Source organism: Solea senegalensis, linkage group LG20 (genome assembly GCF_019176455.1).
Source record: "Solea senegalensis isolate Sse05_10M linkage group LG20, IFAPA_SoseM_1, whole genome shotgun sequence".
Classification (NCBI taxonomy): domain Eukaryota; kingdom Metazoa; phylum Chordata; class Actinopteri; order Pleuronectiformes; family Soleidae; genus Solea; species Solea senegalensis.
In genome coordinates this window covers 15,464,822-15,536,910 of record NC_058039.1, presented here as the reverse complement: position 1 = coordinate 15,536,910, position 72,089 = coordinate 15,464,822, and the positions used below count along the sequence as shown (strand labels likewise).

The 72,089-nt window shown below is 40.7% G+C and overlaps 2 protein-coding genes across 3 annotated transcripts in view; both read right to left on the bottom strand.

Moving 5' to 3' along the window:
* eepd1 (endonuclease/exonuclease/phosphatase family domain containing 1) overlaps positions 1–23,312 on the bottom strand; it is a 29,295-nt gene extending 5,983 nt beyond the window's left edge. The window contains exons 1-2 of the mRNA XM_044052006.1: positions 22,359–23,312; positions 6,104–6,155 (exon numbers count right to left, since the gene is read on the bottom strand). Coding sequence (XP_043907941.1) covers positions 6,104–6,155; positions 22,359–23,209 — 903 coding nt within the window. The 5' untranslated portion in view covers positions 23,210–23,312. The remainder of the gene's footprint in view (positions 1–6,103; positions 6,156–22,358) is intronic.
* A 4,826-nt stretch (positions 23,313–28,138) lies between these two features.
* Positions 28,139–60,351, bottom strand: LOC122786471 (septin-7). Of its 2 annotated transcripts, XM_044052807.1 has the most exons (15): positions 60,198–60,351; positions 60,123–60,124; positions 51,991–52,093; positions 45,507–45,613; positions 40,233–40,333; positions 40,010–40,144; positions 36,475–36,592; positions 35,280–35,372; positions 35,025–35,121; positions 32,659–32,710; positions 31,938–32,063; positions 31,462–31,482; positions 29,913–30,048; positions 29,649–29,794; positions 28,139–29,194 (listed from the first exon to the last, which is right to left on the bottom strand). In XM_044052807.1, exons 1-15 carry the CDS (start codon positions 60,244–60,246, stop codon positions 29,158–29,160), a joined length of 1,323 nt encoding a protein of 440 aa, XP_043908742.1. In that variant the 5' UTR covers positions 60,247–60,351; the 3' UTR covers positions 28,139–29,157. The 2 variants fall into 2 exon arrangements, with proteins under 2 accessions (XP_043908742.1, XP_043908743.1); XM_044052808.1 differs by lacking the exon at positions 31,462–31,482.
* Between the last annotated feature and the right edge of the window lie 11,738 nt (positions 60,352–72,089).

Sequence of the window (72,089 nt, the reverse complement as noted above, 5' to 3'; positions counted from 1 at the left end):
TTCTGCAGGGGGGTTGCATTCATGTTCGTAGTTCTATTCCTACTTAAAAAGGGGGGTCGGTGTTGGTCAACATATTGTCCTGCCAGGCCCAAGTGCAGTCAACCCATATGGTCAGAGCAGTCACACAAACTTGGCAACCTCTTCATCCGCCAGTCTTACTTGGAAGTCCGATTTTAGTCATACTTAGACAATAGTTTGGTTTTCAGTGAGCGTCATGTAAACATGTTGGTCCGAGTAAAATCGAACCTTTCTTAGTTGGACTAGATAATTTGATTCAAAGTCCAATTACTCCTGCATGTATGCGCTTAAACTGACTGGACTTTCCACTCTGGTCTTTGACCCGGAAAAGAAAGAACTGAAAAGAACACACAGCAGGTAGGAAAAATACAGAACCACAGCACGATCCAGCTCACCGTTCGCTTCGCGTTTGTTTTTCGATGGCGTAAAGGCCAACAGGAAATTGAGTCTATGGATGTGAGTTGTCCAATGGCCAGACAGCATGTAAACGTGCTTCAAGAGCTGGCTGTGGCTCAGCAGGTAGAGTTCATCCTAATCAGAAAGTCAATTCTTGCTTCTTCTAGTTTGCATGTCAATGTGCCCTTGGTGGGGGGCAAAGCAGCCACTTCCCGTCTTGAGGCCCCCAGGTTCTGATTTGGACGGCCTCATGTTGATGTTTTGCAACCAGAAGTTCAGAAGCTTCACCTACAACCAGGCACCATTTGGACAATATTATTTGCCAACCACACTGGTGTTCACTCTCTGTACCCACCTGTTTTCTTCAAAATGGGAACTTAATTTTAACAAATGGTGTCATGTTCCATTGAAGAATTTAGACCATTGACTCCTCAGGAAAAGGTTTACTAAATCAAGTGAGAATTAGGCTCATTTCCTCATGACTTACACTGAAACAAACTTGTATTTGCAATCCGTGGAGTCGCCCCCTGATGGCTATTCAAGCTTTAGTCAATGGTGTTGTTTCCCTTCAGTGTTTAAAGCGTGTTCTACACAGCAGAACAATGGTGAGAAGGTTCTACATCCTATGTCTGGACTGATTACCATTCTTCCTGCTAATCATGTAATCAAATTGTTGGCAAAGGGAACCTTAAACTGTTGTTATAGAGGGACCGTAACGCAGGTGACTCCCACAGGTCTGGGCTCACTGCCAGGACCTTGAAAACATGATGTGTCTTCACTTTGGTCCTAACAGGCTGAGTTATGAGTCTGTTCTGTGTTTAGGTCTAATCATTTGTCATCCTTTTATGCGTTGCGAGCTTAATGGCCCTTGGGGACTTTGATTGGAAGTATATCCTCCTGGTGGTTTTTAACCTCCTGACAGTGTGAAATTGCTTCATAATGAATATTATTACTAACTCAGCAGTGTGCCAGTGTAGGCAGAAGGCAGGTCACCCTGATTGCAGTGCAGCTTATCTCACTTAAACCTGATAAAGCTGCAGAAGCACTGGGAGATGACCTGACACGTTTTCATTCTGTGACAAAGCCACGGCGTTATCTAGCTTTGTGTTATTCTAATTAAAGTGGAAATGAAGCACTTAACCATGCGACTGTGGATCATTTTATTTCTATCTTTGGCAAGACATAGCAGGGCAATCAAACTTAATATTAACTACTAGATTTACTAAGAATCAAACTGGTTTTATTTACTATTTTGCCAGTCTAATCAGGTTTGATTGTTTGTTGGCTGGTAAAAAGTTGCTGAAATAGACTTGAATAAAATTAAAGTTAAATATTAAAGTGTTTGTGAGAAGAGAAAGAAGAACCTGAAAAAAGGCAATTTTGCATTTATCCCTGAGTTTTATAGCATTAATTTTCATGTACGAGTTAGCATCTACTATAGCCATGTTTTCTGGCTAACACAAACACTGATGCTATAGCTTCTGGCTAACAGTGTCTTCTGGCTAAAGTATCTGATTACAGTATCCTCTAGCTAAAGTAGCAGCTAACAGTGTATAGCAGCTAAGGCAAGGCAAGGCAGCTTTATTTGGCACATTTCATACACAATGGCAACTTAACATGCTTTACATCAAATAAACATTTAACAGTAAGACAAGCAAACAGTGTCTTCTATCTAAAGTAGTAGCTAACAGTGTCTTCTGGCTAAAGTAGCCGCTAACAGTGTCTTCTGGCTAAACCAGCTGTTGTAGCGTGCCACAGCTTGTAGCTGGAGTAGCTGCTAAACTGGAAATTCAGAGGTGTCACCTGCAACTATAAGCTCCTATTAACAACACCATCTGACAAGCACTCATTTGAGCTGCACTTAAATGTCTGTTTTCCTCTAAATTGGACCCCAATTCATTAAATTGCCCAGTCAGAGTCCTGACACTAGCAAATGATACCATGAACTCATCATGGAAATGTTTGCTGATGTAAATCAAGGGAAAAGTGGATCCATTTCCAATAAACCTCCATTCAAGCTGACTTTGTTTTTTAACTAGCACAATCGTCCCCCAGTGGCTATTCAATCAAGGTTGGCTTCAGCAAGGAAACCTGAGGACAATGTCAAGTTTTTTTATTTTTAGTCTTTTAGTGAATCTCACAAGTGTCACTGAGGAATCTTTCGATTCCCCTGTTGAAAACCACCGTGTCTGAAACATCAGCGAAACAAATCTGAAATCCTATTTTGAAAGCATGACGGAAGAAATTCGGGTCAAAACAAATCTAAACTGTAGTAACCTTCTGAGGAGCTGGATGGGACTATCGACAGTAACCTAATAAACAATATGATTATGGTATGATTAATACACCACACATAGACACACATGGTTCCCTAGTGACAGAACACACAGAGAACAACAGTCTAAATCAGCACACACTCTGTGCTGTGTGGGTGACTAATAATGGCACATTCACCAAAGAGACAGTGAAACGCTCTCATCCAGTTGTGACTGCTGCTGCTGCACAGATACCAACTGAACACATCCTCTTTTCAGTCTGAAATCAAAGGGAAGTGAGAGCTAAACATTAAACATTAAAAAGTAAGATGTTTTCTTATATAGAGAGAAAACCCAAAGCTGAAATAGATTTTGATCACAATGTGTTTCCTAAAAGTTCATATTCTAGGGCCGAACAATAATACAATTAAATTGAATAGGTCCAGTCTCAATAAAGTCTCCAGTGTCAACTCCCCACGAAGCCCTGAAATTATTTATCTGGCCATTTTAATCCAGAAGACATCATATCTGGAGGAGAGGGTGACTTCCACTTCCACTTCCCTCCATGTGACATCCAATATCAGTTGTAAAATATATACATCCTGAAAGTATACCCTGCTTTATGGTCTATTTGACTCTATGAATTATTAAACTGGCTCTGTGCTGCACCGAAGAAGACCTGAAACTAGTGACTGAGACTGAGACTGAACACCAAAGTAAAGGGTTTACAGATGTTTTAAACTCATATTCCAATATCATCATCATCAACATCATCATCATCGTCATCATCATCATCATCATCATCATCCAGTGGCTTACTTTGAAGATGTAGGGTTACTAAACATGTGGCACAAAACTCAATAGAAATGTCTTTTCAGAACATCTAAATTAATGTTTAGAAATTTGGAGCAGAAAAATAATAAATACATCAACCTATTCTGGGAATCTGAACTGGACCACGTGAGAGAGCCAAGACAGAAATCGAGCGTTCTCTCTGCAGAAAGCCACACTGCGAGAAAGACAAGGACAAACTGCCAGTGTAGGAGGAGGCTGCCTGAGTGAAAACACGTCCATGTGGGCTACAGCTTTGTCCGGAGGTAACTCATCCTCTCGCTGCCTCCCGCTCTCCTTCCAAAATACTCTGCTGCTGACCTACTTCCCTTTCCACGGAGCTCCAGTTTCTGTGCCACGGATCCCCACGGTATCCACCACAGCGAGGAACATAACGCTCTATGGAAAGTAGAGTGTGGGTTGAGCGGCAACACATCACTGCTGGCCTGTTGAACTCTGAATTTTTATACTGCAACACGTCTCTGCTCTGTCTTTCTCTCTGTTTTTTTTACACAGCACAGCCTTCAGGAGCAACTTGGGTATTTGCTCAGGGACAAACTTTTTCCCTCAATTTTGCGGAAGATCCTGCAAAATCTTGGACCCATGTGATTGACAGCTTTTCCATTCTAAAAAGGTCTACAGGTGGAACAAGCTGGGACTTTGTTGGCATCTGCAGGAGGTCCTGCCGGCAGCTTTTACGACTGATTCAGCACGTTGAATCAGCACTGCTCTCCATCCATGACAGGGATCACTGTGATTGGCTGCTCAGCTCCAGCCAAAGACGGGAAGAGAGAGAGAGCAAATGACGAAGCAAGCAAACACCTGACAGCAAGAGGTCACGTCAGTTTACAGAGTGATTTCAAGCTCTTCTGGTGAAGCATAGAGGAAATAGATCATACACAACACCTTATATGGACATCCTGGGTGTGAGTTTATAGGTGACATCTTCAGGCTCTAAAAAATGTGTTGTTTTTGTCTTCTTATGTGTTGAGGAGACAAAGTTGTGATTCATTTTATATCTCATATTGTCCTTTTCCTCCACGACAACAACTTAAAATGAATCACAGTGGTTGGATTATGTAAACAGTTATAGGTTACAGTGAATAAAGAATAAAGAATTGATTGTAATTAATGATACTCATAAATGCTGTAAGTGCCGGTGATAGTTCATGAGGTGTGTGTGTTTTCTCCAGGATGTAACAATAAATCTAGTCATAACCATAAACAAGCCCCGGGACACAACACTGTTTTGTAATTTGTATTTCACTGCGATGACGAAAATGCCTTCATCTTTTCTATCAAAATACTTCAATGTCGTGTATTTTTAGGTATTTTCAAACGTCTTTGAAACGACGTGATGACATCATAAGAACACAAAATTATGAGTTGATTCAATGACGCATTTATCTCAAGGATGGAGCGACTTCGTTCTTGACGGTGTGTCACATATTATGGTCTAATTACGTTACATTAATTTGTTAGAAATGTCTCCAAATAAGGTTGCACATGGAAACAATATTGACAGTCATTCTCCCTTTTTGCTTAGACAGATTTTTAGTACAGTATCTTATTTTCATACATTTATTCGTTGGGTATTTGGTTTTTTATTTCAAAATACATTATAATATAGTTTTGCCCTATTCTCTCGGACTTGATTGAGGACAAACGCAACTGGAGCGCGACACTAGGGTTTCCCACACCTTGGTTGACATCAAATTCAAAAACTTTCCCAGCACTTTCCAGGACCAATTAGCTCAAATTTAAGGACTGAATGCACCGACACAGCTTAAGATGGGAGGGCAACTTGTAAGAGCCGCTTCGCCCCATGATGGCGTCCACTTTTATTGATTTACAGCAACGCTCTGCGTCAGAGATCTTGGAATTTTCATCACGTCGTCATTTGCTCTCTCTTTGCTTAATGTAACTCGCTCATTGTCCTGCACGGAATCTCACATAAACGATAGAGAGACGACAGTGGACAGTGTCCACAACACCACTATTAATTATGACACCACGTTTGTCCGTACATCAAACAGTAGGTGGCGTTGTAACAAAACCCGGGAGACAGTTACCTAAATATCAACTTAACTTCTTTTTATCCAAGCACTTTCAATGGCACATGTCTATTAAGGGCAATTTCCCAAATTCACAAACTTTCAAGGATTTCAAGGACCCGTGCAAATGTCCCCTGCTGCTGTACAAGTTGGACAGTTATAGTCTCTGTAACGTCTTAGTCTTGTGGGTCCGTCCAAAATGTGCCAAACATCATTCTGAATCAAAGATAAATCCACTGAATATTCTTATATTCTTATAATCCTCACACTGTTGCTGCTGAAAACAATGACCCTTCAACTCCAACGTGCCGCCGCTGTCATATTTATAGAAATGAAAGCACACGAGCACGACTCAGACCAAAATATGGGCCGAGAAGAAGCGATAAAAACACCCGGGAGGCGAGAGGAAAGAAAAGAGGGGACATTTGCATAACAGCAACACATTACACAGCGAGTGTTTCTCAGCGAGCCGTGACTCATCGCATTTACAGTGCTGCAAATCAAAGCAGGCATCGTGACGAACAGTGTGATCCAGCAGCTCTGCCTCACCTTATCCAGAGCCTCCCGCTCCAAAAGGTCCTGCACTGCCAGTAACTTGATGCTGCAGGCAAAAAGAAAAAGGAAACAGAGTTTAAATTAGGACTGTACGTGATATTAAACAGCAGCAAAATATAATGTGTTGTTTTTTTGGAGAAATGTGGGATAATTCTTTTGAGACGATATGAAGGTAAAATGCTTGAAATTGACAATATACTGAAGGTTCCATTTTTTATATACAATAAAAACCATCAGCACAGAATTTAAAAAAAATATATCATGACTTTTTTAAGCTGGGCTAACTAACTTGACTTAATTTGAGCTATTGGCGAGATAATTTAGGTGTGAGGATGTTTTATTTATGAGTTCATGAATTATTTACACCGTTTCTTCACATTCAAACCAGTTTATTCAGTCAATGGCATCATGAATATCGAGTCAAACATGATTAAACAGAAGGAGGAGATGTATATTCTTCAGTTTGATGTATATCAATGATGATCAATGTCCCCCATTTTTCCTTTCACCCCAACCCGTCTAGGCAGATGGCCGCACAGCTTAACATTGAATTGAATTTTACTTTGCAATTCTGTGAAATATCGTCATAAATATTGTAACTGCGTTTTTGTGACAGAATATTGTGATGTGATTTTAAGCTAATTTCCAACACAGTTAAACTTTTTTTGTTACATGACCCTCATTGGCCCACAGGGTAGATTGAGTTTGAGACCCCTGGAGGAAATAGTACAAATAAGAGGACATTTCGTTCCCATAAACTTCCTGATTCTTCGAATTAACATGCAAAACAGTTGTCACAACAACTTTACTGCCAATTGTCACCTTAGTACGAGCAACCTTAACATCAGAGACATCAGTTTTACCGACAGTAAACATGCAATATTTAAGCAAACAGACACTGTTGACACACTGTGTCTGTTTCACACCAGACTGGTTTCTCAGAGTCACAAACAACATCAGGCAAAGTCAGTGTTTTTTTTTTCTGTTGTTTTTTTTCAAACCAACAGAGCGAGCGAAGAGGAAAAACCTGACCAACTCCTGCCGAGAGAGTTTGGACCGCTGTCCTGAGCTGCACCGCGAAGGACAGCGGATTTACGACCCAATAAACATTTATCTGTTTAGTTTTCAAATGATTTTCCAGACCAACAGTCAGCACAATAAAAAAGCAATGAAGTTCTGAGAGCCAACTGGCTCTGAGGAGGAGCTGCGACACAGAAGAGGAGAGGAGAGGAGAGGAGAGGAGAGGAGAGGAGAGGAGAAGAGAGGAGAGGAGAGGAGAGGAGATTGAGACCAGGCCAAAAAAACAAAACACTTTATTTTACTTTTTTGTACTTTTCTAATCAAGTATTTGAGTTTGGTTTCCATTAAAATATACTATGTTATTATTATTATTACTCCCCTCATCTTTATGTCACATACATACATACAATCTAATTTTCCAGTTTGGGATTGATAAAGTACTACTATTCTACTCCATTCTAAAGTTAAACTTCATTTAAAGTTCCACTAGTCTTGCGGCTCACACTTATGGCCATGAATAAGAGCCTTGCTTCATTTCCACATCCTTGTTTTCTTTGACTACCGAGTTGCACATGGTTGTGCACGTTTCCATGGTTACCGTCTTCTTCGTTGTCTCTTCTGACAACAAAGAAACTGGGAGGAGAATTTCCATCACGTGGACCCTAGTGGAACACGTCCTTCCAGCCTTCATGACTTTAATATTATAGTACTTTTGGATTTGGTTAATCTGGGAAAAATGTCATTATCCTCCCTTTGAAGTGTGCACCCTGTAAATAATCTCAGTTTTTGCGAGCTAGTAAGCTCTCACACTTACGCCCAGACACACTATGTTCACATGTGACCATGCAAGACAAGAGGAGTGGGGCAAAACTGTGGGGCTGAGGGGTCGAAGTGGGATGATAGCCATAATCTCAGGGTTTACAGTTAATCCTGGGAATGATCTTCAGACGCTCAGCTGCAGCTGCTTGTCGAGTACATTTTAATTTCAAGGGTGACTTAAGAATAAAATAAATGTCATAAATGAGAGTGGGTTGTGAGTTACACACACACTGCGACACACACACACACACACACACACGTCCTCAGCTCAGGCTGCAGTAGCAGATGATGATAAACGGATCGACTGTGGTGCAACACAGCGAAATAAAGCTGCTGCCAACACTTGAACCTCATTCACCTCTAACCCACTAATCTGAAATCAGCCACACATTGTATAACAGTCTTTTCTTTTCTGCTGCTGCTGCTGCTGCTGCTGCTGCTGCTCATTACAGTATTACATGAGCACCACAGTAACTCACGTTCACTTCACTGAGTGCAGTCAGTCGCTCCACTCGGGCTTAGTGTCAGCAGCATCATGTGCAGCGTGAGTGAGTTACAACACAAAGTCCTTGACAACGTTGTACAGTTCACACTGAGAACATTAATAGGATAGAAAATCCTAAAACTGTAAAGTTAACTTTAGTTTTAGGCTGCTTTTTTTTTTTTACCATTACTATGTTAAAAACATATATACAGAGACTATAATATTGTCTTACATCCTTTTTTACAGCACAACTTATAGGCAACCTTTTTTTCATTTTCCCCAAGTATATGAACACACCTGAGGGAAAAAAAGTACTCAAAATGTTGAAAATTGGATTGAATTTGTGAAATTTGGGGATAAAGTCACAGTTCAAAGTTCGCTTTGGCTCGTTTTTATCAATAAAAATAAAAGAAAAACAGTCTATTTTGTGACTTCCGCGCAATAAATGCCACTCCTGTTGTTGTTTTTCAAATATGCGATGTTAAATTAATCATGATTTTTGATTCAACAATAAATAAGAAGATGGAAAAACCTATTTTGTAAAGCCTGAAGATAATCGATAATCGAGCTGGACGGTTTTGAATAAATATCTAATCATAAACTGCGGTTATTGTGATTGTTGTCATTCACTGGTCATTTTTTTACATTATTGTTCTAATTTTTTTTTGTTTTCAACAGTCAGGAGTGAGGATGACACCATTGACACATGGTGAAAACCATATATTTATACACACACGGTGACAGAATGTTGTGGAACAGAGACAAAAAAATCCACCTGAACCTCAAACGGTTACTAAAAGATACGCAGTTTGTGTTTCTCTGTACGTGACTTGCAACTGTCTCCATGGTTACGGCTCGCAGACACATGCACAGTGAACACAGATATGAAATATGCTGCTAAAACACATTCACAGGCCATGGACCAGATCGTGATCTGAACCGGATTATGGTCTGGAAAGGTTGATCCATAATGATGATTGTTAATAAGACTCTAGAGTCCCTGGCTGCTGTTTTGGTGTCATGATTCAGTCAGAATCAGAATGTTTTGTGTATGTTGACACCAGATTATCCAGACACAATACTGTATACACACTAACCCAGGCTGTACAGCCACCTGCCAACCGGAACAGAAACTCTTTACTAAACAATAAAACACAGGAATCAATAATCCTTGCTGTGTGTGGGTGTTTTTTATTATTTATTACTTTCTGCTCCACTCAGCTGAACACAGTGTCCTGTACTCAGCACTGAGATCACAGGCTGTGACTCCGCGAGTCCACACATTCTGCTTCCAGTGACACAGACGACAGCCGTCCGACTGTCCTGCACTGCAGGTGCGATCAGTCGCGCGGACACACACCGAGCACGTCAAGACGACGTCAAGTCCAATCCTTTGACTTCAAATCATTTGACACAAACACATCAAATGTGTCGCCGGATCTGTCTTTTTCAATCTCAGAATTATCTCCCGACTCTGGCCGTCACACACTCATTCATGCATTCATGCAGTGGAGCTCCAACATGCTCTGAACTCTGCTGCCAGCGTTCTCACTTGGACCAAACACATCCCACCCCATGCTCCCCGTTAACCCTTAGAGCACAGAGCATTTTGGCTGCTTTTTTTCTATTAAAATGTACCGAGGCTATAAGAATGTGCCCTATAGACTGTCTTATATCCTTTTTTTTTCAGCACAATCTATAGGCAAGCTGATAAAAAAATGTGTTTCATTTTCATTTTCACCAACTATATAAACACACATGAGTAAAAAGCACTCAAAATGTTTAAAATCGGACTGAATTTACAAAATTTGGAAATAAGTCACAGTTTTAAAGTTCGTTTGGCTCGGTTTTATGAACAAAAATGAAAAGGAAAACTGTGACTTCAGCAAAATTATCGCTACTTTATGTCACTACTTTTATGTGATATAAAATGAATCATAACTTTGACTCACATAAGCATTTTTTAAAAGCCTGAATATGTGACCTAAGCACGTGAGCACTAAGGGTTGCAGCTCAGCAGGGCTTTCAGTGTCACAGCTCCAACCCTTTGGAACTCATTCCCTCTGGAACTATTTACCAACTCTGGAGTTTTTTTGTTTGTGTTTACTTGTGGTTTTGTTCGGGTCTGGCTTTTTTCCCTTGCACAGTGACCTTGGGTTATGAGAAAGGCGCTATAGAAATCAAAGTTATTAGTGTTATTATTATTTTACATTCAGTGACAGCTGTCATGGGCCACACGGCGTTGTAGTGGTTAGCACTCTCGCCTTGCAGCAAGAAGACCCGGTTGGAACAAGGGCCTTTCTGCATGGAGTTTGCATGTTCTCCCCGTGTGTGCGTGGGTTCTCTCCGGGTTCTCCAGGTTCTCCGGCTTCCACCCACAGTCCAAAAACATGCAATGTGGGGATTAGGTAAATTGGACACTAAATTGAGGGCGTACCCTGCCTATCGCCCGATGTAGCAGAGATTGGCACAGCAGCCCCCGCGACCCTCTGGTGGAGGATAAAGCGGTAGATGATGACTGACTGACAGCTGTCACCGATGTCAGCCTCAACAACGGATAATGTTTACACGTGCAAAATGTCTTCCTTCCCAAAAAGATGCATCCCGGTTGTAATTTCCGATTTAGGATAGCAAGTTTACACTTTCACATATGCACAGAACAAATCCGGTTTCCGGTACACATTGGGTCACACAGTCCTCATGCTTTCACAGGGATTCACGCTGAGCTGAGCTGAGCTGAGCTGAGCTGAGCTGTTCAGCCGTGTCATGACACAGCGGAGACTGTCAGGCCTTCAGGAGGTCACAGCAGTGATAATACACACACACACACACATACTGAAGAAGAAAAATGACAATAAACCTAGTACACACACAGAGACAGAGAGTCTGTTATGACCTCAAGGCTAATCTGTTAGTGTCGCCGTGACAACATAAACTATGGTCAGTGTCTGACTGATGTCTGCGCTGCAGACGAAGACACTGTGTGTGTGTGTGTGTGTGTGTGTGCGAGAACTTAGTTTGACAGGCTGAGGCAAGAGCTGAGAGAACACACACGGTCACGTAATGACATGTGACACAGCGGCGAAAGCAGAGACGACCTTCAACGCGAACAAAGACTCCGAAGACTTTTCTGCAGCTGAAAGAGGAAAAGCCCCGAGGCTACAGATAGTTTTCACACCACCACATGGGTACACACACACACACACACACACACAGTGATAATAAATGTGTCTCCAGTTTGAACTTCAGCTGCACAAAATGTGTACCTCTCCTGGCCTCTACTTCCTAATCCTGCTGTTAAATGACCATAAATCAGTCAGTTTAAAGATTTAAATACAGATTACAGATACAGATTACAGCTGTTCCACTGCACTGTAACGAGTTGTGACGCTGTGTCAAGTGCTAATATGTCATAATAAATATTGGCAAAGGGTTTCATTTTAAAATGTAAGCAAATGCTATATTTTACCCAATGTTATACACACGTGTGTGAACAGGGAGAACAACACTGTCCAACAGCATTTGAGGTAAACACGTAAACTTGATTTGATTGGCTAGCGCCTAAATTGGGGGGACGGGAAAACATGAATTTATGGGAATTAACAGGAATAAACGGGAAATTCTCAAAACTGAAGGTTGGGAACTTACATATATTGTTGTTTAATATTATATTATATTATATTATATCATATTATATTATATTATATTATATTATGTTATATTATATTATATTATGTTATATTATATTATATTATATTATATTATATTATATTATATTATATTATATTATATTATGTTATATTATATTATATTATATTATATTATATTATAGTCAAGTGACCAAGTGTAAGCTCCTTAAAAAATGTTGCATGCTTCATGAAAAGTGTTGCTGGAAAATATCAACACAAATCTGATTCCGTAAATTCTCCTCGCACTCCGGTGCTTTTAAATAAATGTACCTTTGTTAAAGTCCTGCTGATTAAAAGGCAGTTTGTATTATTGACCGAGCAGCAGCAGCAGCAGCAGCAACATCCTGAATCCTGAACCAGCCCACTGTAACAAGCTGCACCAACAGCCTGCGTCAGCTCGGGCACGGAGCCTCGTCCTCATGACCTCAGTACCCTGCTGCCCCCGCTGCAACCCCACCTCAGCCCCACTATCATCACTCACTGTGTAAATATTCAGCAGCTGTCTGATAATGTGGTTATGTCAGCGTGTGATGGGATTAAAGGTCTGTGTGCTGCTAAACTGTGTGTGAGCCTGAAAGTGTGAGATGCATAATCCGTGTGCGTGTGTGTGTGTGTGTGTGTGTGCATCATCTCCACTGCCGGACTGAGCTCAGCAGCAAATGGACAGGAACATTTCATAGATGTGACCCACGTTTGTCCTTCGAGTGTGGCGTCAAGTCGTCAACGACTGAAAGCGCTCGACGTCCTTTCACAGCTGGCAAGGTTTCAGGTCCTGCACCGGATTTTTAACTAGTCAAAAATAAATATGAAATAAATTTGGGTTATATTTGGGTAGTTGGTTTTTTTGTTATCTGTTACATCATCAGTGGAAACACAAACTACCAGTGAAAATGGCAAAAGGAAAACTGAGAACATGCAGTGAGTTGGTGTGGATTTGGGTGTTTCTTCATGTTGTTGTTGCTGCTGCTGCTGCTGCTGCTGCTGCTGCTGCTGCTGCTGCTGCTTCTGTTGTGTTTATGAGCTTTGGCTCAACTTAACTGGTGTAAAAAACAGACTTGTTTCACTGACAAACTCCCAAGTTTCCAAATGGAACTAGAGCCCCGTACGGGAACCATGTTGGTACATCCTGGTGTGAATAGAGTGTAAACCTCAGCCAGGGCAGCTCACTTTCCCACAGTGTCAATATCTCAGATTATCTTCAGTAGTGAGCTGTGGGCGACTGGACTTGCTTGAGTTGAGTTGAAGACTCTCATCCAAGAGGCTTCTTCAGTTCTGACTAACCAGTGGGAAGAAGCAGGTGTCATACCGGTCTAGAGAGTCGTTAAGTTGAATGATGCAGCTTGTTCACCCCTCCCAGTTTCAGGTTGTTGGTTTCGCCTGAGACAAGGTGTGAACACGTTGTTAGGAGGTCACCTGAGAGGCAGAGTCTACTATTGTGTGGGCGTTGGACTTGTTGATTCTTTTTGGAAGAGAGCTCAGGACAGCTGATAGTCCACCTCCTCTGTTGAGTGATGGTTTCTCCCAGTTACCATAGATGGCTTCCTTCTCTCCTCTTTCAAACCATCTGTCTGTGAACCTTCTCATCTTCCCACTCGTTAGTCAGAGATGAAGACGCCTCTTGGATGAGAGGTGAAACGTCTTCAACCTGGACCTGGACGACTGAGAACCTTCACCTACAACATCTCATTCCTGCGTCCAAATGACCAAGCAAAATCTAACCAACTGATTATATTTGTCTTTAAGCCAATAACACATGTCCACAGAATCCTTCCATCAAAATTTGTCCTTTACGAGCAAACGTGGACAAAATCAGAACGTGCTTCTTCATTGTAGGTTTGTGAGAAGCATAAATCAAGACTTAAAGGACATGTTTGGATTTTCTGGGGACGTACAGACAGACATTGCTTTTGTGATTCACTGATCGTATTTGGTACTAAGTGTAAGAGCTCTGACTTTTTATTTAAAGTCTGTCTCGCAACATGATTTTGAGGATTTTTCAACATCAATGTGTGTTTTCACACACGTTTTCATCTTCATCAAGTGATTGAAGTGTCTCTGAATTTGGATACTGCTCTTAATCTGCCATTTAATCTTTCAGCCCTCGTAGGTTATGGCCCAAGGGAAGAATTATTAGAAGTTGGTGATGATCTTGGTTACAGATGACCAATTATGTGTATCAACACTGTGGGAAACTGACATTTATTTAATTATTACTATTATTAATATTGATTCCATTGTGTAAGTGACTCTCTGTTGTTTCTGCTCAGTGGTGTCAAATACTGACAGACAGACTCTTTTACACAGTGCTCGTTTAGAGTGGTGTGATTACTGTAAGCAAATGAGATCATGGTTAATAAGTAGCAGGCAGTGACACAAAAGACAGAAGCTTTGTCTGGACTTGTTCTCCTCAGTTAGAGTTTAACAAAAAAGAAAAAAAATTAACCAAGGCCGAGGTGAGATCAATACCAGGTAACGTCGTCGCTCTGTGTTTAAATACACAGTCAGAGTCACGTGCGGATGCGAATGCTTAACAAATGACGCGAAACTGAAATGTTAAAAATGATGGACAAACTGGACATTGGTGCTACATATTATCATTTGTGAGGCACGACCGAAAAACCGGCAGCACTGATTACGTCAGTACGTCACACAAAAAAAAAAACCTGAACTACCGCTTTAATTACCCGAGACCTTCCCAGCTGCACCTTCCTCGCCTGAGCCGACGCAAACACTATCCACGGTCCTATGATTTCACTGCGATGTTGTCTGAACAGACTTTTGCAGATATTTGCATTCTCACACTCTCGGGCCCTGCAGACAATTTCAGGAACATGTTCAGACTTCAGCTGTGGTCTGAGAAACTAACTCCAAAAAACTAACTCCACTCGTGCTTCACAGCTTTTCACGGGCTCTTCTCACCACTCACTGCTGATAGAAATAAACCTGAGCTGCACTGAAATCATCATTAATTCAAGCTTCGATGGTTTCTTTATTATCCCCCCCGAGAGGCACTTTGTTTCAGAGCCAGCGGCGAAACACACGGACATCGACAAAACAACGCAACACCATAAAAAAATACTGCAACATGTCGTAGATCCCAGTAACAATCACGACGAGTCATTTAAAAGGCTGATGACAGCAGAGATAAATGACTTTTTTAATTGTTTTTTGATCCCTGATCAGGCATGACAGTCTGGGCCTTCTTCAAGGACCTGACCTCCTGCAGGTCCACTTCCTCCTCCACATGAGGGCCGCGAGGCTGCTGGTGCCAATCCCAGCTGACGTAGGGCTAAATGTGGGGTAGGAGAGGTCGCTAGTCCATCGCAGGCCAAACATATAGAGGCAAAACAACCAGGATCGTGAACCCTGGGTCTTTTCGCTGCAATACAAGACTGCACTAACCACTGCACCACCATGTGACCCTCACATGATTTTAGTTTTTTTGCAAATTAAGTTTTCTGAGCAGCAGAATCTTTGCGTTTCAGTCATTTTCCAGCCTGCCCGTCTGCCTCCGTCCTGTGTGCAGCGAGGTCGCGTCGCCAGGTGACACAAGATCTAAACACTAAGGGTGTGAATCGCCAGAGACATCGCGATACGATATCATCACGATATTTAACTCACAATATGATATAATAGTAGTAATAATAGTTTGCGAAATCATATGTTGTGATACTCACACAACAGCTTAGGTGAGAGGGAGGTTATTATATGGTGAAAAACAGATACTTAGTGTCTCAAAAGTGATATAATATTGTGATATTTTGCTGTATCAAACGGTTTAAAACTCATTTGATGACAGTTTGAATTTAATTGTTTGTACTTAAAGGTTACGTACTACAGCTTTAAATTCCAGCATCACCACATTCAGTGATAACTAATGTCAACATCAGATTTCTTAAGATGTTTTATTTAAACATCTTTTTTATATTTTCAACTGTAACTAAAAGGACTGAAGATTGTCCATTATCTGCAGACTGGCTGCACTTTTCACCCATATGTGACATATGTCTCTGCACAGCAGATAAGGAGAGGACAAGCAGCTCATCTGGGCTTGTTTCAGAATCCTGGTCGTCTTCTGTCTGACTCTTCATCCGTGTATATGTTTATATAAGACGCCGCAGCGCTGATGTGAGTCATGTACGCAAATAAAATGTGACGTGTTTGTTTAAAGCAAAAAAAAACAACGTATGAGCCTCTAATGAAGCTCTTGTGTCATAAAATTATGAGACCAGAGGGCGACAGACAGAGAGGACAGACGACACGTCGAATGACTTATGAGTGAGAATATTATTAGAATGAAATGCTCTGTGTGAATTCAGCCATTCACAGACTCACACACGTACGGCTGAGTTTGAACTCTCGACAAAAGTAATGACGAACAGGCAGCAGGAGACCTGATTAGACAGTGCAGAGATTAACAAGACAACGTCTGTCAGATATGAGGCTTTACTGACAATAGTGAGGAAACAACAGGCCGGATTATTATCTGGTAATGTCGACATGTTCCACGTCTGCTGAGAGTTCTTGTTTAGGTCACATGTTTAGGTCTGTGGTTAGTCGAAGAGGAGAAAAACTAAAAACTACTCCACCTCCGTAGGTGGCGCCATATCTCTCTATAATCTAGTGCGTATTGACCTTTATGTCACAGAAAAACAAACAAACAAACTCGCAAACGGCGAGATAGAACGGTGAGATGGATCGCACTGTGGTTCTGTATGTTTCATACCTGCTCTACAAAGACGCCGCCGCCATATATGATTTCCAGCAACAGTTTAGAAATCTCCTCCTCCCACTTCCGGGTCAAAGACCGCGGAGGAAGTTTTGGTGCATGCGCAGAAAGCCAAGTCTGACTCCAGTCCGACTAATCGCATGCACACAGGAGTAATCGGACTATGAATCATCAGCATTATCCAGGTACTGTATGTAGTGACGAGCAAAGCAGTTGTATTCGATGTAACTGAATCATTAGAATCAGTTCATTAAAAAGATTATTACAGTACTTCCTGTATGACCGGATTTTGGCTAAATACACCAGACTTCTCTGATAAATATAGACATTTTGGACATTTCCTTTGCTAAATGTTGGAGATTATTACGTACTGTTTTCAGGATTTATTTTTTTTTGTCTTTTCTGTCTTTTTCTGTCTCTTTCTATTATTACAGCCAGTAGTTTTTCTTCTTTAAGAGGTGGAGAGCAACTGTACACAGTAAATTAGCTCTGCAACTCACTGAACATTCAGCCAGACATTTTCCTCATGAATCATGAGACGGGCCTCTAATAAGGACTGAAGTGTGCACTAGAGACTCGAGACCCTATCACAGTGCAGGAGTCTTTTTTTGAGCTACAGTTTGGCATTGTTCGGTTTGATTCTTGTGTCGGATGTCGCGCTCACAACTCTTCCAGTGTCCGGCAGTCTGTTGACGTTACATTTTAGTATCAGCTCAGCTCGCTTGGAATCTCGCCAGAGCAGGTACTAAAAAAAACCACCAGGTACTACCGCTAATGGAAAAGCAAAAAAGAACGAGTAGAGTCAGTGTAAGAAAACCAAATTATTGTCTTAGTCTGACTAAAATCAGACTGTGAGTAGAGAAGCTACAGAGGCCAGTAATCTGCCAGAATGCTAATGTGATCTGTCAGAAACATAACTGATTTCTTGAAGTGACGAAATAAAACTTGGACACGCTCCTTCCTGACCAGTTCTGAGAAAAACTACAGCTTCACTTTCAGCAGGAACTCTCTTCACTGCGTGTTACTACCATGTCAGCGAGGTCAGAGGTCGACTACAGACACAACGCTGTTTCACCACCACATCGTGACTCAACGTCACATGGTGGTGGTGGAAACGTGAAAATAAAAGCAACCTCGAGTAACCCTCTCTTTTAAAGGTTAATTCAGCATGTTCAGGTCATGGAGGCTTCCTGCTGCCATCAGTGACATTTACACCAGTTTCCTGCAACATGATGGACCTCACCCACCTTCACCTTCAAGAAGAAGACCAACAAGAGCCGACTGCACAGGCGTTAGCTGCATAAACCTAAGTCTGTCACGAACAGCAACTCTATTTTTGTTCTGTCCAAACTGATGTAAGCAGCACTGAGTTTGTGTTACACTGTCTCGGACTTGGTTACTGCTTCCCTGTTTAAGGACACATGCGGTGTACATTAGGGGGTTCCCAATCCCCGGGTCAGGGACCAGTACAGGGCCATATTTGCCTAGATCAAGGGTCTGCAACCTTTTTGTCCCTTCTCCACCCAAATAAAATTAATCTGAAGCTGCAAAAAAAACCTATTTGACCCTTAAAATGAAGATAATATCATGTGTATATGTTTTTTTTATACATATATATAGTTAAAGAAATACAGTTTGTCGTATTTATGAAATTTAAGAGCAACAAAAATAAAATAAAATGCCGCTGTTTCATTGCTTATACCCAATCTCTAATAAAGTGTATCCAAAGATGGAGAGGACTCCAGATGTGTACTTCTTCATGTACACAATACTTCATTTTTGTGTCAGGAATGGCTTTTCTGCAAGCTTTTTGTAATATCACATTTGATGTAGACATTACAAATATCAAAAAGGGTGAAAAGCATGTAAATAAAATAAAAATAAACAAATTTTTTCCTTCAAAGAAATATCCACAGCAGTATGGACATTAAAAACATGTCTCTCCTGTGTCTCATATAACTATTAATGCGTCATGACCGCATTGTTTCTATAAGACTGGGATAGTTATGCTTTAAATTATGCTTTAACTATGCTTTATATAACTTAAAACGACATTAGTCATAGATAACTACCATCTCTGTAGCACCACTGGTGATTTTGTCATATGATAACGTTTGTCCGTTCCTTGTAAACAAACACTACACTACAAACTATCATGTGATTCCCGGGGGCAGACTTTTCATCAGTGCAGCCAACGCTTCCTCTCAGACAAGTGAGGTGCTGTCAGCTCACGTCCACACACACACACATCCATATTAATCCTGCTGGTGGAGGATGACGGTGGTGGTGGTAGTGGTGGCTCTTTCACTTCCCCAGTGTCCAGCGTGTGAGGCTGACACAATGGCTTTGTTATTACAAACATCAGCAGGTTTGGGAGGCTGCGGACAGGCTCAGCACACTGTGCTGTTTAACCTTTGCTTAACTGGAGTTCATTGAACTCTAAAAACCCTTTGTTTGTGTCTGGAGGAAAGCCAGGAAGTGTGTCAACTCAGCCTGGATCTTGTGATTGCGCACACAAGCCGAGCCCAATCTGTGCAAACACGCCAAATCTCCTCCACGGCCGCATCCTCCTCCACAACAACGATGCCTGCGCTCTTGGCATTGGTGGCGCTGCTGAACGCAGGAAGTGGACGGCATGAGTGAAGGAAATGGTGGAGATTATTTATTTGAGCATGAGTGGGGTTTGGTAGGAGAGGCAGAAATGGGAGAAAATCTGTGGTGATGCCAAATGTAATCTGACATTCATGTGGATACGTCATCTTCTACGCCAGGTTCGAGGTGGAGCTTTAAGGCACGTTTCCACTATAGGGTTTAATAACAGGAACGAGGAACTTTTCCAGGAACTATGTTTTTCTACAGCAGGAACTAGGAACTACGTGAAAATGTCTGGCCATCTTTTTCGCCTCACAAGGTCGTACTTTCAGATAGTTCAGGAACCATAGAGCTGGATCTTACAGTTTTCAAAGCAATGGTTGCGTTGTCATTTAAAGCTGAAAACCAAACCATTTCATTTCAGCACCTTTTAGTTCGCTTAATGTAAAGTACACGGCCTACATACACCTGTAATAGTGCTTCTAACAGTGCTTCAGCTCATGATGACTTTCTGACAACTGAACAGCAGGATTATCTTGGAGAGATTGACCAGCCGCACAGAGGTTTCTTCACGTAAGAGTTGTCCAAACACTACTCATTTGATTGCGCCACCAGTCACGATCTTTGAAAAGCTCTTTGTGACACGACGCAGACGGGGAAAGAACACAAAAAAGCACCACAAAAACATGTGACGAACCCAAACTGGAGAAGAACACCAACCCGGCCGAGACATAACGGTATGTAGCTTTGTAGCTTTTTGTTATGGAGAGATTTTCCAGGAGCACAGAGGTTTCTTCATACGAGACCAATAGTGCAAACACTATTTATCTCACTGAGCCACCAAACACGACGTTGGACAGCTCTTTGTGACACAACGCAGATGCCGAAAGAACATGAAAGCAGTGTTTAGAAACCCAAAATGGAGAGGAACTCCAACCGGGCCAAGAGAAAATGGGCAATTTGGGTATGACAATTCTGAAACAGCTTGAACACTGAACAGTCCCCCACACAACTAACCTCTTACCATCTCATTAACTCAAAGAAAACAGTGCTCAAACCTAAAATAAAGCCACCTTTGCCCTGGAGGAATATAATCACAAAGATGGAAGGAGATAACGACTCATGTAGCAACTTCAATTTGCAAAGAAATGTTCCAAATGTACAACGTCAGAAGAAAACAGGAGTAGGTAAATACAGATACCATTATCTGGATAGGAGTTTGGTTATGTCACACTACTGCTTCCACCACCTTTCTATTATTACAGCCAGTAGTTTTTCTTCTTTAAGAGGTGGAGAGCAACTGTACACAGTAAATTAGCTCTGCAACTCACTGAACATTCAGCCAGACATTTTCCTCATGAATCATGAGACGGGCCTCTGATAAGGACTAAAGTGTGCACTAGAGACTCGAGACCCTATCACAGTGCAGGAGTCTTGAGAGGTCAACGCACTGAAGTTTAAGATGTTTTTGTAAACCGCCATCAACCCGAGCCATTTGTTTCATTTCACAGGCGGAGAGAGTTTCAGACAGAACAACCTGTACTGACCTCGCCCTCCTGAGCAGGTCAGGGCTCAAACACCAGCCGGACGAGCAGGATACTCTAAATCTCCAACTGCACAAACCTGGCCGAAGGTAACCTCGTCCCAACAGAGACGCACGGAGAACCTCCCGTCACACCCCTGCATACGAACCGTGTGTTATGATGAACAAAGAACACAGTGAGGGCACGTGAAGCCGTCACGAGAACAGATAAAGTAAACATCTTGTGTGACAGTTGAGGAACTTGTTATGAAGTAATGTTAATCAGTGGAACACTGCTCTCCAAGTTTATGATGTAAGAAAATATTGATGCACTAAATAAATCGCAATTCTTTCAAGTACTATTATCAATATGCTGCATTTTATCCTCCAGCCACTAGTTGGCAGCAGACTTTCAGCCTTTTGACTCCGCCTCCTCCTTCTAATCTTATTTGTACTGTTTATTGTTAATGCATGTAACAGTGTTATTTTTCTTTAAAAATATGTTTTTAGGGGAAAATATCGCAATATTTAGCTTTGTTTACAGTATCACGATATTCAGATTTTGGAATGATCATGAACAGAGAAAAGTGTTCATAATACACATTGACTTGACCATGCAGTCAGCACGCCAACGTACAGTCCTGGTTATTTATTTATTTTTAAATGTCATAACGCAATGTTATATCAATTTAATATATAAAAGAAATATAGAAATATATTTATTGTTAGATATTGCAGAGATACAGATATTGTTTAGCTTGTTATTCAGTTTTATTTTATATTTGAAAATTGCACATTTAGTGCTTCCAATAGAATATGAAAGTGCAAATTCATACCAGGTCACTTTTTGTGATTTTACTGCTCTCTAATGATAAAAAAATTAAATAAAAAAAAGATGGCTGAGATGGTGGGAGGAGGGGCCCGCAAATCAAAATCAGCTTAAGGCCCTACAAAGGCTTGGGCCGGCCCTGTAACTAAAGCTATAAGACAATTACTTGTTGTTAAAGAATTTAACAAATGTAATGTTTTACGAAAACATGGATCAAACAACACAAAAACATTACTTTTGTTTATAAAAAAATGTAAAATTTAACAAAAATGTTAAATATTTTAGGGAACAAATGAGGAATATTAAATATAGTAAATCACTAGGACTGTAGTTCATTCACGATTATCCCGATAACTGAAATTCACCACAATTTAGTGTGAGATTTCTATAGTGTATTGTGATAACACAACTATTTTCATCAACTATTTTGATCATCGATTAATCGGTTTGAGTTTCTCTTGATTTTTCAGCTTCACATTTTCTGATATTATAGTCCATTCATGGCGAAAATAATCGCCAGATTAACCGATAATGAAAAATGATCGTTAGTATGGTCTGTACTCACTCGTTCTCCAGCAGGGTCATGCACAGGACCTCTTTGACCCCGGGATTGTTGGCCTTGTCACAGGAGCAGCTCTGCAGGCTCCAGGTCGCCATGCGCACCACGGGCTTCCCGTCCCGCAGCCCGGGCGGAGGCTCCACGCTGGGCCGCACAGACATGATCTGGGTCGGTCCCCCGGGCGGAAGGTCCAGGTCGTCGCTCCTGTAGCTGAACGAAGTGGGGCTCGGGTGGGACTTGGTGGTGCAGGTGAGTCCTCCGTTGGTGTTGGTGGACGGCGCTCTGGACCGCTCCACGAACACCTGGAAGCGGATCTTGTCCAGCAGGGAGCTGTTGATGTGGTTGACCCTCACCAGGTCCTCGATGCTCTTGAACGGGCCGTTCTCCACGCGGTACGCCACGACGTTCTTGGCGATCTTCTCCGTGACGCCGCGGATGCTCATGAGCTGCGCCGCGGTGGCGCTGTTGATGTTGATGCCGGTGCCGCAGCCTTGGTGGTCCGGGTCTTTGCGCAGGGAGGACGGCGAGTGCTGAGACGAGCTGGTCCTGCTGGAGACGCAGATCTCCAGCTTGATCGCCTCCAGTTTGGTGGCGCCGATGCCGCTCACCAGAGCCAGGTCCTCAACCTTCTTATAGCCGCCGATACAGTCCCGGTACTCCACGATGTTCTGCGCGACAGTGCGGTTGACTCCCGGCAGAGTCATGAGCTCCTCCTCGGTGGCGGTGTTGATGTTGAGTCGCTCCTGGTTCACCAGGATGTGGCTGAAGTTGCACGCGGCGCTGAATTTGCGCTTCCCGCAGCCGAAGTCCGTGGGGTCTTTGGGGATAGAGCGGTGGCATCCGAGACTGCCACCCATGACTGCGGCGCGTCACCGGGGCTCAAACCGGGAAGGAGGACGGAGCAGCACGGAAGAGACAGAGACAGAGAGAGAGAGAGGGAGAGGGAGAGAGAGGACAGGCAACCGGAGGACAGAGAGAGAACTCTGTCTCTGAAAACACATCACACACGGTGTTACACACACACACTCACAGTCAATGCAGCAGTGTCAGAGCCGCAGAGACACGCTGCGTGGAGACGCACACGCGCGCACACACACACACACACACACAAACAGGCTCTGAAGAGTCACTGCTGAAGTCTCTCTCTCTGGTAGATAAGAGACACACACACATTCACAGTCGCGCGCTCCCACTGGAAACTTTGACCTACAACACACTGCTGTGTTTCTGTCCACAGGTCGGCCAACAACACACACACACACACTTGGACTGCACCATCTTCGATTAATCGTTTAAAAGTAGGTGAAACGATTTCCGATTTTTCACTATTTTCTGCACTTTGATGTTGCATTTATTTGAATGTATAGAGTAATAAAAGCTTTTAAATAAAAATATTGTATTTGTGTTTTGTACACATTTGTTTTTATTCTATTTTTATTTTTTATTTAGTTTGTTTTCTACTTTTTTATTGTGTATACATTTTTGTACATATTTTGGTTCTGCAAGTGTGTCTACTAATGTGCACAGTTTACAATAATATTAGTTCTATATAATGAATGCTGTCATGTTAATGTACAAAGGTTGTATAAAAGTAGCGTTCGAGGACCGTTCTGGGAACCTTTAGAGAAAGTTCTCTAAAGGTTGTGACAAAGTAACGTTCTGAGATCTAATTGTGCAACCAAAACCAACTTTAGGGGAACATTAGGAAAACTTCCATGGAACAACACAACAACCAAATGGTAAAGTTCCCAGTTCTGGAAGCCTTTTTTTTTACATTTTATGGCCAAAAAATGAAACTTCGATGTCAGCAAAACATATGAAATGTTATTGTTTTGTGTTTATAAAACAACAGAATGTACAAATGTACACATTTTTAGGTTTGGGAAACTGCAATTGTGTTTCTTTGGCATTTTCTGCATTGTATGGCTCAAAGAACTAATGAAAACATCAATAGAGTTTATCAATAATAATAATCACATTAGTGTCCAATCGATTAGGTAACAAGTTCTCTGATTTCACTTCTGTACATGTGAATTATTTTATTTTATTTTTCTCTTCTATGACCGCAAAATAAATAATAGAAAATACACACACACAAGATCTGCATCAATGTCCTTAGAGAAAATCAACATTTTTAGCTTGTGTGAACACAGGAGCCGCTGCTCTACTTTTGGTGAGTTTGTCATGCCGGTAAATTCAAGAGAAGAATTTCAAACACCAAACTCACAATATAACACTTGTGAATTCACTGGAGGCAGCAGTGGATCGACTACCCCTGTGGTGCCGTGATTAAAAATGACACATTTTCTCAATGAACACTGGTGTGGAGAGAAAGTGGTTTACAAAGACTAAAAACAGTTATAATCTTAAGATATCGTAGGCTTTATTCGGTGAGATTCTTTTTTTCTTTGTGTCACTTAGAGAAACCTAAAATATGACTTTAATTTAATTCATTGTCAGAGACAGTCTTTTTTTTTTTAAGTAGGATAGTCTAAGAAAGCATTGACTGTGTCTTTCATTGATGGAGGAATGTAATTACCTCTGTGGCCCATTCTGCTTTAATCCTGCCTGATTCAATCAGCACAGCATTATACTGTAGTTTCACACAAGGCACATGCTTTGGTTTCAGTCTTTTATCAACAAAGCCTGTGATTATCCTTTAACCCACGGCTGCTGCTGCTGATGCTGTAAAGGCCTCATATACTGTAGATGTTCTTGAGAGGATTAGAATGTTCCTGAAGTGGGTCGATGGAAGTTTTTAAACCCGATAAGCTCGCACATGTTCCTGGCTTGGATTTGACTAATTTCATTCTTCTAAAATCTATAGATTCTATATATTTATTACAGTAATTGATAGTTTTAGAAAGCCCAGAGGATTCCAGGCTTTAAGGTTCTTGCAGTTGCTTTGTAAATTCTTGCACTGTTCCAAGGACATTCATTCTTGTGGTGGTTACATGGGTTCCTGAGGGAACTCTGTGGTCTTGTGAAGATCAAGGAGCTCTGTTGATGTCATTATAGTGATAGCATTATAGCAAATGTTCTCGCCTGCTTCTATGGGATGTTGTGGGGGCTTCCATAGCTTTGTGGTTGACTTTTAAAAGTTTCTCAAACGTGGCGCTCAGTAGATACCAGATTATTAAAGGGTTCCAGGGGTTTCTGAAGGGTTTTCACAAGGTTCTTTTAAATTAATTTATTTTGGTGGCAGATTAGATTAAACTGGTCCTTGTTTGAAGCTCTCATCTATAGACCATGGACAATTCAATAGGGGGTTCAGGAAATTCCAGAGTTCTAGGGGTTTCTGAAGGGTTTTTAAAAGGTTCTCGTGAACTAACTAGGTTTACTGAGATGGGCGGTAATTTTATTTTATTACACTGATCCTAGTTTGAAGCTCTCTTCTACAGTTCTAGGGATCCAAATGGACGATCCTGTGAGTGGTCACCTTTGCCTTCAGGGGTTTCTGAATGTAGTGAGAATTAATGAATTAATTCAGGCCACTTTGTCTCAAGACGGTCATGCACTGTCTCTGTTTACCTCATCAAATCAATGTAATGTTTAATTAGTAATCAGTGACTTGTATCTGCACATTCAATGCATGCGGATTTTTATCGGTATCAGCTCCAGATGGCATCACAGGGGGAACACAAGACCTGAGTGGACATGCTAATTTCTTCTTCGTCTGCTTTATATTTGGCAGAAATGCAAGTTCCAGTTCCATGTCCTGTGCAAAGCCAAGGTGCACGCTCATCTTCTGCTCATTATTGCTGCAGAAACACCAGTATTTACTTCCTGGTAGCAGCAGGTATGCAGGTTTAGTGTGACCCAGAGCAGTTTTACTGCAGAAAATTCCATGTGTCCATGGCTGGTCGGTATCAACCCACAAACTCAGTGACCTTCAGGTTAATGTCATGGACAGAGTGTAGGGCAGGTATAGTTTGGAACAAATACAATGAGGGTATCATCAAACCCTTTTAAGGCAGACAGTCAGAGTCGGGGCCGGCACCGGCTTTGCAGCAGAGTTTGATTTGTCTTGTACCATCGTGCCATGACACGCAAGGTTACAGGGGAAATCTCTGCAATTGGCTGAGAATGTCTTTACGTCGGTGACCTGAGGGCACAGCCGACCAATCAGCGGGAGAAGAGGCAGAAACAGATGAACTTGTCAGGCTGGGGAGGCTGTGGCGTGATGCTGTCGACCAGCAGTGTGTGCACGTGTGTGTTTGTACTCGACAAAGTAGCCGGGAGTCCAAAGGGCTCAGCTTTTGTTTGAATAAGCCAGAGGGGAAAGGAATTTAATGTTAAAATTAGGCTGATTTTTAATCTTAAATACCAGGGATGGATATACACTAACTAGTAAACCTTATTTTGATCAAACTAAAAATGGAAACACTTTAAAGATTCATCTTCTGTTTAACAGGCAGGAAGTAAACATGGAGCCAAAGTAGTTTCCTAGCAACACAATTCCTGTGAAGTAGATTTTTTTAGCAGGGAGCGTCCCAGAATGGTCTACAGGTGATTGATTTTCTCATCCCAACAAAAACGCACTGTACAAGGGGGAAAGGCATTGATTTTTAAAAATATGTTGTTTTTATTCTTGGAAACCATAGACTAGTAGTGTCAGAAACTGACTTTGAACAATGACACTAACCTTTTAGTTCGATTCTGTGAGGAGCATGTGTTCACATACACATTACATGAGTTGGGATAGAGGGATCTGGCAATTATGGCAACCGTTTGTCAGGAGCCATTTCATATCAGAAGGTAAATTTGCTAATGGTCACGTGAGGGCTAATAACTGCCAGAGTAAATGTATCTATGGGCACGGGTAACCTGGCAACCTCGCCATAACTCAAGAAGGTCTCCAGGCACAGGTGCGGTCCCTGTAACCTTCACCAAAATAATCCAAAGCACCCACAGCATCTGTGGTTCTCTTCATCTTCTTTGAGAGAAGCCCTAGAACCCTGAGAAATTCGTTTTCAGGGTTCTAGGGTTTAGGCTAGATTTATCTTTCTTTTTCTCTGTTTTGAAAGTTATCCGTAAACACGGCAACATTTCAGGAGATGACTTCATCAAACACGGAACACCCAAAACAGCTCCAAACGTTAAGCCAGTACCTCCATAAAGCAAGGCCCTTGCCTTAAGTACATATGAAATACTTATTCTTATGCTGTGTTCACACCAGCCGCGACAACGTTACCTACAAGTCAATGCTTTACTTACAAGTCAACGCACAGACACGATATTAGCACCAGCCAAAAAATTGCACCCATTGCACTCTGCTTTAGGGAAATGTATTATTTTTGTGTGGACACAGCTCTGTACGACATTTCTTCTGTTGTGAAAACGTCTGCAGGGAAGAAACCCTCGTCTTGTGTGGTTTCACAACAACACCATACAGACTTTCTTCTCTGCAGGAGTGCAACAATGCTTTGGTTGATGGTGAAAATAATTTACAGTTATTTAAATACAGTGACTTGCGATCACGGGGCTGCACGGTTGGTGTAGTGGTTAGCGCTCTTGCCTTTGCAGCAAGAAGACCCGGGTTCGAGCCCCGGTTGGAACAATGGCCTTTCTGAACTGTCCACGGTGTACCCTGCCTATTGCCCTATGGCAGCTGAGATTGGCACAGCACCCCCCCACGACCCTCTGGTGGAGGATGGATGGACTTGCGATCATGTCACAAAATTTACAAAATGATCCCATGGTGCAATAGACAACGCCACTTGCGTTCGGTGTGAACACAGCCATTGGCTACATAATCAAAAATATTTTTATTTTTGAAGCAACTATATATTTATGAAAAGATATTTATTGGTCGTATATTCAGGGTCTGCCAACAAACCCTCCAAACTGTTACACAATGGAATTCAATCATATCATTAACTCGTCTTACAACTTTATACTTTACCAAAAGTTTTTTCCCCATCACAATTTTATTATGTGACTTTGTACAATAAGAACAGAAAACTGGGACATTACAAAAAAAAATAAAAATGACAGATGCAGTACACAAACGGTGCTAAATGTGATATAAAAGGAAGGTACAGTTTTACTGAGGTGACACCTGTTTAAGCTTCAGCATTCCCGTCCGTCCACCCTCCCGTATATCTAACAAAAGACTTACCGGAAAACAATCTGCTGCGTCCTCTCTGTCTGGGATAAACGCTGAAGACGAAGTGCAGACGTTCGTTTACACTCGGCACGAGTAAAGTCAGGGAGGGAAAAACACTGGCTATGATAGTGGAAGCAAAATGAACACATGATTTCTATAGAAAAGGGAAACATAACACATGGATAAAAAGTAAGGAAAATGTTACAGAGGACTGAAGATAAACACGGCCGATTCACGGTTACTGGATTTATATTACAGGTGATGGAGGTGCATAACATACCTATACATACATACATATGCATGTATATGTACATACACATGTGTATATATATAAACAGTGAGCTGCTGCTGACTGACCTCTTTGGTTTTTATTTGGCATTAAAAAGGTTACAGCACAAAAAAGAGGATAAAAACACTTTCTTAAACTAGTTTTTTTTTTCCTTTCTTGTATGTGAATGTACGTGTTTATAATATAAAGCCCTGACCCAAACAACAGGACAGTAGAAGAATAACAGTTAGTCCAGACAATACTGCCCCCTGGCTTTCACTTGATTATTACACAGTAATATGGTCAAACTGTATTCTGTAATTCATGGAGTTTGATTGGCAGATGTTCTGACAATCGAGCGCAGGCCAAAACAAAAACAATAACAAAAAAACATGACACTGTAACATCAGGTGCGTCATCCAGAGTTATTAAAATATCTTCTTCTTTTTGTTCTTTTCCAAGGTCCTGCAAACAAAAACAAGAGGGAGAATTTTCATCTTAAACGCTGTCAAGTTTTCACCTGCATTTAAAGAAAATATCTATTTTTATCATTTTGATGTATCGTTTGATTTCATACATATATTTTAATTTGTTGCTGTTGATTAATATTTTGGAAATGTAATGTTTGTTCACTATTTGCTTAACTGTTATTCTTAATATTACTTTTCCTCAATATTGTGATTGAATGTGTTGAATGTGAAGAGGGTTTTTTGTGCCGCATAGACATTTAATATGGATCCTGTGTACCTGGATTTATCGATTATTTAATTAAGCATCAGCTATTTTGATAAATAGGTGAACTGGTTGAGGAGTGTTTTTTAAAAAAGGAAAAACAACTTCTCAGATTCTTCTGCTTCTTAAATGTGAATACATGAGGCCTAAATGACGGTCATGTGTGGTGGTGGCGGTGTGCGTTTACCTGAAGGCCTCTAGCTTCTGCTGCTCCAGAATCCTCTGCTGAGCCTCCCAGCCGGACTTCTCCTCCTCGTGTTGGCGGCGTTTCTCTTCCAGTTCCTTGTGCTGAGCCTCCAGGTTCTTTTTCATTTGCTCGTGACGTCTCTGGAGCTGCAGGGCCATAGGAGAAGAACACGGTGAACAAGAGCAACGCAGGACATACCTACAGTGTTTCCTACAGAATTGATTCATTCAGATTCACTGTCACACATAACAGTCGTTACTTTACCTCAACCTCTGAGTCTTTGAGCTTCTGGAGCTTCTCTTTGACCTTCATCTCAAACACTTGCTCCATTTCCTGTTCCATCTTCTTCATCTTGGTCACGTGGTCCCGTCGCTCCTCCTCCATCTGAGCCAGAGGACTCCTGAGGACACAAACCAAGGTCATGCACTCAAATGCGCAGTAGCAGGGATGTGGCGTAGTCACACACTCGGTATGTGACCACCCAAAGTAGATCTTTCTGACTGTAGGGCAATGAAAGATAGAAGAAGCAGGAGCAGGGAGTGAGGAAAGGTCCAGCTTTAAAACCTTCCCTGGAAACAGTCCGTCACTGACAGCTTCCAGCGAGGGTTTGATATCAAAAGTGACAAGGAGAACAGATATCAAAGGAAGCTAAACAAACCCAAACTCTGACACCAGTGTCTTCATACCTGCACAAGCAGCAGCAACCATTCTGGACATCTTCAACCCTTTAATCTGATCTATTAATAACTACATTTTCGCTCCTCTTTTATCTGAGCTGTTCATTCACAGCCAAAAGCTGATAGGAAAGAAAAGTAAGTGACTGCACCATCGTTTCCAAATGTCTCCGTTTCTGTCCGTCGAGAGTAGTGAAAAAAAAGTGCTGAGTAAATCTAGCAGGAAAAACGCCTAATAAGGAGCCACAACTCCACAACTAGGCAGTACTCCCTGTTTGTGAGGTTTGACTAGCCGTGTTTCCACCTGGTGGAACGGTTCGGTATTTAATTTTTTTTGCATTCACATTAAGAAAAGTACCAAAACAAGCAGCCCTTAGGGTACCAGAATAATGGTATGGTACGGTACGGGTGGAACAAGCTGCTGGACTTCCTCCATGGCTGTTTGTTGTCATTCGCTGAACCGAAGGCTTTACTGTTTCAAACCGTACCGTACTGTACCAAAACCGAATTGTACCATGATGGAAACACGGCATAACAGCCCTGACCCTCAGCAAACATGTTCATGAGGTGATGTAGGGGCAGGTTAACAGTGGCAGCAGACAGGAAGGACACAACTGACAGCAGCTTTAATTAGACAGTAGTTATGTAGTAGTAGTAAACGTAGTATTTAGCCGTTAGTTGCACAGCAGCTTCATAATGAGTTCTCATGCAGTGATTAAAAGGAGTAATATGTGTCATAATAAGGTAAGTATGTAGCCAAGCAAACTTATACAACGCATCAAATGTGATGCCTAAAAACATCTTAAACAATTCACTAAGTTCTCATCCTTATCTCATCCTGGTTACATCTCAGTCTTGGTTTGAATCTATATCAAAGTAAATTGATTACAGAATATGAAATATATTATATAATATATTATATAAAATATAAAAACTCAAACCCCAATCACAAGAAGACAAAAAAATCACAATAAACACATTTTACCGAAATGATTGAGTGCTACCAAACAGAATCACTTTTTGTGAAACAATAAATGCATTGTGTTGCAGGTTTAAAGGAGAAAACAAGAAAATGGCCAGAGAGAAGAGTGGAGACACACGGTTTGGAGAGGAGTTACGTAGAAGTGAAATGAACTTACATGCCATCATCCGTCTCAGGTCTAAAAACAAACAAATGCACAGACACTTAACATGCTGTTATGAATCATGCATTAGCTGGTGATTACTGAAGGCTGCAGCTGGTGGATTAGGAGTCAGACGGTTGTTGAATTAGTGCAGTCAGATTAGGCACAAGTGATACGAGTGGCCAGTTAGTTTGTATGTGTGTGTGTGTAGGGTGTGGAGGTAGTTGTTAGTGGTGTGTGGTGTGTTTGGGTTTAAAGATTTGAGCTGATTTAGTGACAGCTTGGCCAGTTTCAACATGTAGGCCACTTGCTGTGACCTTTGCCCTCTGGACTGCAGGTTCCTCCACGGATAACACACGTCAACAAAGAGCTCAGGCGGTCCTGATTAAACCAGGATCCCGCTGGATCAACAACACTGTGCCATCAGTTCACCACAAATGTACACATGAACACAACAGTACCGTGTGCACACAGTGCACTGATCCACTTACTTGGTGAGCTGTCCCTTGTTCTTATTGTTGTCCACACCGTTGTAGGTGACTGCAGCCAGTTTCTTGCTGCGGTAGTTTTCATAGTGAACGTTGTTTGTCACATCCTTCAGGTCCTGCATGTGGGTCCTGGAAAAACCACAGGAAAAAAAGCAGAATAATGGCAAAAGTACATATTTGCTCTCAGGTGAGAGACTAAGCAAACTTTTGTGTTTGATTTTTTTTCTGCTTGAAGGTTTACCTTAATTAAAATACTATAATGGACTATAAAGGACTTCCCAAAACAAAATCACAAAACGACTCATTTGACCATACTGATGGCAGTATCAGTGGATCAACGAAGCCTTTAAGTTGTGATGTATAAATCGCTGATTTTCTCTATGGACTTCGGTGCGTGGTGGTTTACACTGTGATACAACTTCAGTTTCTGCTGTCTACTGGTGACGTAAACATAGCAATTATGTTCTTAAGGTATCAGTAATTAACACTAGTGTAGATTTTATTAGACAAGCCTTATCTGTAGTGGCTAAAAATCTTTTTTTCCTTGTGTTCCCTCATGCACAGTGTCTGTACCTCATATAACCACACTTAAAAAAAGGACATATAGGACAGACAGCAAAACCAAATATATTACCTTTACTATGAATAAAGAAATAAACCCTAATAATCAATGTTATTCATTGATTGTTAGCTTCTGTGTCATTTATGTTGTGTTGTTTCTCACCTGATGAGCATATTCCGGAGGATTGTAAAATCACAGTGCTCTCCGTTCTCCACTGTGAGAAGAGACAACAATGGAGTGAATAGATGGACAGACAGAGAGAGACAGACATAAGACAGGACTCGGAATAAACACTACAGAACTAGAACATGTCCAAGGAAAACGTAACATGTGGCTGCTTAGTGTGCATCAGCTCTAGGATGGTGTATACCGTACATTACAATTGACCATTGTCAAATTATGGTCTTTTATTTATCACCTTGTACCTTTGTGGCATTTCCTAACATGCTAAAAAACATTTATTTCCAATGTTTCTGAAAGGATTTGAATTATTTAACAATTTAATACTAATCTAACTTGACTAGACTCTTTTTTCATCATAATGTGGAAAGGCTGTGTGCACCCAAAATCACCAGCAGGTGGCATCACAAGCTGCTTTTTCCTGTCCACCCCTCAGAGATTTCCCTGCGGTGCAGACTTTGCATAGCTTCTCAGGAACCTTGCCCTCTCTCCCTCTCTCCCTCTCTTTCAGTTTCCCTCCCATCCTCTCTCTCTATATTTATGTTGACATGGAGGCAAAAAAACACCAACATTTTTGGTATTTGAAAAACTTGCTCTGCAAACAAACACATCAGACGCTGGTGAACCAGCAAACCAGTCACACAATATTCAACTGCTCAAGACGACAAAAACAGAACTATATATGATCTTGAATGTTTTCTCTTCACTGCCTCTAAATTGTCTGAGCAACAATTCCTGTCAGGCCACAGTCACACTGCAGCAGAATGTCACGTAATGATTCAAACCATGCCACAATGTGACAGCAGCTTCCTGTGTCAGGTCAAACACGACTCTCATATCCTGTGCTGAGGAGAAAAAATCTCATGGCTTGATGCGTCACTATTCTTTTTTTTGGTACTATCAGAATTTCTTGTGTTTTCTTCACACAGGGTTACATCTTAAAGCCAGCACATTCAAACTGACAGATGTTAAAGACACTCCAAGGACACTGTGTATTCCCACAGTTGTCTGGTGCTCAAACAGTTCTTCTCACAAACGTATACATTTTGTATCATGGAACATGGTACAGCAACGTGAGCATTTTTCTGTTCTGTTGGAGAGTTTAATCATGCAGGCCTGCTCTTTAAAACACCATAGCACCACAAACACCTTTAAGCCATTGGTATACATGTGTGCAAAAATAAATCTGCAAGATGCAGGGCTATAAAGAAACGGTAGAAATTAAAGCTGCAGTCTTTACCTCAACACATTCTGACACATACAACCACAGCGAGAACATGGGGAAAACCTAAGAAAATCTAAAAAAAAGTGAGTGGTTTATATGGTTCCGACTGCAGTTTCCAGTCAGAACAGGCAGTTTAATAGTAACTAATCATTTCTAACTCCTGAGGATACAAGAGCTGTTGGTCTGCTTCTGTCTCGTTTGATAAGTTTGTGTCACTTATGAGGTGAAACTGACCTAAGGATTTCACAGCAGCCGTAAAGTAAAATTGCTGATTCTCTCTATGGATAGATGGAGAGGTTTACAACCTAGTTTCCAGGTGGAAAAAGCTGTCTTACAGTTTGATAAAGCAAGGAACATACTATACTTTAATGAGTGAACCTGGTGAAGTGGCTAACATCTGTTTCTCCCTGTGTGTCCCCTGAGCTGTAATGTTTTCACTGAACATGTATAAAAGAAAATGCCAACAGTGTCAGAACTTCAAAAAAGTGAACTATGATTTTAAAGAGCTCTGTATTCTGACAGCTGTCCCTGATGTGGAGAGTGAGACAGTTGACGTAGGAGAAACTTTTCCAGGATCCAGTCAAGGAGCCAGAAAAGTGGCAAGTCTTCTCCGCTTGTTAGGTTCGACTTTTGACTGACGAATGAATGCTACAGACAGTGGGTTGGATGAAAGTGAGCCAAACAGCTGATATCTCTGACGGGAGGTTTTAAGGGCCAAGACATTTCCCCCGTGGCAAAAAATGTATCGTATTACTTCAAAATGGAAAATAAAGCATTAAAAAATAAGAAAGCTAACCATTAAATTATTTGGTACTCCACTGTTATAGAAGGTGATACAGCCCATACTTCACTATCCACAGACTGTAAAAAAAATGTAAATAAAAATCAGCAACAGCATCTTCTAAATGGTTATGTCTATATCAGACACGAATAAGTGATATCGAGCCATCCCTTATGACTGTGTGTGCACAAGTGTGTCAACTCTATATTGATGTGAGAGCAAAAACAAGAGCACATGGCACTGTTCAATAATCCAATTCAACTGTAGAAACCAGTGCATGTGTGTGTGTGTGTGTGTGAATCCACTTAATTGATGAGTTTAAGTTGACCTTCAGTCTCTCACCTTCAGCCACACCCCATGGGTACTGCCTCCCACGCACTCGCTTTCCATTGACCTCGATGATGGTGTTACTGCCAACGACGGCCAACGGTAAACGATCCTGCAGAGAGGAGGGAGGGGACACATGTTATGACACATGATACAGATGTTGTGTAACTCGCACACAATGGCTAAAAATAGACACTTTGGTTCCCGCGCTTCCACGATATAAATGACACGACACTAGATTACAGAATGCGTGTGAGGAAAAGAACACACCTTAATTTTTTTGACCAGCCTCATCTCCTCCTCGTCATCTGTCTCTGGGAACTCGTAGATTTTGATTTTGTGCTCTTGGATTTCTTTCATGATCTACACACAAATACACAGCACAGCACAGCGGAAACAGAGGGTAAGAGACAGGGTGAAATGGAAAATCCTCTCATGAGTGATAATGGGTAGTGAAGTGAGCTGCATGTGGAATAAACAGGTGTGTAAACATCAGTAGTTGCACTGGCGGTTAATGCACACCCGCAAGCAGTAAAGCGTGTTCATCCAGTGATGCATGTGTAAAGTATAGGTTTGCAAATGTTGTGCTTTTTCCTTAGCCATTAGCCGAATGAGTTCATTAACAAGAGCCATTTTCCAGTTTAAATTTTAATGATTGTACATTAACGGCGCATAAGTGATGTGAGCCTAATAAACCAATGAAGCTGCAACTTGAAAAAGCCGTATGTTTGACTCTGCTGTTATGTCAGGCTGCAGAAAATGTTTCTCTCTCTAAAAGACACAGATATTACGTGGCTAACCTGGGGAAACGTGGTGCGTTAATAACAGCATAGCTGATCAAAAAGTGGTAAAAAAAAGACTGTGTCGGAGTGAAATCATACAACGTCACTCATCTAAAATCGTGACAACAGATAGAAGAAAGACAAAAATAAATTCATCATTGACGTCATCAGAAATGATCAAAGTAGGGCAGCAAGATTATTAATCGATTCTTAAAATTAACATTCAACTGTTTCTGTAAACAGTTTGAGTGTTTTTTCAATAATTTAAGCTTTCGGTATTTTTCAGCATCTTACATGTGAATATTTTCTGGTTTGTTTGCTCCACATAACAATCATTAAAACTGATTATTTTGGGATTGTGGACAAAAACAAGACATTTGAGATCATCATCATCATCATTTCCAGGTTTGGTAAAGAACATTTTCTGATATTTTACAGACCAATCAAGTACTGAATTAATTAAGAATCAACAGATTAAACAATGGGTTAGTTGCAGCCCTAATTCAAAGAGAAAACTTAAAATTATACACTGCAATTAGGCCACATAGCACAGGAAAGATGGAACACAAGTGTTGGTAGAACAGGCGGGATTATCTGCTATACAGCCAACACGATAAAACTCTGTCATTTAATCATGTGGACACAGAAACAGTAAAGAAAAGCATTGAAAAATTCACACTGACCTGTTTCTTGAACTGTTGACACTCCTCTGGGGTCATTGTGTCTGCTTTGGCGATTAGAGGGATGATGTTTACTTTTTCGTGTAACCGTTTCATGAATTCAATATCGAGGGGCTTCAGTCTGAGGAAGGAACATTTTCAGTTAGTTAGTGAGTCTTCCTGCGGTTAAGAACATTTACACATACAGATTTAAACATGTGGGAGACTAAAGGATGCAGTTCACTGTGTAAATGAGGTTTGAATGCGGAGGCTGATGCAACAGCGATACTACATTTGCATTACATGTAGTGTAGTGAACATACTGAAGTGAAAATCAAGAATTTTAAATAAAGATGCAAGCTCCCACTTGTGGCACTTCAAACTAAATCACTAGGATTGTATACACATAGAGCTGAAGCGATTACTCGATTAATTGATTTAACAATCACTAAATTAATCGATGAATTGGTTTGAAGCTTTTTTCATGATTAAAACAGGACTTCTGACTGTTTTAGCTTCTTAAATGTGAATATTTTCTTTATTTCTTTAGTCCATATAACAAAGAAATCATTAAAACCATTCATTTTGGTTTGTGGACAAAACAAGACATTTGAGATCATCATCATTTCCAGGTTTGACAAACAATGATCTGATTTTTTAACGATTTCTGGCATTTTATGGACCAAACGATTACTCGATTAATCCAGAAATTGATCGTCAGATTTTGCTCCAACTGTAGGAGCAAAATGTAAAGTTTTAGGAATAAAGAAGATGATAAAAACAGACACATAAAAAAAAAACAACCGACATTTTGACAAGCAAAACAATCTAGCTATTTTCGCTATTAACAGAAGTAAGAACAATGCAGTGAACAGGAAGATTTGAATTCCAAATGACACACAGAACCTCAACAAACATAAATCACATCCTAACAAGGAGGATTCATTTCAGTGACTGCAGAGATAATCAAAAACACTCCAAGTCGGAATGTTCCAACTCTTCCACTATTGAAGCTCTTTAATGTCGTCTGGTTCGAGTGAAGACTTTTTACAATACAATACATGTTTTGCATTTCGGCTTAATTTTATGGTGCAAACCCATTTCTCACGTTGAGTTCTTTGTTTTCCTTGCAATCGTCCTCCAACTGCAAACAGTCGATTTGATATTATATTGACATTTAAAGGGTTAATTGAAAAGTGTCTGTGGTTGGTCATGCACTATATGCATGTCTGGTTTCAAAAGAGCATGAGAGGGTTGTTCTTGGCCGTTTCCACACTCATGATAGTTGATTTAATGACTGTAATATCAACCAGCATTGGCTCCACGTGTGAAATCAGAGCCGTGGACAAATGTTTGGGTTGGGGGGGGGTGTCAGGAGGCCAACATCCACTCCAGAACTGCTCCTCTCACATACATAAAAACTGAAAGGACAAAGATAAAAACAGTACGTGGCAGAACTGAGGGGGAATAGTGAGAAACAGCTGACGTCCCAACACACGCAACGTGACGCTTCGATGGAGAGACGGTGCATTTATCATACAGAGCGCTGAGCGGAAAACATTTTCTGTTATTCATTGTCTGACAGTAAATCACGTGAAACACCGAAGTGATGAATCATTTTATTTTCTCATTATTTAAATGTATGCACAGGATTTCACGAGGCATCTGTCGTGATTTAATGATGTTCTCCAAAGGCTGCACTGACGCAAGCGACTGAAAACACATTCGACTGTGTTTCGGAGGTCGAGAACCTACTGAGCTTTGCCTCTTACCAAACACTAGTTGCACTTACAAACTGTTAATAATAATTTCATTCATACAGCACCTTCAAACAAACAATAAAGTTTTCATTTAAAAAGAGAGAAAGTTGTTAAGGTGTCAATGATAGTCTAATTTAACACAAACACACCAACACAGCACCAGATGCAGATGCTGCAAATGAATGGAAATGTGGTGTTTTTTTCATTTGCCAGATGAACCAACAAGGCTGTGGTCAGATTCTGCACAATCACTCACTGTCGGCCAAACAAGCCCAACAGCTGTCGACTGCAATAGCATCTTTTGTTGTCGGCAGCTCGGTGTGGCATAGTGTGCCACTGCCAACACAACCAAGCCAAACTGAGTGTGTGCTATTGTATTTGTTAACTCTTTTAGAACCTTTTTTTCCTGACTTTATAGTACCAAACCTGGTCCTAATGAGGTAGAACCTCCTTTCTGTGTAACTGGTTAAGTTTAGGGTTAGGCATTAACTAGTTATGATGAAGGTTAAGCATAATGCTTTGGTTAGGCTGTCCAAATGAATGAAATTCAATGCAGTGCCCTAAGAAAAAACCTCTGTGCAAACCTGGGTGTCTTTTTCTTCCCGATTTTCCCACTCGTTAGATTTCAATTGTCTTGTACAATTGTCTTGACAATGAAGACATTCTATTTATTAACCTTTGTCATATTTATTATATACTAGTTTCTGTTCAAACTTGATACTAATAGTATTCATTTTCATTTATTTCTATGGAAATTACTTAAAATTACAGAGACACCAAACTTTAAACTAATTGCACATTAAAATGCAATGATTTTCCAGTGTAATGGATGTGAAAATAGTGTTGTTTACTTTGTCACGCACGCTAAGATTTACAGCTCTGCTGCTTATTTACCATGTGAGTTCACAGTGTGGTAAAGGGGGAAACCTCTTCAGAAGACAGCTTATGGTAGAAACCATCTAAAATTACTGAGTGATCCTTGGTGTGGCTGCTATGTAACCCCAGCCTTCATGACAGAGTGACTGTAGCACACGTCTTAATAACGGCCCTGAAGCACTCTGAAGCTGTGAAAGCAAGTTTCAATGCCTATCTACCCCATAAGTACCAGACGCCATTTGTTTTATGGTGACATCCACAAGAAAAATGTGTGTGCAGGCAAGTGTTCCAGCTCTGTATCAGACGTCATGTGCTTCTATAATGTGACCATTAATGAACAGTGGGGCTGTGTAATTGTTTGCTTAGCACAACTAACAAGAAAAAAAGGCATTAGATAAAAGGTCTCCCTTTCTGCTCCTCCAGACTACAATTTAGCCCCAAATCTCTTTTGCCAACCTCCATTTTAAGGACTCAAAGATGCAGATGTAGTGCATATGCTTACAGTTGCCAGTGTATACCTGGTAGCACAGTGTTTCTCGAAGTTTGGATGTGAAAACATCTAAAAATAGGAGTTTTTTTGCTGCATGATCCCTTTTACATAAGCCCCGTTCTGAATGCACTGTAGTTTGACATTCTCCAGAGACTGACTGGAGGGGCAGTTCTATATGCGAGAACACAAATTCCCCCGAAAAAGGTGCTCCAGATGTTCCCGAGAACTTTTCCTGCCAGCTTCCTTGTATTATTTACAGATAACATACAAGTAAGCTTTTGTAAGAACACAGCAAGCGAAGCTCCTGCTAACAAGACCCAGGCACCATCCAGAGATTCTGCTGCAGATGTCTGACCCAGACAATGACCCAGTGCACTCATCATTTAATAGTCACTTCAAAAAAAACATTAAAACAGGATCCTGCAGTACCTACCCATGTCCAGAAGGAGCAATAAAGTAGAGGCAGGAGTGCACTCTGTTGTCCGGCATCAGCCGTCTGTTGACCCGTGACTCTGCGTTGAGGTAATCCTCAAACTTACTGTCGATGTGATCGATGACCGGCTGCCAGCTGTGGAACACACGTTACTCGGATCGGTTTCAGGTACAAAAGATGCAGTAACTTGCATTATTAAACTGTGACAAGACCAGTTACTGACCAGTTACTGTTGTCAACAGCGTCTCCAAAGCCGGGGGTGTCGACGATGGTGAGCAGGAGATGGACGCCCCCCTCCTTCACCACAACCTTTGACTGTTCCACCTGCAAGGATCAAAACGTGGACAGTGAGCTGACTTAAATATTGATTTTTCTAAGTAGTGAATCACACTGGAGGATAAAGCCGTAGAAGATGGATGATTCACTCTGCCCCTGTTTGCTCTTCCTTCCCCGAGTAAGAGACTAGATCATCTTATTTGGAGAGGTTGCGAATTCTACTCCTAAACTCTGTACATTGGCCACTGTACCTGCTGCTTGCCCCTTTAATCCAGTCTCACCATCTTGGCTTATAATTCAATTTTTGTAACAGTCAAAGTGGTATCATCACAGCACTAAGGGTCTTGGACGGTGCAGCATTTGCGGGTCAAATCACTCTCATATTTGGCTCCAGTGTGGCAAGAGTTCCAGCTCTTTTTAAACTTTATTAATAGCAGCACATGAGGTTCTGTGTTTTTCTTTAGGATTGACTCACTTGATGTGGATCTTGCCTTCTTTTACAATCTTTTTCTCTCTTGTGAGAAGCGGTCAAAAAAAAAAAAAATTTTGTAAAGCAAATTTTACTTTTATAATGAGGGTAATAATGAAACCAAAGTTGTGAAACCCTAACTCTAACTCCAGCTCTGACACTGAAGTTGCACATGCATACATATTTATGTTGCTATGTAAGAGTTCCCTGTAGCTGTGTGTGTGGGAGACATGTTCACGCTCAAGTAAAATCTGTTGAAAGCACATTTAGGCGATTGCACAATTCACAATACACAATTAATAAAGAAACTAAACAAATTCTTGAAGGCTTCAAGCCTCCAAACCGAAAGTTTAGAAAATATCAGAAGCATGACCACTGATGACAACTTCTCTACACGCTCCGTGACCTTATGAAAATACAAAGACAGACCAGACGTTTACAGTGGGTTTGGTTTGTAGCTCTACAAATCAATGAGTCACAACCAGCTCAGACCACACAAGGCCTGAAAACCCCATTCTTAGATTAACAGAGCACTGAGGCAGAACTCAAGATCGGCAGACGATTTAATCCAATTTGATTTGATTTAATCGGCAGATCTGAAGCAGACAAATCTGTCATAAGAGCAATCTCACAGACTGAGCAAGGTCTCACTCTCACAGACACACACAATCGGGTTTGTGCAGTTGTCCTTTTGGACCTTCATTGAATCCCATTCATTTGGACACCCTAACCAACTCCTCAGAAATGACATTCTGTCTGATTAAGGCCAGGTTTTGGTCTCCACGGGGAAATACAAGAACACAGACAGTACATTTGACCAGTTTAAAGAAATTACTTGAGACACAATTTACGACTGCTGTGATTGCTTGTGCGGTAAGAGCTCATTCATGGTTGAGAAATATGTAGCCGTGTCATTTTATGAAATGAATTAACGTCCAGTTTGGACATGAAATACTGCAGTGATTGTGGGATTTGCTGGAAGTGCAGACACTCACTGTTTACTTGTGGCTGTATGGTGGTGTGACAGAGTGGCGCTTCTTCACTCACACAACTATCTTCAACACAAGAGACAGAACACAAACTGACAGACACATTTAATTTAGGCCTGGTGGTTTGTCATTTGTCACTAGTTTTTCCTCATTTCCCACTGGCAGCTATGTTTTCACTGAGAGCAAGCTTGACGGGTTCTTGGTACAGTGGAGTCTACTCTACCTCACTTCAAAAACAATCTCAATCTATTGTCTAATGCTTTAGCCTCATTGAGGGTCACGGGGCTGCTGGTGCCAATCCCAGCTGACATAGGGCAAAAGGCACATAGAGACGAAGAACCATTCACTCACAATTTAGGGTTTTTTTTGCATGTTTTTGGACATGTGGGAGGAAACTGGAGAACCAGGAGAAAAAACACACAGGGAGAACATGCAAACGCCACAGAGATGCAAACCAGCAACCTCCTTGCTGTGAGGCAAAAGTGGCAGCCACTGTGTGGCCCTCAACAACGCATGCAGACACATTTAGTATGTAACCCAGCTCTTCGTCTGCACTATCACATACCCGGTTGCCATTGACTGGCTGTCCTTTAATGGCTGTTTCAGCTGTTGGCCTCCCAACAATCCCAATCCAATCACACAGGACTGCAGCACCAAATTCCTGGGCACAACATTAACCCCCAATATCCCACCCACCATTCACTAGGCCGACCAGATTGACACTAAGATAATTAGTATAGTTTGAGCAATCTTTTAAATATCATTACACTGGACGTCTACTAGTAATTTGAACAGTGTTTTTGATACTGGGACTGCTGAGTAGACGGCTCAGAATCCTGCAGTGTTTCTGTTCCTCTACTCCACAACAAGATGAGTCAAGTCACAGACATGACTATATTCCAGACACACTGCACTCAGACAGTGAGCTCATGGGAAACAGAACAAAAATGCTGGAAGGACAAGGACGCCTCACAATTGTCAACTGGCTCTGTATTATACACTGTAAATATATAGAGAAAAAACAAAAAACAGTGCTGTGACAACTATCAGATTGAAGCCATTTATAAGTCCATTACTGTACCAGCACCTGCAGCAGCCTGGACTGTTGACAGAAGTCAAGTTGGCTCCATGAATTCATGCTAAATTGTGAATCTCCCACATACAGCGTCAGCAAAAAAATCCAGAGTCATCACCAGGAATCAGCAACTCAATGAAACAAAGTATTATAGTATTCACACATTTGCTCTTGTTATGATTTATATTATGAAATAGGCAATGGTTCGCCATCTCTAAAAAAAGGTTTGAGGACCATTGGCTTAAATGTCCCAATATCTTCAAAAAGAATTGCAGGGAAGAGCTCACACAAAAAGCCTCAACATGGGATGTCAGTGTGCAGCTGCCAGGCTGTTCAAAGAGACAGAAGACAGACAGCATCCTGTTTTAGAGAGAACATTTCACATTTCACCTAAAAATTTAAACCAATTCACATACTGGCACACGAAGCAATCACACAGACATCAAAGCTTGCAAAGTTTGATTCTGCCAAGCAAGAGTAAAACTGATTTGTGCAAGTCCCGAGTCTTTGATCACATTTGCAATGACGACGCAGAGTATGAGGGTTTGTCAGTTTTCCTAAAACATAGCTTACAGCTGCATAGTTTAACTGAAGACGCCGTTTGAAGAGTGAAAGTTGATACTGTTGGTGTGAAGGCGATGCAGCAGGCTTCTCTCTCTCCCTCCCCCCTCTTACATGTGTTCGGTTTGGTTTAATGTACAGTAGATCAGCTGCAAGTCAAGCATCTTCCCTTCACCTGTTCCTTGTGATCTTCTGCTTTGCGCTAAATCTCCTCTAATCCCTGATAACACACTGAGGAACTCCACCTGCCCTCACCCCACTGCTGACTCCACTCTGTTAACATTCCAATTACACCTCCTCAGCTCTTCTTTTAAGTTTAAATGAGATTAAGACTGTTTGTAAGACTGAGATTCCTCAAGCTTGTCGTTGAGACAAAGTCTGTTTACGCTTCCTCTTCTTTTTCCCTCTTCAGACGCCAGACATTAATTACATCTCAAATAACTGTGACCACTTTTTTTTCCATAGTCTTGCCAAAGAATTTGATGACACCCGGGGGGAATGTTGTATGCAACAGAATCCTGTCTATTATGAAAGAGAGAAGGAAGATGACCAGACAGGGTGACAGAGTGGCTGTTAAGTGTTTAGAGAAGATAGGCTGCGTTGTTCCTAAGGCTCAGTTAGGCTGTGGAGCATACGAGGACAGGGACTTGATCGTTCGCCAGTAAACTGCCATGTGCACTGAGCTCAGTCTTGTCCCGTCGGTGCATAGACATGCCTTGCCTTTCAGTCACACACTCACTCCTGCTTCAGAGGAATGTTGGGATTAAAACAATAACTATAATTTAAAAAAAACAACTAAGCAGATTAACATGGTATCAACGTGCCACTACAATGAAGACAACAGCAACAGTCTACAACAACACAGACAAGGTCATCGTAGAGGGTCATTCATATTTTCTGCTGCTCATTTCATTAGATGTACATGTAGTCAAATTGATTGTAATGTTGATTTACTTTGTAGCGAACACAAAAAGTTCCTGAAGACTAAACGGAGGCACAATCATAACAACAAAAATCACACAAAGTTATGGACTGCAGCTTTAAGTAGAAAAGAGCATGAAAGTTTAATAGATTAAAAATGTTTTCATGCACTCATATTATTATCATCATCATCATTAGAAAGAAAGTTAATACATTCAGTTTGTCATTTGTATCATGTAAACTTGGGCAGATTAACCATGTTATTGCTAAAGTAAATTAGGAAATTAACAGAAATAAACCAAAACCGTTCAAAATTGAAGGTTGGGAACGCAAATAAATATAATTGGTAAATAATAAACTGTAGCACAATCTTGGCTAAAACAATCTGATTTGTTGAAATAAAGTAAAATATCAATGCCACATTACTGTAGGCTTGAGGGAAAATGCTTTTAATTCTCCTTAATTCCCATGGCAAGCTTCCAGTTAGAACTATGTCCAAAATTCCCAAACTAAAGTTCCAATGGAAGGTTTCTGGAAATTTACCAGGAATTTGCTGCCCCTTTGCAACCCTAGTTATGGCCCATCGCTAATGGCTGACAGATGTCATGACACGGAGTCACAGAAAAGGTCTTGAGTTAAGCTAAAGATCACTTTTTATTTGTTGTGTCCTCGCTGGCAGCCATGTTTTTCAGTGATTACAGGAAAGTCGGCACCATGTGGCACCTCAAACAAGCACCAATTCAAGAAATCTGAACTATTCCTTTAACACGATCCATTTACATTGCCTAATTTGAAATTCTTACATATTTTGCCTTAAGCAAACAAACTCCAGCCTTTGTTAAAACCGATGAACCAGTTTCACTGGGTGGCACCAGCTGGGAGGAGCAGCCTGACAAAACAAGATCTCACGCAGCAACTATTCGGCTCAGAGCTGTAATGTAATGAGAGAGAGAGAGAGCGAGAGAGGAAAAAGAGTCTGGGCACACCTGTGTGGTAGCAGCCTCAGGCTGTGACACCTTAACTGGCCACAGTCAGGGTTAAGTCAACCTGTCACCCTCCCAAACACACACACACACACACAACTCTGTGTCTTTATGAGATTGCAAAAATAAGCGGTTGTGAAGGTAAATAAAGAAATGGCACGTGACGAGAAGACAGGCGTGGTCTCCTCCTGGAGGGAAATAAAAACAAATGTACACCACGTACCTGTACAGTTTTTTTTATTCTATGCGAAGGACCTGGATATTCAGAGGAGTACAGGTCTGTCAGAAAAAGTGAGTTGATCAGTGTCGACTTCCCAAGGCCAGATTCCCCTGAAAGACAAAGACAGGGCCAGGGTGAGCAATAGAGAGGCATTTCATGCAGACTGAGACACAACATTCAGATGTTTATCAACTCTTTAACCAACACATTCTTAACATGTTCAACATTCAAAGGCAAGCATTTACGGGAGACACAGAAAAAGGCAAACACGGTGGAATTTACATCCTCCCAAATTCTTTCCCGTCTGCATTTCAGGAATCTAATCAAAGAATCACTGGAACTGAGGGCAAAGAGGAAGTGAGATTTCAAACCACCACAGTCCATCATGAAGCCTTAGTGTAACAACAGAGAAAAAAAAATAAAAACATAGAAATCAAAAGCACAGCCTCGGTCTTCATTTATGTAGACATTGGCAGACTGAGTTACAGCTCACTTGGGATTAAATGATCTATAACATGACTTTGCTGATGGATCTTTGCGTGCCTTGAGGCCTCGTTCCTTGTTACCTTATCCCTCTCTATACGATAACAGTTTCCCTCTCCAATCACAGCCTCTGATAAACACTAACTGTACAGCAGTTTTGATTACATCTTCACCGAGCATGTACAAATGTCCCAGACACAAGAACTGCCATCATTATTTCATGTCACAGTCAGTGCTGTAGTGAGTAGAGGTCGACCGATATGGGTTTTTCTATGGTCAATGCTTGTTAAATTTCCTCAATCTGATAAATTAGTACTGTTTAATGATAAAAAAAAAACACAGATTTTCCAACGAACCGGCCAGACCATGCATGCGTTTTTGTGTTTTAAAGCCCATGCTTACTACACTCACGTGGGAAACCGAGTGCCAAGTTTTTTGTTACAATCTGCTCTCACCGTTACAATACAAGAGGAAAATACTCTGCATGATCCACGGGGGCCTGGCTGTGGCGAACCAAGGACCAGCTGAACAAAGGCTTCAGTGTGAAAGAAAAAGCAGTCACACGCCAGGCTGGCACTGCTGCAAATGGGCCGATTCTGACCTTTACAAGTAGCCAGCAGTGGTGGCCAAAACTGGCCAAAGCTGCCAACATCCCAGTCACTCACTGCTGAAAGAAGAACTCATCACACAAAAGGATCCTTCAGTCACACACGTACAGTCGTAAATATTTTCCTAAGAGGGTAGAGCCACATTTATGTTATAGTTTTAGACACATTTCGGCTTTTTACAACTGGTCTGTGAAGAAACAAGCGAGATCCAGCTAAAAATGTCTGCAAGGCTGAGAGGGGAACATGCAGATGTTGCCAGGGTGAAGCTGTGGTTCTGTGCAAACTGTAGGTGAAATGCATGTGATAAAAATGCCAGCTTTAATTAAGGAAACCAGAGGAAGTACAGCAGGACTAAGATAGTGGCCCCAGAGAAAAGAGGTGCTCTGCTTCTACAAGCACCACAGTCATCACGCACACACACACACAGAGGACAAATACGAACATCGGATAATTCTGAGCCACTGTTGAGCAGCATTTCGTCTTGCTCACATCTATGCGCAATATTATTGCAATGATGATAAAAATCTGTTTCAAAAGTCTGAAAGTAGCTGGAAACCACAGAGAAATCACTTCAGCTTACATTTAGTTAAGAAACAAATGTTTTTGTATTTGTAAATGGAAACAGAACCTTCTGTTCAAACGACTTATATTACCACAAAAATAATCCAGAAGTAATGTAATGCTGCAAAATCTTTTTACTTGTGTTAAAAATGCACTTTGAGAAAAATGAGCCTCGTGATTCATGATTAGCTATCCGATATCCAATCCTGTGATAGTGGACGATACCAATATGGAGTATCATATCGGCTCATTTGAAGCCTTAAAATGTCACTAAAACTCAGTATTTTTTGTGGATATTTTTAAGTGAAAATCAAGCTTTAATATGATTAACATTCATGAGATCCTTAAATAAGTGGAAAGATGCTCACTCTCTCTCCTGCCCCTTTATTGATATACTCATTAGCACCAGAGCTGGCCCAAAAACCATACACAGTATATTTTGGCTAAATGGTAATATACCATATATATCCCAGTATTTATTTATACACTATATTGCAGATATCCAGCAGTCCATTGTCAGCAAACAAGAAAAGTTTGACGTTTCGTGACTATCTTCATGGGATTTCCGGGACTGGAAAACTCCAGTTTTCCAAGACACATGGTATCCAGACAAAAACACGAACTCTTGAGTTCTGCCCTCATAAAAGAGGTTTCGCTCAAATCCTTGACGTCAGAAAACGAGACAAGACTCCATTCAGTGTCATTACACCCTGGCATCCCAGTTGCAGCACCAAAGGAGACCTCTTTCAATGAGCTCGGCCGCCAAGCGAAGGCCCACTGGTTGCTCGCTGCGCGGCTCGCTCTGCCGCCAACTCACTTCCTTTAAAGGAAATTTCCAGCAGCTGTGTAAACCATAGGGTTTATTCAAAGGCATTTCCCACTGTATGGAAGAGGCTGGTAGAAGGGAAGGCAGTAAAATGTGATTGTGAGGAAGGGAGGCCCTGTTAGGTTAAATCAATTGACAATAGACAACTAATGTGAATGTGACATGAAAAATTAAGAAATTTACCACAGAGGGATAGTTCAGGTTTTTCTGAAGTGTGCTTGAATGAGTAGTCGGTCCTGACTGTGCAGACAGGCTGCGACCAGGAACACAAGGAAAACTAATTTTGGCTACTTAACAAAAAGCTCACCTAATAAAATCTACACCTGCTGAGGTCTACGGTATTTTTAGAAACAGTTCACAACTTAATCTCACTGTTGAGACAGCCTTTTTTTACAACTGGAAATGTGAAGTTTGTAAATAGCGCACTCTCTGCCAAAGTCCATACATAAAATCAGTGTTTTTACATCATGCGTACTCTTGTTGTGCTGTGATATACAAATGTTGATTTTCTATATGGACTTTGGTGTGGGAAGTGGGAGGTTTACAAAGCTACACACTTTGTTGTCCTGTGGGAAAAGGTGAGATAAAATGGCAAACATAATTTTTATATTGACTTAATCTTACTTGAGCAGGCACATAGATGTGAGTGTGTGTCAGTAACTCGTACAACAACACTTCATGAAACCTGAACTATCACTTTAAGCAGTCATCTTCTATCCACCTCTGTGTTCATGAATGTGACTTTCCATTTAAATGGGGCGGGAGGCAGTAAAGGTTTAACAAGTCTGAGGCATGAACATAAAACATTAGACAGATATCTGTTGGCAGAGTCATCCATTTTCCTCCTGAAAGACCTTCTTATTTATACAGGAGTGAGCGCACAGTCAACTCTCTGTCAAACAAGTCCAAACACAATGAGCTCCAGCTGCTGTGGCCAACATCGAGGTCAGTTCCTGCCAATGTGTAAATCACTGCCAAATATTGACTTTGACCAACAAATAGCTCTGGCCCACTTTCACTCGTCCGCCTTCAATAGCTGCCCCCGCCTCACTCGCCCACAGCACACACAAGGAATCCAGCTCTCAAATTATCTGTGGCCTCTTAATTTGATAAGAGCTGCAACAAAAGAAAATCTAAAACCAGGGAATAATTCTGGCATTTTCACATAAATATTCATTTTTGTGAACATGTGGAAAAAATGTACAAGAAGACGCAGTCAAAAGAAATACTCAAAACCATATGTTTAAGTTCAAAGCAGCTGACAAAACGCTGCCCATCAACTGACGACGGGCTCTAATCACACTTCTAGTCTGGTGGAAGCAGCAATGGTCTTTGCTTTCGGATTAGTCTGAGTCACTACAATTTTAAATTGTGTGTCAGTGGACCAAATAACCCTAACACTCTTCATGTGTTCCCAAGTTGAAAAACTTCCATGCACACACATTCGATGGGAAATATGCATGTGTCACACCCTAATAACTTCTATGATAGCCAATAAATTCCAGAACCAATGCGCCACCTCTCTAGTATGTAAATCTTGTTTTTTTGTATCACTCCCATCAACAACTATTAAGGAAAAGTATACACACAATCCGACACTCCGATGACATCCATATGATTTTGCCAATTAGCCTGCAATTCTAATTACACGCTGCACATAAAATTGCCACATAACGACCTCTTTCCTAAGAGTGCAAAGAGAGGGGGGGAAACTCCAGGGCGTTACTACATGAACACAGCCAGAGGGGAGGAGGCAGCCAGGGAGACGGACTCTTTTGCCCTAGGGGCAGGAAGACATCAACTCAGCAGACAGGACGTGACATCATTAAAGCATTCAGCGTTGCTTCCTGTCCAGGTATCCCTGGACAGCATGCGGCAGAGAGAGAAAGAGAGGGAGAGAGAGAGAGAGAGAGAGAGAGAGGAAGGGCTCTCTGGCTGTGTCTCCCTTCACATCAGCTACTTGCTCTTTGACTTTGGCTGCATTAATGGAATGACAGGAAACCTCCTCCCTAGCACACAATCCAAGAGACATAAGTCTCTCACACACACACAAATGCAGCAGTATTGGACTGTCTGCGCTGCTGAATTGGAAACATTTGCTTTGAATATGGGTTTTCCCCCCAAATTGTGTTTTATGTGCAATTTATCCTCCTCGACTAAATCTGTCTCTCAAGTGTTTGTTCATCCAGCTGCTAAAACGTTCAGCCACAGTATTTTCGGGGGAACCACCAAAGATGAATCTATATCTATATAGATACAATTGGTACTTGATATTAATATTGATACTAATCTATAATGACAATGCCTGAATAGAGGTAGGTGGTGGAGAGCTATGAGAGGAGAGGAAGAGCGTCTTTAATCCTCACCACCAGAGACCAGGGTCTTCTGTATAATGGACTCCACTGTACTGAACGGCTGTAAATGTCTGACAATACATGGGGCAGAAAGACAGGAAAGGGTATGAAGGAAGTGATATTTACCACGGTGAACTACAGTGCTGACTTCATCTCCCTTGATAGCACATCTGGTGTTATTTGTACTTTTTTTTGTTTTTCCAGTGAAGATGGCTAAACTGCATAATTGCAATGACCATGACAGACCAACATGTAATATAAATATCTACAACGGCACAATTTTATCAATATTTCAGTACGTATTGCTGAGGAAGCAGTGCCAATGTAGTAGCAACTCTCGACACCCAACTCTACTCAATACAAAAGCTCGAGGAAATAACCACAAACTGTCTTTCATATACTTATCAGAGGACAACCTAGATGTATGTTTGAATAAAAGTCAATGTGAAAATGTGCTTCTCCATCTCATCTGATTTATAACATCAGTTGACATTTTCCTATGGAGTTTATGGTCTATGGTCGCTAGTTTTAGGGTCTGCTTCAATAGAAACTTTATGTCAATTTTGTAATTTATGTTTCCCCATTTAGAGGGAAACAGTGAGACTGACAGTATGACTGACAGTATCATCTGACAGCTGCCTGGTTACAGGTGAACTTCTGGTTGCAAAACCTCAACATGGTGCTGACCAAAACGCAAATGACAAGGCTTCAAAGTGGAAGTTAAGATTTGTCTCCAGTGGGCTGCCAATGGAGACAAACAGATTCTATTACAAACGCAGACTTGTGTATGTAAACATATCAACATTCAGTCAAGACCTTGTCACTAGAAATAAGCAAACAGAGTGAAAACAGAAAAATCTCAGCTCACTGTCACAGACTGAGAGACGAGGTATGTCACAATGTGTAACCGATGACATTATTGAAAACATGTTGAATCAAATTCAGCCCAGTCAAGATGATGCCATGACACTGCATCATGTGTCTACTGTCAGCTGATTTCATCTGCTCATAAAAACAGGAATTCACAATTGAGCTGTTCTTCTTACTAACATGACTGAAACACGGCCCATTAACCAGCAATTACTTCCCAGTCATTTCCAAGTTGCTGCTCGGCTGAAATAAAGATTTTATAGCACAATAGGACATGATCAAAGTGCTGTGCTGTGATTTTCAGCAACATTTTCTTTGCTGAAAAAAAAAAGAAAAGATCACTCAAAGTAAAAGTTGGAAATGACGGCATATGTTGCTTTCTTCTCTGTTTTCACATATGAACTCCAGATATTTCCCACAGTTGCTCTTCCACACATGCAGCGCACAACCAGATTTTCAACGTGAGGCACATCCTCACTTACTGCAAACACTCGGTGACATTTGGATACAGGAAGAGAAGAAGATACTTACTCACTTGCTGGCTGAATTCCTCCAAATTTACCTGATAAATTGATCAATTAATGAATGAGATATCGCACTGATGTCTGTCTAATCAGGACTCTCGAGACTCAGCTGACCAAACTTCACTCAGCCACTCGGCTGACTTCAGGCGTAACCGAGTCATTGAACAGAGTAAACTCAAACATGGACATTCAGGAAAGTAGCAGTGGTCAGTGGTTAGCTCAACCAACCAAACATGTACAGAAAGAAAGAGAATTCCTTACCTACAACCATCAGCGTGAACTCAAAACCTCTCTTCACAGACTTTCTGTAAACTTGGTTGGGGAGGTTGGCAAAGCCCACATAGCCCTCTAGGTTCTTCTGTTGCTGTGATCCAAAAATGAAACATGAGTGAGCGGTTTCACAAGAAACACGACCGTAGTACAGTATAGATGGTGGCATGTCGTACTATTTGATAGCTTGGATTACAGAAACCGAGAGCTGATTACTACTTCTGTGCCACCACAAACACACAGACAGCTCATCTATGACATGGCATACATGTAATAAATCTTACTTTATGTAGCCAACTAAATACTGGCAGTGTTAAAACATTATTCCAATGCAGAATTTATTGCAGTTTGACAAAAAAGAAATCTGAATGAGGCCAATAACTTCAGCACTATCAGTAAACTGAGGTCACACTCAGCTTTTTTTCAGATGCTGAGTGACAATTCTTCCATTGAGTGAGTAAGACTGTGAGATGTGTTCAACAGTACAATACAGAGGCACTGCAGGCTAATATGAATTAGGAAGAGAACACTTACAGCTGAGTTGGAGCAGATTTAATTTGCAGTCAAGATGATGAAGGCAGCAGGTCCAGGGGGCAGGAACATAACCAGAGAGACAAGAAGACAGATCAGCCAAATCAGTAAAAGAACACATTAAAAGGCACGAAATTATCACATATATACATGGAATATCATATCAGGTAATTTCAATGCTTGTGCAGCATAAGTTAAATTTTGTCGTCTGTGTGTGTTTTATGTAACTTTGTAATTGTGCTGCTCCCTTGCAAAAGAGATCTTTTGATCTCAGTGGGACCAACCTGGTTAAATAAAGGTTGAATAAATTAAAAAAATAACCTCAAATAAAGGCAGGTGTTAGTTTTCTGGATAAAAAGGTTTCAGTTGTCTACAATTTAACATACATGAAACAATCATTTAAAGATAATTTATACACAAACAAAGGTTCATTCACGTAAGAACTTCCTCTAATAGGTTAAGGAAAAATGCGCCAACAGTGCACAATGCAAGTCAGACACAGTCAAGAAACCGCATAGAGTCAGAGAGCAGTTACTTCCTGTCTGTATGTAAAACCTGTCATCGGTTAATCTGAGATCTTAAAATTATGCATGATGCATCCTCCAATCCTCAAACTGGCCTCACTGACTACACACACACGGACACGTCTCTACATACTATCATCTTATTGGCTACCATCTCAGGGTGCTTTCTCTACTGCTTCCTGTGCCGGAGATATTTGTCAAACAGCAGAGAAATGGGTGAAAACTGAGGCGAAAACACTGGTGATTTGAAGATTAAAGTCCCTGAAAAGTGAATTTGTTCAACATATTTTACATACTACACATTTCATGGACATTTGATCATAAAACAAAATAAATACACAGCTGAATCACGTCGACGCTGGGCCTTCTTACAGCGTGGCTCCAGTTCAATACATTGGAATCATTATGTCCTGCTCTAGTTCTCGTTAGACCCAGGTCATGAGATCACGTGTTGGGTTACTGCAAGAGGTTAAATGTTGACATGATGAGGGCTGCAACTAAAGATTCTTTTCATAAGCTGTTGACAATTTTCTTGATTAACTGAGTAGTTGTTTGATCCATAAAATGTCAGAAATTATAATTATGCTTATATACTTGATTATTTAAGCATTTGAATTTCTATAATACGGGCCAACAGTTACAACAACTTTCTCCTTTATTCTGATGCTTTGTGGTTGAAGTGTGTTTCACGACAAGAGTAGTGTCACATATTGAATAGCCAGACATGGCAAATTCTCAGTCAACTGTAACCACACATGCACACAGAAAATAGAAAAATAGCACGGGTGTTAACTGAGTAGTCTGATTATTCAGTCTACTTGGGGGTGATTACAGTTGCACTATTCAAAGGAAAAAGGAAGCAGAAAAGATGGTTTACTACTTCCTGACATATCGAGACGTGTTAACCAAAGAAAGACACGGCTTGTTTTAAAGCAGCACCCAATAAAGAGCTAAAATACCACCGTGTTTGTTCAGCTCAAGTTCCAAGACTGTGTTACTGAGGCTATACTTATATACAGCTATGTTTTTAATTTAAAACAGCATTTTCAGGCAAGAACAATCTGTCTAGACCAAAACTCTTTTTGCAAGTCCCCCCTTGCAGTATAGCGCTGTCTTTTCTTCCCCAAAAATCATGCTCATACTAATATTACATGACAAGCAATTACTAACTACACTAAAAATAACTCCATAAAAAGTCCAGCAGGGGCAACAAACAAAAGCATCAGCAGAATTCATCACGCATATCCAAAGCAGAATTGTACGCAAAACTTTAAAATGAAAACAGTGTAGTATGGGTGTAGCCTGACAAATAAAATAAATGACAGCAATGCAATGGTTGTAAAACTACTGGAAACACAGTGGGAAGCTTCCAGGAAGCTGAGGTTAGAAGGAGATCCAACCAGGCCAGAAGCAGGGATCTGAGTGCAGAGTGAGGATACCAGTGTGCTCTGATAAATGCCTTCCCACGACCTTAGGAAAGTGCATACACTCCATGCTTCATCTCACAATGTTATTCTAACAGACTTTTCTGTTGACGTGACTTGGCGCCATTCACAGTTCACCTAAATCCCGTCCCAAATTGGACTTCTTTACCCTGACATGGGAATAAACAGTCGCAAAAAGACGAAGAGTTGGCAGAAAATTCCTGAAATACTTTCACAGAAAGTTCAAGCATTGCTTTTTTTGGAAAACAAATTGTTAATGGGGGTATCGTTTACGATTATCATTTCACAATGGTTTGAAAGACGTGAATAGAGTCCGCTGGCAGAGAAGGGGTTTGGCATCAAGAGAAAGAACTTCAATCAAAAGCACTGATTAGGCACCAGCAAAGTATGCTAGCATGGTTTATATCTAAAAAATGGGACACACTATGGGTGTTGATAGCTACACATATCCTTGACCGTATGACGCATGAGCCCAGATAAACTTCACCAAGGTTATTTAGTCAGAGTTTACAGGACTTTCAGAGCCACAACAAACATCCCATCATGTTCTAACGAATGTCCAATTCATACATAAAATTAATTCAATTAATTTTCCATCACAATCACAATATTCTACATGCTATTTCAAGGCAGCACTGCACCCTGAATATAATATGCCTCATTCAAATGTTTCTTAGATGCACTGTAATTGTCTCATCAGAGATTATGAATCAAAGCATGAAAATTAGTAATTGGAATTTACTTTTAAAAATCCCAGCTCTGTGCATGCACCTCCATTAAACTAGGCTGAATAAATTGTGTTGATAATTAATTTAATTATCAGTTAATTATTGATTAATCCTACTGCCTTTAACAGCCCTACTGTTAGAGGCGCACTGTTGCTTCTTTTCCAAATGTTTTCAAAGTAAAGATTTGATGCATTAATAATCCAACTGTCATCAAATCAAATTGTGTGAGGTGCCTTGAGATTTTCATTGCCAGCACAGTGAAGATCAGGAAGTAGCTGATGACAAGGCACACCTTTAGTTTTAGTGACCTTTGTTAGTCATGTTGATTGTAAAGTCACTGTTGGTTATTGATGCCATTCCACCGCCTTCAATGCCTAACAATGACACATAACTCAGGCTTCACTGGCTAATGCTACTGATTCACTGAATCTCATTGACATATCCAACCAATTATAGTGACATCAGCGCAACAGCTCGTCACTCCTGTTCCACCACTACATACCAGCCCCATGCCGTTGGCTGGCATGAAAACTCAGATGAAAAATATGCTGCTGCTGTTGACAAGCACATGGCACATCATGACATTCACTGGGTGATACCACGTCACATTTACATATCATGATGACTCTCACTAAAATATGCATTTACCTGTTTTTTTGTATATTTTTAAGGCCAACATATGCATTGGGGTGGGAATCACAGGGTGCCACAATACACAATATGCAACACATGGTCCACAACACCAATAATATCACAACACAACGATTCTGTGATAATCAACATATTGCAAGACAATCATATAGCGATACATCACAACATGTGTCTAACTGAAGAAAACAAATTGTCTGTGAAAAGTTAAAAGTGCATATCCACAACACAAAGAACAAAGTGCATAAAGTCTATATACTGAATGTGGATGGGGCGTCTAACAAAGCTGTCTTTGCCATTATGCCGCTGTAAACTCCCTCTTCTTCGGCCAACTAACCTCCACCTAAGTCTCCCTCATTCAGCAGTGTCGCCGTGATGAGACATGAAATAGCGACAAACTGCCCCGAACAATGGTAGACATGGCAGATATACTGCTCTTATTGCTGCCTCAACAAATAAGCATCCGATTCTCTCACTGTCACGCAATCAAATGATGCATAAGTCTCTTGTTTCAGCTTCTTAAAAGTTAATTTTCAAGTATTCTCTTTTTCCAATCAAAATCTTAAACCATTTCCTGACATTTTAACAGAACAATTACTTAAGAAGCATCATCTGCCAAAGGAACCTCATTAACATTTTGTTTTTTAATGTAAAAAAGGCCTCTCCATACTACATGTTCTGTGTCTACATATACAATCCACTAGCATACACATGCCGGACATGCCTGCTGTTATTTTGTACAACATACTGTCCTACCTGGAGAATGCATAGCCAATGTGCACAACCCCTGCAGTCACAAATTTCTGAGGTGGACACAGTCGTCTACATGGCATCTGTGCATACCATCGAGGACATACATGACAAAAGTTGACTCACAAACTATGAAATAGCCTTTATTACTCACAGGCTAATCGTGCTACCAAAAAAGCATTTAACACACACCATCAGTAAATGTGTTTGTAAAGAGGAATTAATGAAATAATGGGCAGTTTGGTTGATTAAAACCTGACCATCCTATGAGAGTTTATCTCAGTGACAACACTGTTCATGTTTTCAACCACTTAGCAGGACTGTTCACACCTGCTGGCATTAATATGCATCCTATATGTGTCTCCTGCTGTGACGGCATAAGATCAGATCTGGGATTCACCAGCTCTATTTAAATATACACTGACGTCATCATGACTGTTTGAAAGAACAAAATTATGTTTTGTCTAATTGTACAGCTGCATCTGCTGTCAGCCTGTTTGTGTGTTTGCACATGTGCAAGAGAGAGAGACGGTGTATGTGTGTCAAATTAATCATAAGGAAACTAACGATTGTCATAGTTGACGTCAGTTTAATCTGTTGTGAAGACGGTTGGCTAACATGCAGCACAGGAATGTGGACCAATGTGTCCTCAAACCACCAAATGTGGTTTTGGGATCTGATTTGAAGATGCTTTCAGGATGTTTGCATCTTAAAGCATCAAAAATTTTCCTTGGTGGATTCAATGATCTATGATTTAAATGACAGGGAGAGACGTTTGTCTCAATGTTGCAATGTTGTATTTGAACAACATGGACAGCACATCTTTATGCATCTATAGAGAAATATCGATAAGCAAAGTGAACGCTGTCATCAAATGCCATGTTCCCCGTAGCGTTGATACAGTTCCCTATCATGCATTGTTTTTGAAAAAGCCCAGAGTCTGGATCACCATCAAAATCTAATCAGGTCGGTGCATCTACTAATCTCTTATTCATTCCAGCTTCAGACACACGCGCAATGAAAACATGGCTTTGGGAGGCTGGCCATGCTATACGAGTAAACAAGGAGAGGAGATGGAAACCTATCTCTGTTTATGTGAAAAATGAGAACTGAATGACCTAAACTCGCCAACACCTGAACAAACTGAGAACACACTCAGCTCGGCCATCACAGTCTTCTCTCTGGTATTTGACTGCCATGCCATCTGACACTCTGGGTCAGTCTGGCTGAATGCCTGACCGGCCCATCTGTGCTATGTCACTACCACTATCCAAAAAGCACAGACAAAATCAAACTTGGCTCTCTCTGCAGGAAACAAAGCTAATTCCCCCAACAGACTTAGATTTTGATTACAATGATACACACGCATATTAAATACTTAATTTCAGCCCTTTTTAACACCTCGACAATACATTTCCCTAACAAATTCAAATAAATAACCCCAACCAAACTAACTATTAAACTAACTATTTAACAGTTCAGTGATAGATTTATGTTGTAACAAACTTCAAACTTGTGCTGTCCCTTTGAAGTTTGTCATATTCACATCATTAAGTATCTTTATTATCCCTGAGGGGGTAATTTGATTCACAGCCAGCAGTGAAACACAAAGACAACATATAAAATAATACAACAACAAGTCACAATTTACAGTTACAGAGAGTTGTTTACCAGGCTAAAAAATTACAGTTTGAATCTCATTTGTGTCAAATTGGTTTCCTCCTGGCGTGAACTGACATTCAAATCAACCACCCACAGCGAGTGATGAGGTGTATTTTTTTTTTTATGTATGAGACAAAATCAGTTTGTTTCCATATGCATTCACATCGAGCAGCTGTTGTAGCTTGACTTAACCGTTTTATTGGACTTCTGTCCTGCTCCCAGTATACAAACACTAGTCAGGAATTGATTTATTGAATGAAAGTTTGTCCACTTCCACTACACTAGGAGTGAAATTACCCCTTTCACTTTGTTAGTATAAGGCAGTTTCCACTGCATCCATTTGATTAGTTGTTAGCATGTCGAGAGCTATTCAAAGACTTCCTAGCCTCCATGAACTTAAAAATATCTTAAGTTTAATTAATCGTCAACTATTATAGTAATTGGTTAATCGGTAGAGTTTTTTTCAATAATTAAATACAAGTTGTCTGATTTTTCAGCTAATATTTGTGAACACGTTCTGGTTTATTTGTTCCACATAACAAAAAAATGATCAAAAAGGTAATCCTTTTCATTTGTGAACATTCAAGAACATCATCATTTCCAGGTTTGAGAAACACTGATTGACATTTTTCAATATTTTCTGACATTTTACGGCACAAACGAGTACTCGATTATTAAAGCAATCGTTAGCTGCAGCCATAAACTCAGACTGACATGGGTTTTTCGATAGTCAATGCCAATCTTTGATAATCAGGGCAGCAGATGGCCAATAAATGATGTAAATTTTATGCAGATATATATATAAACAAATCTAAATTTAAATAATAGTTGATAAACAAAATTGCTCAATTTAAGTTCTATTTTAAAGAAATTAACGCGCAAACTATATATTATATAATGAAACACCACTTTAACAGGCATACTTTTGGACGACAAAATAGTCTTGGTGCAATTGGCAGCATTAATAAACTTTTTGGTGTACTAAAATTTCTAAACCTACACAGATCAGTAATAACTGATCAATGCTGATACAAAATGGCATGAATGGGTCGACTTCTATTGTTTCTAATGAGCAACAACGTAAAGTCCTTTTCTGACTTGCACTTTTCCTAAAAATGTGGCTTTCCATTACTCCATACATTACTGGGCCTGTTTGACCACCTGGTAGGACGATGCTAACACAGCTCTTTCTTCCCTTACGTTCTAAAACAGCTACAGTTCTGTAGTGAGCAGACTTCACTAGGTCGTTGCTCACTCATGACAAAAACACAGGAAATGCCAGACTTAACGCACCAACCAGTTTCTGACGTCCAGAATGGTGTCATTTAGATAACTCCCAACCAGACCCCAGTCATGTCTACAACAACTGTACTAAACTGGGACGTTAAATTGCGCTGTTCGGCGCATTTTTGTTGGTCATTCTTGCACTCATTAAGAGTCACTTTTCAATTCGGCGTCCGTTGAAAACACAAAGAGACACATACATCGGGGAAATTACAACTTTATTTACGTCCATTAGGTTAACAATAACCCTGAGGTAGCGATATACCATTAAAACAGCATGGTGGGCGGCAGCAGCCACCGTCAACTAGGTTAACTTTAGTAAAGTATGCAAGACGGTTAAACGCCAGAAAGTACCGGAAGAGAACGAGGTCTGAAGCTTCGCTGCCCGAAAACACACTTGAGCTTTTAAATCATTTATAAACCAGTCACATTTACATACAGTCGTTATATGGGACTAGGCTAACGTTCAATCCCGATTGACGAGCTACGTTATTTCCACGCGTTTTACTTCACTTTTGTGGGGGGGAACTATCCGCCAAACAAAGACCAACAGCTCAGAAAGTTACCCGACACTTAAGGCCACGTTACACGAGACACGGGTTCAAATAAATACGAGGAAAACTCACCCATTATGTCGCCGTCCGCCTCAGCGTACAGAGCTCCTCGGTTTGACATTTCCCTCGCACTTACTCGGCGCTCAACTCTGTAAAGTTGTAGTAGCAGGATACGCACATTATCCGACGCACTGGCGACTCACTCGCGCGAGAACGTCCGGGCAAGCGTGCGTGCGTGCGTGCGTGCGTACGTTCTGCTTGGAGAATACCGGCTACGACATATCGCGAGACTTGAACTCCATTGCAACCATTCCACAGTTAGTGCTAATAATAATAATAACTGTCTTTGATGCCTCAGATGTCACATTTTACAAATGTCTATATGTCCTGATTTCAATTCCAACTGTGTTTATTTTATTCCCTGACACAACTATATGTTGTCAAAAAATAAAATGTCCATATTAATGTCCACATGAGGCATATTAACTGTCTCATGTTGTGGTTTTATGGAAGAGTATAGAATTTCATTTAAATGTATTTATTATTCTTTATTTATTTTATTCATTTCTTGTGTTGTTTTTGGCCTATTTGTTGAAAGATCATGAGCTACAAAACTTAAAAAGAGACAGTCAGCAGTGCCATCTAGAGGGCATTTAGAGTAGATATACTTTTCACCTCAGGCTTTATGTTTACCTTTGAACAATTAAAGATATATCAGTGAAAATATCTCTATAGGACAGATCTCCTGAGGATACCCTTGATATTAGTGGAATACACCAGGTTAAGTGTAGTCATGGTGATGTAGGGAGTCGACACTGTGTACTTACATGAGTGTGGCTGCAGGAGGGATTATGTCAGACAGTTGCAAAACCAGATTATTTGCACTTTAAAGTCAATTTAAGTAAGGCAGGCAGGCAGGCATACATGCAGGTAGGTAATGTAATGTGCAATAGTTCTCAAACTCCTAAATGAAAAGAAATAACATCATTTTACTAACATCCAGGTCAAGATGATGATTTTAAGGTCCAGTGTATTACATTTATTGGCAGAAATTGAAGATACTATACAGATTAGTATGATTGTAAAAGACCATTCACGTGTTGTTCAGCGAGGGGCTTCCTTTGTGGAGGCCACCATGAAGCAGAAGTCTACAATGCAAACAAAGAAGAACAACATCCTCTGTGCTAAAGGCTTCCGTAAATTCTGTGATTCGCACGGGAAAGGAAATGGGGGGTCCACTGTTTAGATGTCACTGGACCTTTAAGTCCAACAGATTCACTTACCAAATACATAGATACAGTGTTTCCTGGAGGTGAACACCATCAGCAGGTCATGTACGACTATCCTGCTGAGGTGCCCTGTGTAGTTTGGAGGAATTATTATCCATCAGTCCATCCAATAGTTGTTTTTTGTTTGTTTGACCTGAAAGAGGGCGAAAGGAGGGGGCAGAAGGACTATAAGCTGGTGCTGAACCCTGGTTGTCATCAGATTCACTCCAGCAGCACATATCTTGAAGTGGAACCTGAAAAAATACAAAGAAAGAAAGAAAAATGCACAAAATTGTGGGGTGTGTGGCGAAAACAAGCATCTTTCAAAGGGAGCAGACATGAACCATCCTACGCGGAGCACCAGTAAAAATCAATTGCACAGTGCAGCCTCCTCACTGAGCAGCGAGTGAGTTAGATTCTCTAATAACAACAATAATAATAATAATAATAATAATAATGATATTTATGATATGATATATACATAATAAAAAAAATTTAGAGGACAGTGTGTAGGTTTGGTGAAAAACATATGGAGGAACATGAACCCCTGTTTGTCTGCAGAAGACCTTCAGGAGCATTCAGAAGGTGATGATGCACTGTTTTACTGTAAAAGGAAACCATTTATGATGTGACTGCTGTGAAATAAAACATTGTGCTCACAGTCAGCCGAGGTATGTGAAGAGGAAAAAAGAAAAGGAAAGAAAAGAAAAGAAATGAAAAAAAAAAGCCTCAGCTTTTTTGTTTTCAGCACGGAGGTGGATCCATGAAGGTTAGGACTGTTGCTGAGGAATAGGGAGGAGGGATTATCTATTTATTTATCTATCTATCTATCTATCTATCTATCATCTATCTATCTATCTATCATCTATCTATCTATCTATCTATCTATCTATCTATCTATCTATCTATCTATCTATCTATCTATCTCATTGATGTTCACTGCTTGTTTTTGATGTTTTAATTGTTGCCTTCACTGTGTTTGTAGATATACAATCAGAGCTATGTGAATACAATCTGTCTTGCAATCAGGACAGTGATCCAAAGCAAACCTCAAAAAAAAAAACACTCAGCGGCCTGAACTGAGCATCACTGAATAACAGTGGGCAGATCTTACACACGCTGGCTGTGTGTGTGTGCACAGAATCCTAAAAATAACTTTGGAGGTGAAGTGATTTGGAAGGAACAATGTTTCCTTCATCACAAACAGAGGGAGTCATAGCTGGAAATTGGAATTTTTGTTCCAGCATTGTTCAGCAAAATACAAATTACAAACTGACACTTTAAATCAATCCCCAATAAAACACATTCCTTATAAATGAGGATATAGTTTAATCATGTGGGAATGTGACTTATCAGGAGAAGAATAGCTGAATATAGTGTTGTTGCATGTACTGTCTCCTTATTGGCATGCAAGAATTAATCATACTACCCAGAAAAATCAATAGCTGCTCACTGTTCTCATTTATAACACACAGCAGGAAGAAGAAACACACGACAAGCAGATGCTCAGTTATGGCGTGATGCACACACAAGGTGTCAGTGTGGGTAATACAACACAGCACCCGACGTACACTTTGTGAATAAAGATGTGGTTACATAAGGAAACACAAATGAATGGAGACGTACAGAGATGTGGAGCAGCAGGGGCTTTAATGACTGCACACACTGGGAAAAAAATAAATAGACTGAATGGCTGCTTTAGAGATGATGTTTAAGGTCGTGGCGGCTCAAACTGATGAATTACAGCAGAGTGAAAACATGAATCAGTTTAAGAGAATATACAAAATACCACATTTCAAATGGAAGTGGTATAGGAAATTAAAGTAAAGTAAAAACTTAAGTATACTTAAGTAAAAGTCTTAAAGTATATGACATTTACTGTACTTAAGTATCAAAAGTAACTTAGGTTTTTAGAAGTAAGTATTAATATAGTGAGGAGTTAGGATTGTGCCATGGTGGCTCAGTGGTAGGGCGAGTTGTCTTTCAAACTGGAAGGCTATTAGTTCAATTCCTGGCTCTGCTTGTCTGTATCAATTTAACCCCAAGTTGCAGCGTGTGAATGGATGAAAGCTGTAGTGTAAAGCAGCTCATCAAGACTAGAAAAGCTCTATATACTGTAAATACAGACCATAATATTTACTCTTCTTCTTCTGATTTTATTTGGTAGTAACGAGTAACAAAGATAGTTAGAGGAAATGTAGTGGAGTAAAAGGAAATACATATAAATATGTAAATAAGTAAAGTTACACTAAAACACTGATTACAGCGCCACACGCAGGCCTGGCATATGTATTACAGTATTAGAGTCTTTTGGAGGTGTTTTAGTGTGAATGAAGACATTTCTCTAATGTGTTTTTACATAAAACCCTTTTTAAGAACAAAAGAGAAACAGATCGTACCGGGAAACCTCTGTTTCCGTGTAGATAAAACTTAAAACAAATAACAGTTTCCCTTTGTTTTTGTCTCCATTCAGCCATTCAACAACTGTCCCTTTGCCAGTTTAGAGAGTCGGTTTGCTCATTGCCTCGCTTCATGCTCTGTGTCTGTTTACCATCCCTTTACGGACACATGTCCAAGCTCACGCCGTTATCAGGGCGTGTGGTGTGAGGGAATAATAACAGTGGAGGAGATGCCTGTCGTCTCCAGCAAGCAGCTCATTAGGAAGGAGCGGAGGGTGAAGGGCTCCAGGAGAAGGAGGAGACCTCGAGTTCTGACCTGTACTTCACAGCTCCACAGCTTGGCATAATTTACCAAGGCTAATACACAGCATGTTGAATTGTCCTCACAGCAGTTCATAACGAGAACTCTTGCAGATGAATGTCCTTCACCTCATTCCTTCTCTTGCAAAGTCTGTTGGAGCACCAGTTCAGTTAGCATGAAAGCTCAAAAGATGTTTAGTTTGTCCATTGTGGGCTACTGTATAAACATGATGGTCCAAAATGGCCGCCCCTGTAGTGCTGACCCGGCTCCTGATAAACAACAAGTCAGACAATCCGGTCATAGTGCACAAAATTAGGCACATTTATTATTATTATTTTATGTTTATGATTTCACCTAAATCTCACACACTGAGCCTTTAAAGCTCAACTTCAAAACCTGCACACAGGAAGTGAGTTGTTTTATGTCAAGACAGATGAGTAGGAACCAATAAGTGAAAATTATATTACATATTTTCTATATTACACACTGAGAAATGTGTTTTCTGGAGAATTTATATTGTATCCTTTTCATGTTTTGTGCGATAGAATGTTCTTGTTTCTTTTGAACGCCACAGACTGAAGGCAGGTCTTGTTGTTTTAACCCGTCAGAGAAAAAAAGCCTTTGAATTGGTGCCTTTGTTGTCATTCTTTGACGGAATTAATTTGATTTCTGTCGCTAATTTGATGAAAACAAAAGTCGAGGGCATTAAATAATGGAACGCTGTGATCAAGGGGAAATCACGATGAAATATTTAGTGAGCGTTATCATGAAATGTCGTCAGTGTGGCACAGTGAGCCGAGGGCTTTTGTGATTCATATCACATAATCATTCATGTCTTAGTGCGGCATTACACATAGGTCCAGCTTTAAAAAAGGAAAATGCACACAATGTGGTTCATATATTATATTACTGTCGAGCAAGGTAGTGTGTGTCAGAATTTTCCCAGCAATCCACATCTTTGGACGTTTTTAAAATAATTAAATCGCAGATTCTGTCGTTTCGTGCTTAACAAGAGTGTACGGATGTTTGAATTGTATTCAGATAGTTTTAGAAAGAAAGACTTTATTGTTATTGCAAAACACACACTTGTACAGTGCAACGAAATTTGGTTCCACCTCTCTTTAAGATTAAATATATAAATAAAATAACAATGTAAATTGTATTATCAGCAAAATCACCTTATGAAATCGTTTTTTTCCCATTTTCATAAGCCCCTCCCAATTCCAATTACCCACACTTTTCCCAACGACTTTCAGACGTAAAGTTCCACCAGGATTGATGCGCTCGCAAAAATCTGTTTTGGGGTATGGGAAAGCCCTCAAAAACTATTCATTTCGAGGAAAATGTTATAATTAATTATAACATTAACAGATGAGAATGAGAAGCTATATAATACATAGTAATAGTTTTAGTTATACTATAAACATGTCAGAACCGATTCAGAACCGTCCTGACTAAACGTAAAGCTTAATGCAACTGTTTCCTTTCACCGCAACCTGTCGAGGCAGATGCCGCACATCTGTGAGTCTGGTTCTGCCCCAAGACTTTTTCCCGTTAAAAGGGAGGTTTGTTTTAGCATCCTAGTGCTTGCTCATCGTGGAAACTTACACTTAACATGTCAGAATAGAATAAAGTATTATTAGCTGCTATACTATGTCTGATAAAAGAGTAAAAACACACAATTTAAATTCCTAAATTTGTTTAATTCCTTAATATCTTATTGTACATATACAGCAAACTGAAAATGAAAAACATTCATTCATATTTAATAACCTATCGTGGCCCACCTGTAGTGCAGTCACAGCCCACCCTTTGTGTGTGTGTGTGTGTTACAAAATAAAGCTGGATCCAATTGGGATTAACAAAAATGAGAAATAGTGAACACAACACAATAGTAAATTTACATTATTTTATTTTTTTTGTTTATCATTTATTTGAGGAAAGGCACAATGCATATTAATGAACATTGAAATGTAAATATGCCAGGTTGTAGCCTGAGGCTAATTTCTGCCCGTAGTCCCATTGGCAGGTTGATGCTATAAGGGATAAAAAATAAAAGTACATTCAGGGAAACAAAAACATAGTGACATGAGAGCTCACAGAAATACATAAAGGAGGAAATACATATACACACAAAGACAGCTGTTCATAAAGTGCATGTTATAGAAAATATGTGCTCTAGATAAATGTATGACTCAAAAAACGAATCCTTTAACCACACAATAAAGCATAAACTGTGCATGGATTTGCCTCAAAGTGAATTTTTAACACCTATATAATGATATATAAATATATGAGTATATACACTTACACTTGGTCCAATTCTATTATCATCACATATTTGCATATCAAAGTGTCTCTGTGTTTAATCCTCTCTCCACAACAGAAGCAGATCCATAAGCTGTGCTGACATTTACAGTTTGGAGATTCACTTCACACACACACACACACACACACAAAGATGCTTTTATTTCCCTGAACTTCAGACGCACTCCACATTTCTTTATTTTTTAAAGAAAAATAATTGAACACATCCATTCTTCAGGGAGATGTATCATCTTTTTTTCCCCTCCTCTTTATCTTTATCTCCGGGCAGATGTACTTCAATGCAGGAAGTCCAATTACAGCCGAGTGGAAATGTTTAAGCCTGAGGTCGGAATTATAAGCACAACTGTCAAGACGAGAGCTGCTGCTGCTGCTGCTGCTGCTCCGCTGTCCGTCATCGTCCACAGGGAGTGAACAAAGAGCACAGCACAGATGGGAGTCATGCATGAAGACTTTTTTTTTTTTTTTCTTATTTGCTCATATGAGAGCTCAGAGTTTATTAAATCCAGACTGGCACCAAGCCTTCGTGGGGCCCTAACACTTCAATTGATTCTGTTGTTTTCATGCTTAACAAGAGTGTATTGAGGTTTCAATTGCATTATCAGCAGGGCCGGCCCAAGCTTTTATGGGGCCCTAAGATGAATTTGATTTGGGGGGGTGGGGAAGCCCCTCCGACCACCTCAGAGTAAGCGGTGCTTGACTATTATTGATACAAATGTAAAAACCATAAATTAATCTAAATTATAACACATAGTTGTGTTGTTGTTTTTAACAAGGGCACATTAGTGTTCACTTTGGTAAATTAAGCTCAAGACCAATTAGATATCTGTAAATTTTATACATATATCTAGATTTCGTTGAAATGTTAAAATGCTTTTTTTTCCCCTCCACACACTACTGGGGGCCAGGGGGGAAGGAGGAAAATTCTCCTGGCAAATACAGCAGTACATATAGGTTACACCTTACACATACAGAATAAAATATAGATTGTATATATAGAAAACAAAATATAAAACCACATAATCAGCCCATTTCTCAGGTGCTTCTTGTCCATGAGACCAGATTTGTCAATGTCAGATAATTTTTCAGAGAATTCAGTCAAACAAAACTCATTTTACCCCAGGTCAGTGCAGACATTCAGCACGACCAATCATGTTCTACACCTGCTTAAAGGTGATATATACAGTATATAGCATGTAAATTAAAAATACAGTCACTGTAATCCCAAGTCAAATCACTGCATGAGCGTATTTCAGGTAGGTTGCCAGATTTGACATTTTACATTCCCGTCATTACACAGTGTTCATGTTCATGTTATATGCCGTGACGTTATATCACGGTCCCAACGTCTGTTATCATTTTTATAAACATTGAAAAACATTTAAAGGGAATCGAAAACTCTTCTGTTAATCCCTCACACTACAGAATCATTTGGCCAGATAATCTGTTCACCCACGCTTGTCTGACCAGTGATCCTCGAGTGTGGGGCAGGATTTTACGCTCTCTTGTTCAGCGTGTTCTCATGTGCAGATCTTTGAAAAATCGACGTCACCGCTGCCTCTGCGAGTTGGCACTGTGAAATCTAAGTGGAACACATTTCACTCGTGGATTTTGCCAAAGCCTCGTTACTTTTGTGGGGAGGCATAAAATGAGCGAGCGCTAGTTTACTCTTCTGACTCATCAACACACACTCACTCACACACTCACACAAACACGTGGGTTTGACGCAGTCATGAGGTTAATCAATCCCAGATTGGTGACATCCATGGCTGCACCTGCTAATTAATGTAGTACAGTCAAACGGTACAGTTACAGAAACAGAGGGAAATATCTTGGCGCCTTTTGCCTTCGCCGCAGTTTCACAGTAACGCACACACAAAATTTTACTTCATTTTAACTACAGCGGAGCAGAGAGGCTTTGATTTTCCTATTTTGATTTTTCATTCATTTATTTATTTATTTATTTATTTATCTCTTTCAACTTAATGAGGTTTCGCACCTCGCGGCTCAGCCGCAGCCCCGGGGAGAGAAGGAGGAAACGAAAGTGAGAAGAGCGAGAAAAACAAGTGAGCGTCAACAGTCATGAGGTGTGAGAAGTGACTAAAAACAGATTGTGTTCACGCGGGCCGGAGCTGCGTGCGCACGCTCCTGCAGGCTCGGGGGCCCACGTACTGCACAGCGTGTGAGGACGACGGGAGCTGTGACCTCATACGCGGAGAGAGAGAGAGAGAGAGAGAGAGAGAGAGAGAGAAGAGCTGAGCTGTTTGTAGAGTTAAAAACAACTTCGGCAGCCGCAGAGGTAAAAACGGGAGCGTCGTGGGAGTTAGTGTGGCCTCAGCACTGTCTCATCAACAGGGCAAACAACGCCTGTTGACTCCATCTGTAGAGGCACAGCTTGAAATGTGTATCGCACTTAAACCAGAGGAGTGTGTTTTTACACCCACTACAGCCTCTTTTTCCCACTAGAATGAATGGCTTCGCCCTGAGAGAACGAGATAAATCCACTGACAGCGATCGAGTGTGCGTGAATTGTGACGTCACACAATCGTTGGAAATGAGTCAGAGGAAGAAGAAAACGACCCCTTTTATTTCGACTAACCTTCATTTAACCAGGAATATAACCCTTTTACAAGAGTGTCCTCACACAGCATTTTAAAATGCTGATCTAAAAACTGTACTTTTACCGAGCTATTGGTACACGATAGTGCTTCCTCCTTCAGTCACCAAGGAGGTGACTGTAGCTTCCAACCAGGAGAAGATCATCAGATGTTTCAACCCGGAACCAAACGCCGGGCTAGCAGTGATGACCAGTCACTGCCCATCTTCTCCTGGTCCCCAGCTTAACTCCTCCCTCGTATTCCGCAGCCAACAAGAGGCTCTCTGAACTGCCTCCCCCAACTTATACGGACAGCTGCATCCAACTGGGGAAAACCCTTTGTCTCTATGTTGGTGGACAAGGTCCTGATACTTGGTGGCTTTCCGTCTCTGAGGCTTCAGTGCATCTGTCACTTTGATCAGGATGATCTTCTTGGCGTGTCAGGCCTCAGGGAAGCTTGAACAACATGGGGAAAGTGCAGTTTCCTTCCCAGGTCTACCCTCATCTGCCATAATGGTGCTGACTGCAGGAGGCCCTTCTTGGTCTTCTTGGAGGATGGTGGTTTGTCGGCCTCGCTTGGACTTAATAACCTGCACTCCAGTCTACACATAACATGGTCCAGTCTCTGGTGGTTCTCAAACACTTTATACCAAGTAGCACCATTATCGCCAATGTTTAAAATACAGTGGTGTAAATTTAGGCCTCTGATCATCCTCCTCTTCCTCACACACACTGGTACAGTGAAGTTAGATTAAGATGGAGTGATAAGGTTTTTGTTCAATCACATACCCTGGTATATAGAGGTAGAACAGTATTTCTGATTTTCCACCATTGGAACCATAGATATAATCACTGGGCTAGTAGTTTGTTAATGGTACTAAAGTCTGTATTTCAGTCGAGCTTTTATTTGATCCAAATGACTGGAAACTGTTGAAAAAAATGGATGCACTTTTGTTGCAGTGTTTTGCTGGAAATGATGCCAATGACTAAGCAGAAGAAAAAATGAATTGGCATGTTCACACAGGTCTTTCCACACTCACTGAATGACAATTAAACCCCGGGATTAAACAGATTTTCTGGCCAGTGGGAATTGGGAGCACATGACAAGTACGGCTTTTTTACGAGAAATGAAGTTTGTTTAGCGTTTGTGGACCCAAGAGCAGGCAGGCGAGCGAGGAGACGCGGCATTTAAGCAACTTAAATATAAAGGCTGAGCTGATGAGTGAATTGGACGCAGGTGAGCTGATTACATGCTGGAGGTAGAAGCAGGAGACGAAGGAGGAGACGCAGGAGGAGGCATGACATTTTGCAGCCGTGTGTCCCAAAAGTTTCCGTCAGAATTCCCATTGATTCAACGAGGTTTATTCACATATCCGTTCCAGCAGTTTGAACAACACGCTGGCAAAGATCACAGGTCAACAACATTAAAATAAGTGTGCTTCCATTAAAACCACCTTCCGGAGAACGGAATGAAAGCTGTTGATGATTCAGAAAGAAAATTTAATCTTTTCTGGAAAAAAAACAAAAACAAATGTAAAGTCTCATTAATTCAGGGGGTGGAGGACATTTTTCTATGAAAAAAAACATCATCATAAAGTCTATATTTTGAAGTGCCATTCAGAAACCATCACAGGGCGTAATAAACACGTTTCCTGGGATGAGGCACAAAAAAAAGGAAAATGAAAGCACAAGTGAAATTTCCCCCGGAGACGACAGCAGGCACTTATCTCTGCGACTGAGGAGGAAACTGCCCGTGCTTCACTTTGAGAGGACAGCGCAGGTGAAGTGTGGACAGAAGACAGACGGACACTGATTGGAGCATTTATCTAAATATAAACCTGCTTTACATTTTACTTAAGGTGTTTGTGCGTTTTCGACACTGGGAAAGTCACCATTTACTTCCTCCCTCTCATAATTAAATAAATAAATAAAAAATTGAGAGCTCGTTGATTTTGCCCCTTTAATTTCACTCTGAACGGTGTCTTTGTAAAAGGCTACAGGGGGATTATTGTTTTTAATTGAATTTCTGTCTGTATGAAAACCGTTCTGCTCGCTGCGTCCTGACGGGCATTTCAATTTAAAGGGAGGGTTGTTATATAAATTGTACGTGGCATCAATCACCGCTTCGTGGAATGTGGCGTTCGTCACTCCGACACTTTGACAGCTGCTGTGAGCAGATGCGTTTCCAGTGATTAATTACAAGTGATCACGCACTCTCGTCTCGTACCTATATTGTGGCTCCAGTTTAGAAAATAAATAAATAAATAATCATCCGAAACTCACAAAAGGTGTGTTAGGGTTTGAGCAGATTTGACAGCAGTGAAGTCAGTAAACACAGAGAGGGAGAGCGTGTGTTTAATCCTGCAAGAGTGGATTATTAGCTCTCACTCATTAATGAGTCAGACACATAAACATTGTCTGCGTTTAAACCACAGGATATTTGACAAGTAAGGACGTGTTTGATCTGTATTCACAAGTGACTTTCACAATTCAATTGGGGTTTTTTATCGACTGCAACAATCATTCGTGGCAAAACAAGACTAGGGGTGGGCGATAGCACGATATTAGGATTATAAGGCAGAGATTATAAAAGCAGAGAGATCGTACATTCTATCCATTGCTGTTCTATGCTCTCTGGCACATATGCATCAGCCAAATCTAACACTGTTTGCCCGGCCGCTTCACGCCCGCCCCAAGAGAAACAAACAGTGATCAACCAAACACAGCGAGACTACGAGCAGTGCTGTGGATTAATCATTCCCTCTCACCTTGTTTGATTCAGAGTGTAGCGGGAAGGGGAAGCCATGGCTGAACACGAAAACAAAACAGAGGAGTTGGATCCTTGATTAAAAAAAAGAACTCCACGTCCATTACAAGGAATATGGTTTGGCTTTTCCCCAAAATGAGAAGGTACACACACCAGTTTCTTTTGCAAGGTTTGCACAGACAAAGGTCACAGGTCGGATTGGCAACACGACAAAGTAATTCAATGTGTTTTTATATGGAAAAATAGTTTGGTAAGTTTGTGTCTCTCAGGTAAATTTACGGTTTTCAAACACTGAAATCATAAAAATA

Bases quoted from the DNA above. Each gene is read 5' to 3' on its own strand.
- LOC122786471 (XM_044052807.1), bottom strand. From the start codon at position 60,246: ATGTCAAACCGAGGAGCTCTGTACGCTGAGGCGGACGGCGACATAATG. The intron at 36,593-40,009 runs GTAGGTACTGCA...TTCCTTCCTCAG, and splicing joins ATTGCTCCTTCTGGACATGG to ACTGAAGCCCCTCGATATTG. The intron at 29,795-29,912 runs GTAAAGTAACGA...ATGGCCCTGCAG, and splicing joins TCAAAGACTCAGAGGTTGAG to CTCCAGAGACGTCACGAGCA.